We start from the raw sequence: 72,089 nt of genomic DNA on the forward strand, positions 1-72,089 counted from the left end.
AGACCCCTCAGCATCGTGGCTAGCGCGGACCTATGCATTGTGTTTTAGGCGCAGGAAAGCTAGCTGGCGTAGACGGGTGAGACGATGATGCCATCTTACTAATGCAGTGCGCTAGGCTGGTGTTTTTTTTTATGAAGCGTATATTTTTGTAAGCCAGAAGCGCGCCCCATATTCCTATTGCTACCGCTATTGGGAAGGAAAAATTTGTTGCGGACTATATGCAGCTAAAAATTATAATTAATTTCAAAGCTGATGGAGCTTGGTATAGATGGCCTAATACAATGAGTACCACACACTGCTACTATGCCAAAAATTATTTTCCAGGCAAGATGCAGCTAAAAAATATTAGTAATTTGAAAGCTGGTGGACCTTAGTATAGATGGCCTAATAGAATGAGTACAACACACTGCTAATATGCCCAAAATTAGTTTACAGGCAAGATGCAGCTAAAATTTATTATTAATTTGCATCCTGGTGGAGGTTAATATAGATGGACTAAAAGAACAAGTCCCACACACTGCTACAAGCCGAAGCCCAAATATTTTTTCAGAGCTAGATTCAGATAAAAATTACTTTGAATTTGCAACCTGGTGGAGGTTAGTATAGATGGACTAATAGAACAAGTCCCACACACTGCTACAAGCCAAAGCCAAAATATTTTTTCAGCGCTAGATGCAGATAAAAATTATTTTGAATTTGCAACCTGGTGGAGGTTAGTATATATGGACTAATAGAACAAGTCCCAACACTGCTACAAGCCCAAGCCCAAATATTTTTTCAGAGCTAGATGCAGATAAAAATTATTTTGAATTTGCAACCTGGTGGAGGTTAGTATAGATGGACTAATAGAACAAGTCCCACACACTGCTACAAGTCTAAGCCCAAATATTTTTTAAGAGTTAGATGCAGATAAAAATTATTTTGAATTTGCAAACTGGTGGAGGTTAGTATAGATGGACTAGTAGAACAAGTCCCACACACTGCTACAAGCCGAAGCCCAAATATTTTTTCAGAGCTAGATTCAGATAAAAATTACTTTGAATTTGCAACCTGGTGGAGGTTAGTATAGATGGACTAATAGAACAAGTCCCACACACTGCTACAAGCCAAAGCCCAAATATTTTTTCAGCGCTAGATGCAGATAAAAATTATTTTGAATTTGCAACCTGGTGGAGGTTAGTATAGAGGGACTAATAGAACAAGTCCCACACACTGCTACAAGCCCAAGCCAAAATATTTTTTCAGAGCTAGATGCAGATAAAAATGATTTTGATTTTGCAACCTGGTGGAGGTTAGTATAGATGGACTAATAGAACAAGTCCCACACACTGCTAAAAACCGAAGCCCAAGTATTTTTTCAGAGCTAGATGCAGATAAAAATTATTTTGAACTTGCAATCTCGTGGAGGTTAGTATAGATGGACTAATAGAACAAGTCCCACACACTGCTACAAGCCCAAGCCCAATTTTTTTTTCAGAGCTAGATGCAGATAAAAATTATTTTGAATTTGCAACCTGGTGGAGGTTAGTATAGATCGACTAATAGAACAAGTCCCACACACTGCTACAAGCCCAAGTCCAAATATTTTTTCAGAGCTAGATGCAGATAAAAATTATTTTGAATTTGCAGCCTGGTGGAGGTTAGTATAGATGGACTAATAGAACAAGTCCCACACACTGCTACAAGCCGAAGCCCAAATATTTTTTCAGAGCTAGATGCAGATAAAAAATATTTTGAATTTGCAACCTGGTGGAGGTTAGTATACATAGAACGGCGTTCATCTTTTAGAGTCGTGGCGGGAAGACAACTAGAAAATACATAGCTTCTAATGGCCACAAGCCTACTCAATATTAAATATGAATATATCAGGAGAAACAGAGTTTATATAGGCATAAAACCAGTATAACTTTATTAGATACACAATAGTAAAAAAGCCACAACAGCGGCGACACAGAGTAAATAACATGTTTACAAAGTACAGTACATGGTAACATATATAAAGAGTATGTGTAGCAAAAACCCCCCCAAAAGAAGGGGAGTGGTAAGCAGCGAGCATATAAGATATACCATAAATAGAGAGTATCCGCACAAGTGTGCAGGTATGCATAGAATGTCAAAAGAAAAAAATATTCATTCAAGTGCCGCTTACCAGTCACAAATAGGGGAGGGCCAGCAGAAAAAAGGTGACAGGCAGACCAGGAGCACGGTAAACTCAAGGCACCAAGTGACCAGAAAGGAGCCTCGACGCATGTTTCACCCCGATATTATGGGCTTTCTCAAGAGGCATCTGGTGGAGGTTAGCATAGAAGGACTAACTTGCACAGCACTGGCACAGACCTGCCTGGCAAAAAGTGATAGGAACTGATGTAACCTAGCCCTCAAAAGGACTGCAATTACAATTAGCCTTTACTCCCAACCTATCTATTTAAGAGCACAGACCTGCCTGATAAAAGTGATAGGAACTGATGTAACCTAGCCCTCAAAAGGACAGCAATTACAATTAGTCTTTACTCCCAACCTATCTATTTAAGAGCACAGACCTGCCTGATAAAAGTCGTAGGAAATGATGTAACCTAGTCCTCAAAAGGACTGCAATCACAACTATTCCCTACTCCCAAGCTATCTGTAGATTTGTGCGAAAATTGGCTTGAATTTAACACTGAAAGTATAGCGCACATGACGCGCCCCTGGGCCTACTTAGTGTAGCGTTGCGCACGCGGGGACTACCCGGAGCCGGGCCTGTTGGGGGTAGTAGTTTCGTGGCGGTGACCCGGTCCGTGCCCAGGGAGTCAAACTGTGTGGCTGAGTATTAGCAGTAGATGTTGGACGACTACGCCACCCGTTGAATGCAGCTATGGAGCTGCCGCTGCAGGGCAGACCGCTGAGGCCGGTGGTACGATTGTGCAGCGTAGATGGTATAACCCCCAACGGGAGGGGTATGGCCTCAGGGCAGCCGACGTGGATGATGGGGGTAGCCGGAACCACTCAGAGACGATGCGGTGTAGTTCAGGGTCTTTACTGGTGATAAAGATAGACCCTCCCGGAGTACTGGCTAGCGATCGGGGTAGCGATCGGGGCCTGGTCAGTCTTTGAGCAGATGGGATCTCCCCTGGCCAGGCGGAGTTGTAGGCCTCCCCAACTAATTGTACTCTTCTGGCTACCTTGCTAGAGGCGGGTAAAAGTAGCCCACGTCCCTGAGTGTACCGTGTGGTGCTCACCCGTATGGCCGGTGACTCGGGGCCTTCTAGTGGCTTCCGCTCCACGACGGCGGTGCTGGTCCCACGCGTGTGACCGTGCCTTCGGGTTTCTTGGCCAGAGGACCTGAAATCCCCTGCCGGGCGGTTTCTACTGCTGGGTCTGGGTTAATCCCCACAGCCTCGGACTCCGGGTCCGGTGGTAACTCTTCAATCAGGGCGAGCTCTACAGCTGCCAGCCCCTGATTCCTTTTAGCACGACTTCCCCAGAGCTCCTGATCTCTCTTTCCTATAGCTGCTTCTCTTCTTCTTTCTACTCTACTCCCTAACCCTGCCTCAGCCCCAGCTTTATATAGGGGAAGTTCTTCCCCTCCCACGACTGGGCAGGAGGTGTGGCATGCATAGGATTCCTGACCAAGAGACCTCCCACCTGCTCTCAGACGTAATATCTCTATTACTGTGGCAACCAGACCCCTGGGGTGTCACACACACAGCAACAGCGGTGCAGTCTAACACGCAGCTGCAGCAGTGAGAAAATGGTGGCGACGGGGAAAATGGCTGGGTCTTATAGGGCAAGGACATGTGACACACACTGCCAATGACACATGCCCTTGCTTGTGTGAAAAAAAGCAGTTCGCTCCGTGTGTGCGCTGCTGATAGGCTGACAGATTGCACCTCCCCACTGTAAATGCGGGAAAGAGAAAAAAAAATGGAGATCTTCAATATTTATGCAGAGATCCATCCCCTGCCACTCCCCCCACCCCGCTGTACACTCAAACTGCGTATTAACATTAATTTTCAGCATTACTGAGAAAAAATCCAGTTATGATTTTTGTGCACGAACAGTTATCGAGCATAACCTCGAACAGCCGAATTTTTTTCAAATTGTTCGTGTTCGCCGAACAGATCCAACACCGCCCAAAACAGCTCGAATTTGAGATTGGCGAACAATTCGAGTCGAACACCGCTCATCTCTACTGAACAGTCAGCGACACACTCAAACTGTTTTTTTTTAGATACAAATGGCCCAAAAGTGGATAATACAGAGGTTTGAACCGTGGAACTGCAAAACCACACTTATGTTTCTCTGGCCTACACCAGACTAATTTCAACAGACATATTTGTGTCTGAAAAATCAGGAAGACACTTAGTTTTTTTTTTACGGAAAAAAATGCCAAAAGCAGGATAATAGAGATTTTTTTACCGTGGAACGGCAAAACCACAGTTATAATTTACTGGTGTATACCAGACTTTTTAAATATATATTATTTGCGGTTGAACAGTGAGTGACACACTAAAACTGTTTTTTTTTTTAGATACAAATGGCCCAAAAGTGGATAATACAGAGGTTTGAACCGTGGAACTGCAAAACCCCACTTCTATTTCTCAGGCCTACACCAAACTATTTTCAACAGATATATTTGTGTCTGAAAAATCAGGGAGACATTATTAGTTTTTTTTTTACGGCAAAAAATGCCAAAAGCAGGATAATACAGAGATTTGACCCGTGGAACTGCAAAACCACACTTCTATTTCTCGGGCCTACACCAGACTATTTTCAAGAGATATATTTGTGTCAGAACAATCAGGAGACACTATTACTGTTTTTCTTTACGACAAAAAATGCCAAAAGCAGGATAATACAGAGATTTGACCCATGGAACTGCAAAACCACACTTCTATTTCTCAGGCCTACACCACACTATTTTCAGCAGATATATTTGTGTCTGAACAATCAGGAGACACTATTACTGCTTTTCTTTATGGAAAAAAATGCCACAAGCAGGAAAATACAGAGATTTGACCTGTGGAACTGCAAAACCACACTTCTTTTCCACTGGCCTACACAAGACTATTTTCAACAGATATATTTGTGTCTGAAAAATCAGGGAGACACTACTAGTTTTTTTTTATGCAAAAAATGCCAAAAGCAGGATAATACAGAGATTTGACCCATGGAACTTCAAAACCATACTTCTATTTCTCAGGCCTACACCAGACTATTTTCAACAGATGTATTTGTGTCTGAACAATCAGGACACACTATTACTGTTTTTCTTTACGGCAAATAATGCCACAAGCAGGATAATACAGAGATTTGACCCGTGGAACTGCAAAACCACACTTCTATTTCTCTGGCCTACACCAGACTATTTTTAGCAGATATATTTGTGTCTGAAAAATCAGAGACACACCTTTTTTTTTTTTTTTTTGGGGGGGGGGGGGGGGGGGTGACACCAAAAGGTTAATAAGACGAGGTATTTGTACAGTGTGAAGGAGGAAAAAAAAGAGGATTTAGATGAAAAAAAAATTTTCCTGGCCCACGAGACCTGGAGCTAAGTCCAGCAATTTCAGCAACAGGAGCACACAGGGCTGTAATGCAGCATTTGCTGGTATAACCACTGCGTCTCCTATACAGCCTGCCTGCCTGATATCTGGGATGGATATTAGTCCTGAGAAGGACTGTTTGTTTGATCTGGCAGCCTTTACAGACCCTACACTAACTATTTTGCAGTTTATATATCTCTCCGTAAATCAGCAGCGCTGTCCCTACACTGTCTGATCCCAGCCGTCTGTGTCCAAGATGGCGGCTCCCGGTTTTAAATACTCGAGGTGACGCTGTGCGGCCAGCCAATCAATGTAATGCCCACAACCAACATGGCTGCGGCATTACAGTGACTTGCTGGCAATCCCTGCATGTTCATTGGCTCTGTAAAGAGCGCTAAACATGCAGGGCGGAGACCCGAGCTCCCGCCCAAGTAACCCGGAAATGCTCGCTGCTCGCCGAACATCCCAAGTAGCGTGATGCTCGGGCGAGTACCGAGCAGTGTCGAGCATGCTCGGTCAACACTAATAATGATTAAATACACGGTGGGGAAAAAGAATTTAGTCAGCCACCAATTGTGCACGTTCACCCACTTAAAAAGATGAGAGAGGCCTGTAATTGACATCATAGGTAGACCTCAACTATGAGAGACAAAATGAGAAAACAAATCCTGAAAATCACATTGTCTGATTTGGAAAGAATTTTTTTTCAAATTTTGGTGGAAATTAAGTATTTGCTCAATTACAAACAAGCAAGATTTCTAGCTCTCACAGACCTGTAACTTCTTCTTTAAGAGGCTCCTCTGTCCTCCACTCATTACCTGTAGTACTGGCACCTGTTTGAACTTGTTATCAGTATAAAAGACACCTGTCTGCAACCTCAAACAGTCAAACTCCAAACTCCACTATGGTGAAGACCAAAGAGCTGTCGAAGGACACCAGAAACAAATTGTAACCCTGCACCAGGCTGGGAAGACTGAATATGCAAGCAGCTTGGTTTGAAGAAATCAACTGTGGGAGCAATAATTAGAAAATGGTAGACATACAAGACCATTAATAATCTCCCTCGATCTGGGGCTCCACACAAGATCTCACCCAGTGGGATCAAAATGATTTCAAGAACGGTGAGCAAAAATCCCAGAGCCACACAGCAGGACCTAGTGAATGACCTGCAGAGAGCTGGGACCAACGTTACACAGACTGCCATCAGTAACACACTACGCCGCCATGGACTCATATCCTGCTGTGCCAGACGTGTCCCCGTGCTTAAGCCATTACATGTCCAGGCCCGTCTGAAGTTTGCTAGAGAGCATTTGGATGATCTAGAAGAGTATTGGGAGCACACCACCAATGAAGGAGTTGCTTCATAAGAAGCATTTCAAGGTCCAGGAGAGGCCTAGCCAGTCTCCAGATCTAAACCCTATAGAAAACCTTTGGAGGGAGTTGAAAGTCAGTGTTGCCCAGCGACAGCCCCAAAACATCACTGCTCTAGAGGAAATCTGCATGGAGGAATGGGCCAACATACCAGCAACAGTGTGTGCCAACCTTGTGAAGACTTACAGAAAACGTTTGACCTCTGTCATTGCCAACAAAGGATATATAACAAAGTATTGAGATGAACTTTTGTAGTTGACCAAATACTTATTTTCCACCCCCAAAAATTCTTTCCAAATCAGACATTGTGATTTTCAGGATTTGTTTTCTCATTTTGTCTCTCATAGTTGAGGTCTACCTATGATGTCAATTACAAGCCTCTATTATTTTTTTACGTGGGATAACTTGCACAATTGGTGGCTGACTAAATACTTTTTTTCCCACTGTATATATATATACACATTTTTAATTTATGGGGTTAACCACTTTTTTGGTAGAAAAGTTCCCCAATTATAATCCAATCTCATCACTGCTGCGCTTGAAAAGATCAGCGGCAATCTGTGATGGAAGGCAACAAAAGGTTTTCAATTTCTTAATGGCGCCACTGCTGGGAATACAATTTTACACAGATTCAACTGAAAAAAATGAAAACTAACCAAAACATGCATAAACATTATTGGTCCTGCTGCATGCACACCACTCTGTATAGAGGCAGTAAAAAGGAACATGAATTCTTTGAAATCCTGGGGGAATCTTACTCAGGGCAAACATTAGTTTCACAGTCATGAGAGATAACAGTCTCCAGGCAGACAGCTATGACAGGATTCCAAGATGAAGTTAACCACAGTGGTTTTATTCGAACTTCTCTCCAACACAAAGGGTCATTACTCTCTGTACAATGCTTCCAGTACAATTATAATAGTCTCTTCATAGATCTGCTTTCTTCACACACACAGTATTTACACAGAGTATCTCTATATCTTCATCCTACAGTAAGGTGGAGGGAGGTGTGGTGAGGGAAATGAGTCCTGATTCTCTCACTCTCTTATCTTAATGCAACCAATTTGACTCCTAGCTGTCCTTACTGCTCCTCTGATTCCAACAGTAGCTTCTCTGAACAATCTGGTCTTGAGAGCTTAAACTTGCTTCAGTTTAACCTGAGACCCTGCTGGCACACTGATGCTTCCTGCAGCTTCCAGACAATAACAACTTTCCCAGGATCCACTGAAGCCATGCTAACCACTTCCTGTCTCCTGTGGCTTCATTAGCCCCTCTAGTTGCTGGAGGCTTTTGAAAACACCAGCACAACTTCTGCTTGTCACAGTTCTCCTGAATGAGAGACAGTCCAGTTAATACTGTTGGTGAGTAGGAACCTTAACTAATACTAGGCTCATTCTAAAGTCATTTGGCAAAACCTGGCACAATTTTTGCGATTAGGTCCCCTTTCTTCAATGTATTGAACTGTTGGACATGGCAACTTCTAGGCTCCCATAGATGTAATTGTCAGACACGTACAAAAAAGGAAAATCTTTATACCTCTTCCCCACCAAATTCTGTTTAGTTGATTACATTGGTAATTTATTAAAAACTTCAGTACACAAAATCTAAAGTAAAAGAGCATAATGGACATAAAGTTCATTGTGCTATAACTGCAAATCGATTCATTTGTGTCCCCAAATATTAGTATGTGAACTTTACCCCATGGCACTGGTACAGCTGCAGCACAGATAAGATAAAATATTACAAATCATATTCTTTTATCCCACTGTGCGCCATCACGTTATAATCCACTTTCGACAACATTTATCTGGATCAAATACATAATGCTATGTATGTAAATACAAGATTGTGCAATCTAAGCAAAGATTGTTGACCAAGGTAAATGGCAATGGGACAATCAGTTTATTACAGGTTATTTGTGCCCTAGTAAAGATTAACACATGTAGCAAAAATAAACCCACGTGTATAAATATAAGGACTGGAGCACAATCAGAACGGACTCTTAACAGTACTTCACTATGGCTTTTATTGCCTACTTTTTAGCTAGAGCTGATGTGTTGGTATACTTTTCAATTTTCATTGCACTATTCATTTATTGGGTAAATGGAATTAGGAAGCGCACAGCAAAGATGCCCCCTGGACCTATCCCTCTACCTGTCATTGGAAATCTCAACCTGGTGGACCTGAAAAGGCCCCACGAATCTCTGATGCAGGTAGGATACTGTACTTACTATATAGTCAAGGAGGGTGCAACGGTACGTAGCCGGCGGCAAAGGAATTGGGGGTGGTTGCTGAATGAGACAGGTATTAATGGATTCATGGTGGGCATTAAATGTCTGCAGGTCTTGTCCTTTACTGCATTATACAGAAACCCTTGATATGAATGGGCACTGTGTAATGCTTCATTTCGCGTGTGGTGGCAAGAGAAATTGAATACCTACTGTCAGATTTCCCTGGAATAATATCTGATCCCTGGAGCTGTCCGCAGGTGCACACTTTGTGATCAACCTATTGTCAAGCGACCATTAATAAAATAGGGATTGTTTAAAGTCAGGAACCTCTTGAAGAGCCGTAGACTTGTCATGTTGCTGGAGATGCATGCAACCGTGTTCTGCTATAATGGTTTTCACTTTGTTAACTTACTAAATTAGTGCCTCATCTGTTTCATGAAACAATAGGAGAATAAACAATGGATTAATGAAAATACCATAGCATTTAATATATGGTCAAATGTATCTCTAAAGATTCCACTAATTGAAGACCTTAAGACTCCAAATAATAGGGTTCACTAATTAATAAATTCACTGATTAGGGTGGACTCACAAGATTAAAATATAACTTTTAATCAATTGTTTCAAAACATTTAAATCCACCGTAATTGTATGCAGTCTTATCTGATCTGACCAATGAATTAGTCAGACCAAGATACTAATAATAAAATAACATGCTTATCTGACCATGCATATACACTGATAGGTATGTCCCTTTAATTTCAGCGGTATTAAGATGACTCCACAACGCTAACAGATTTTCACTCTTTGATAGCTCATACTCACTAAGTGCTAATGATTTGCATAGTGATATATAATTGCGCTTTACCCTTTTAAGCCTATCTGTTACTGCTGCTTAATTAATGAGGGAACAAATCCTTTAAGGGAAAGTGTATAGACTTATTCCTCTATATACCACTTTTAATTATTCAGCACGGTATTATAAGCAGAGTGCTGTAGCAATCGCTCCTGATTCAGACTATCAGTTCAGTATATAATGACTAATCTGACAGCTACTTTAATACAATATATCACTGGATTATACTATCTATCAGGTGAACACTGTCACCCCCTGGGACTTATCAGACCTCTAACATGGGCATACAGGTGATAGAAAAGTAAATCTATACATACCTGTATGTCCCATATTAGAGGTCTGGTTGCTTTGAAAAGTCTTTATATTAAATAAGTTCTCCTATACTTGCGGTTCGGGGGATGGTAAGAAATTCCCGCCTACTTACTGAATTTGGGAGCGATTACTAAAGCAGTCATAGTAACATAGTAACATAGTTTTTAAGGTTGAAGGAAGACTAAGTCCATCTAGTTCAACCGATAGTCTAACATGTTGATCCAGAGGAAGGCAAAAAAAAAACATATGGAAAACACTAAGCTCCACATTGGGGAAGAAAATTCCTTCCTGACTCCATACGGCAATCAGACTAGTTCCCTTGATCAACGCCCTATCAAGGAATCTAGTATATATAACCTGTAATATTAAACTTTTCAAGAACGGCATCCATGCCCTTCTTAAATTTTAACAGTGAATCACTCATTACAACATCATGCGGCAGAGAGTTCCATAGTCTCACTGCTCTTACAGTAAAGAATCCGCGTCTGTGATTATGATTAAACCTTCTTTCCTCCAGACGTAGAAGATGCCCCCTTGTCCCCGTCTCAGGCCTCAGAGTAAAAAGATCAGTAGAAAGGTCTTTGTACTGTCCCCTCATATACTTGTACATAGTAATAAGATCACCCCTAAGCCTTCGTTTTTCCACAGTAAATAACCCCAAGTGTAATAACCTGTCTTGGTATTGCAGACCCCCCAGTCCTCTAATAACCTTGGTCGCTCTTCTCTGCACCCGCTCTAGTTCAGCTATGTCTTTCTTATACACCGGAGACCAGAACTGTACACAGTATTCTAAGTGTGGTCGCACTAGTCTGCTTATAATACCATGCTGAACAATTGAAAGTGGTATATAGAGGAACAAGTCTAAACACTTTCCATTAAAGGATTTGTTCCCTCATCAAATAAGCAGCAGTAACAGATAGGCTTAAAGAGTAAAGCGCAATTATATGTCACTATGCAAAACATTAGCAATTAGTGAGCATGAGCTATCAATGAAGGAAAATCTGTTAGTGTAGCGGAGTCTTCCTAATACCGCTGAAATTAAAGGGACATACAGGTGCTTCTCACAAAATTAGAATATCATCAAAAATTTTATTTATTTCAGTTTTTCAATACAAAAAGCGAAACTCATATATTACATAGAGTTATTACATACAGAGTGATCTATTTCAAGTGTTTATTTCTGTTACTGTTGATGATTATGGCTTACAGCCAATGAAAACACAAAAGTCATTATCTCAGTAGAATACTTTATAACAGCTTGAAAAATTATTTTAAAAACCGAAATGTTGTCCTACTAAAATGTCTGTTCAGTAAATGCACTCAATACTCGGTCGGGGCACCTTTTGCATGAATTACTGCATCAATGCGGCGTGGCATGGGGGAATCAGCCTGTGGCACTGCTGAGGTGTTATGGAAGCCCAGGTTGCTTTGATAGCAGCCTTCAGCTCGTCTGCATTGTTGGGTTTGGTGTCTCTCATCTTCCTCTTCACAATACCCCATAGATTCTCTATGAGGTTTAGGTCAGGCGAGTTTGTGCCAATCAAGCACAGTGATACTGTTATTTTTAAACCCGGTATTGGTAATTTTGGCAGTGTGGACAGGTGCCAAGTCCTGCTGGTGAATGAAATTTTATTCTCCAAAAAGCTTGTCGGCAGAGGGAAGCATGAAGTTTCCTGGTTTCCAATTTCCTGGTAGACGGCTGCACTGATTTTGGTCTTGATAAACCATAGTGGACCAACACCAGCAGATGACATGGCTCCCCAAACTATCACTGATTGCGTAAACTTCACACTAGACCTCAACCAGCTTGGATTGTGGCCTCTCCACTATTCCTCAAGACTCTGGGACCTTGATTTCCAAATGAAATGCAAAATGTACTTTTATCAGAAAGCAACACCTTGGACCACAGAGCAACAGACCAGGTCTTTTTCTCCTTGCCCCAGGTAAGATGCTTCTGGCGTTGTCTATGGGTCACAAGGAATGCGACACTTGTAAACCATGTTCTGGATACATCTGTGTGTGGTGACTCTAGAAGCAATGACTCCAGCAGCAGTCCACTCCATGTGAATCTCCCCCAAATTTTTGATTGGCCTTTTTTTAATAATCCTTTCAAGGCTGTGGTTATCCCGGTTGCTTGTGCACTTTTTTCTACCATACTTTTTCCTTCCACTCAACTTTCCATTCATATGCTTGGATACAGCACTGTGAAGAGCCAGCTTCTTTAGCAATGACCCTTTGTGGCATACCCTCCTTGTTGAGTGTGTCAATGACTGCCGTCAGCAGTCTTCCCCATGATTGTGGAGCCTACTGAAGCAGACTAAGGGACCTTTTTAAACGCTTAGGAAGCCTTTGCAGGTTTTTTTTGTTAATTATTCTAATTTACTGAGTTAATGACTTTTGTGTTTTCATTGGCGTCAAGCCATAATCATCAACATTAACTCTGCTTATAATGACTCTGTATAATATATGAGTTTAAGTTTTTGTATTGTAGAACTGAAATAAGTTAATGTTTTGATGATATTCTAATTTTGGCGGAAGCACCTGTACCTATCAGTGTATATGCATGGTAAGATAAGCATGTTATTTTATTATTAGTATCTTGGTCTGACTAATTAATTGGTCAGATCAGATAAGACTGCATACAAGTATGGTGATTTTAAATGTTTTTAAACAATTGATCAAATGTAACTCCAATACTATTTCCAAGATCATTGATTATTTCATTCGAAAATTTTGACCAATATTATTTATGAGGTTGATTGTCTCCCCTGGTGCTATAACTGTTTCCAATATGCTGGGACGCATTACTACCAAATATTACAATGGCTGTAGAGATTTATGTCCATTGAAGCAGATGAGCATTAGTAAAGTTGAGCATTGCTGTTGGACTTTCCTTGGGATTAACAGTTGATCACCATGGATCAGAAAAGGCAACTCTGCTCTGGTCATTTGATCACTGCACCAGATTATTTTGGTATTTTTGGTGAGCATCATATTTAATAATGTTCATTGTGGGTATCAGGGTTTTTTTGGGGTTCTTTCTCACGACAATTTGCAAAAAAAATTTGATCAGTTCCTAGTAGCTGTGGGAAATATAATTTGTATAGATGGCGGAGGTCTTCATTGGTAGCAGGGCCCCTGCATTCTGCACAGGTGTAATGTCTTCTGCTAATGGCAGGGCTTTAAAGTTCAGCTTTCTGAACATTCTCTATGTTATTAGAGGATATGCAAGTACATATTAATGGTTAATATCTGAGATACTGCAAAATACGTGGACATATGAAATTATCGAAGAATAACTAAACCTTTATGCATTTTCTATATTTGCAGGCTCTTTTCTTTCCTGTAGATTGGTGGGTGGTTACGGTCCTGAGATCCTCACAAATCACTGGAAAGTTGGCAGAGAAGTGTGCAGAGCAGGTGGCAGGAAAGCAAAGCTCTTGCCCGAATAAGCACACAGAACAGAGTATGGATACATTAGAAAGTAAGAGGCTCTTTATTAAATCCATAATCCATTTTGTGTACTCTTATGAAGAAGAGATATGCACTCCTGCCTCCCGCTCTGCCATGTGTTGGGTGATCGATGAGGGTCTCAGGATCCGTGCTCCCACCGAAAAGTGTCTTCAAAATATAAAAAAATGCATAAATGTTATGAATAGTTGATTACACAGCATTTAATCTTAATCATGCCAGATGTAAATTCAATAGTTGTGACAACACAGAATTTGATATTAATTATGCCAGAGGTAAATTCAATAGGCCCAGAAACATAGACTATTGTCTTAACATTGACTTTTGAATTTATGTGTTTGTTTCTTTGGTGGGTCAAGAGACATAGGCAATTGTTATATAAGCTTAAATGATAACTCTTGAGTTGATGTTTGTTGTAATTTATTGTCTGTTATCTTTGGAGGACAGGGATGCAGGGTCTTTGAACAATCAATGTTTGCTAATATGTTGATTACTCATTGTATAAATCCATGAAGTTTGTTGACCTGCAAACCAGTTAAGAACAAAATAGTCAGATTGATTAAAATACTCAAAAACTGAGAGATTAACTCATCTCACCTTCCCTCTGACCTGTGGATAATGGCTTGAATGACAGTTGTGAACTATAAAAGGGGGATCTGCCTCTGTTCCATGAGACACTTTGCAAAACAACAGCCAGGACACCATGGCTCCATCAAGGGAGACTTTACAAAATCACTGCCAGGAAAACTCAACAGGACAGCTGCCAGGACACATTGGCTCTATCAAGAGGGACACAGAGTTGACATTCTACAGGATGCCAGCTATTAAGGACCACGGCCCTAGCTGGAAAAATTCAGATATGCTCCATTGACCATCACTGAAACCATGGAGACATTTGGGGAAGCCAGGATTGGAACCCACCGGTCATCTACCCCCTTTGAGACATTCGGAGAAGCCAGCTTGTGACCCTCCAGTCACCTGGCCTCATGGAGACGTTCAGCAAAGCCAGGGTGGGACCCTCCGGTCACCTTGTCACATGCCTCAATGGACTGTCAGGTTCCTAAGCTTGTCGCTACCTTATATCTGTGGGTGCCCGCCAAAAGCGGGTTGCCACTTGTGGGGGTACTCGGCCTTGGAAGCCCAGAAGTCGCAGCTGCTCTAATCCCGGCGAGTCAGCGGAAGGGTGAGACTCTATAATTTGCACCATCTTGGGTATTTTTCTGGGACTGTTCTATATGTTATTAATTGTTGGTGGTTCAATAAAGTATTGCCACACTGTTTTTACCCTCAACCTTTTCTGTCTGAGTAGCATTATGCCAATGGGAAAGGAGAGCAGGCGTTCAGTGGGTTAAGCCCTTTTCCATGCGGTCTCGGGCGAGAGCACCCACTAACCCTCCATGTCTCCACGATTATCAAGCAGCTCTCTGAGCATGCCTTGCACTGTCTTACCAATGAAATTAAGGTGCTAAGTTTGGTGGTTACACTTCAAAATTGATGCAGAGAGCTTGGTGGTTGCAGAGTATTAGAATTATTCTTTTTCATTCTAACATCAGATCACTTGCAATAACATTCAAACTACTCAGGAGGTTCAGATAACTGTTACAGCACTATGCCTTGCACTATCTTACCTATGCAGGGCACAACTGCGTTTAGAGAGACACGCTGCCTTTTTGCTCAGGTCTCCTGGTTCAGGTCACAGTTTCTCACTGCTGGCTCAGGTCTTGGAAGACATTCATTTCAGGCCACAGCTCACCTCCAGCGACAGTTTCTCAAATAGTCTCTAACTAAAATAATAGTACCGATTTGCATCTCTCTTACTGTCTCAGGAGCCGTAGCCATTTCAAGGCAGGCAGACTGATGTATTTGATTTCCCAAGGACAGCACAGAAGCTACTAAGTCCATGTTCCATCTTTTGTTCAGGGCATTCCTCCAGTTAGCTTAGATCCTTCAAACACTACTACTGTCAGGCTTAATTTTTCAGCTGTTCCGAATAGGTCTTTAGACGTCTTGTTCCCTAACTTAAGTGCTGAGGCAAAATACCTTGATATCAACAGCAACTGTGGCTTGTTGGAAGTTTATCTTTATTAGCTCTCTTTAAGGGACATGTGGTTTGAAAATATTTTTTTTTGTCTTTACAGAAGTACGATTCAAATTAATGTTTTATATAATTAAAAAATATTATATTTTGCAGCTGTCTGAGAAGTATGGTGAAATATTTACTTTGCATTTTGGACCCAAGAAAATGGTGATACTTGCTGGATATAAGATTATAAAAGAAGCACTTGTTACGCGAGCTGAGGATTTTGGAGAACGGGCGATTTCTCCAATCTTCGAAATTGTCTCTAATGGACATGGTATTTATAGAACTATAATATTGTGCATTCTATGAATCGTAAAATCCACAATGGTGACCTGTTAGGGGAGCAGAATACTTTAAAGTCCAGTAACTATAGCTTATTCTGCTAATAGAAGATTCACTAAAAACATCAACTAAGGTGATTTATGAGCAAATATTATGAATTGAAGAACACTCTAAACATCTAAGCCAACTTAGTCACACACATTGTATTTCTTTTTTTGGAGCTAAATCTGCTGCAAATCTGCTGACAATTTTTCTCTGTCAGGAAAACAGCTGCATCAAAAATGAACATTTTCATGTGTTCTTTTATGCATTTTTTATGCGTTTTTGCAGCTTCTGTCTCTATTTAGGGATGAAGTTCTGTGAAAAAAAAGAATTCCATTCTATTTTGCCATCAAAAATGCTGAAAAAACGCAGGTGCGTTTTTTGCTGTGATTTTGCAGCGTTTTTTTCACCACCCATTACGTCCTATGGGTGAAGAACTGCTGCAAAAATGCTGAAAAAACAATGAAAGAAGTGACATGCTCTATTTTTCAAAAACACAAATTTCAGCCTTGTGTTTCATTTCACCTTCTTGCAACATCTTAAGATCTTGTGCATTCATGGCTTTAACTTCTTTGTATTTTCTGCCACAACCAAGGCAGAAAATATGCATCAAACAAAAAGCAACAAGTGTGAACAGAGAATTTTTGTTTCTCATAGACTTTGCTAGTACTGCAAGATGCAGCTGAAAATTAGTATAAAAATCTGCTGCAAAATACGCAGTAAAACACGTGTGTAAACATAGCCTTAGAGGTTGTGTGATGACTGCAGAAAGTCATAGAGGCTAGTGGCTATACCGCTGCATTCTTCTTTTTTCCTACTTTATCGTCGTCATCATCATCATTCTACATCTACTTTTCATTTATTTTTTTAAACTTTTTTTGTGAATTTTACACAAATTAATATACATTAAAATGAAGCAGCTATATTTATTGAACAAATCCAGGAGCACAAAAACCAAACATTTTTTATCAGTCAAGGGTGAACATGAACAAGAAACACACAAAGGAAAAAAAGGGAAGGGACGTGCTCAGGTTATTTCTATAAAGTAGTAAGCAGTTCAGTTTTTCACTTATATCTACCTTCTCCTTCATCTCCTTCAATTTCATTTCCTTCTTCCGTGTCCTTCTCATTCATCTTCTTCATCATCATCATGTTCATTTTTCTTCCTTTTTTCTTCCTCTTTTCTTTGATTTTATCTTCCTTCTGTTTTTTTTCTTTATCTAATTATTGATCTACTTAATCATTCTTTCACCTTTTTCTTCTCCATTCTTATTGTTATCATTTACATTCTACTTTTCTTCCTTCGTTGCATCTTCCTCATCCATCATCTTCTTCTCCAACTTTCTTCTTCAGCTTTATTATAATTTTCTTCATGCTTTCTATCTTACTTTTCCTGTTTTTTTATCGTTTGCTTTTTTTTACCTCTCTTTCGCCATATTTTCTGTAACCAACATCTTTTTCTTTTCTTCTTCTTCTCTTCTTCTTTCCTCTTACTTTTGCGTCATTTTCTTCTTTCTCATTTTCATCTTTCTCATTATTAATAAAATTATTACTGTGTTTGAAAACCTCAGTTGTCAATTTACTTGCATTTTCTTATTTGTGTTTTTTATGAATGCAATTTTTAAGTCACAGAATTCAAAATCTTCAACTTTTGAAAGAAACCAATTGTTTTGATTCTAAGGCTATTTTCTATTCAGTATGATTAATTAATACTTGGCAAAGTTTTTTATATTTAACTATATTTTAGGTATAATACTTTCTAATGGAGAAACATGGAAATCCATGAGGAGGTTCACGCTATCAACACTTCGAGACTTTGGAATGGGGAAGAAAAGTGTGGAAGCCAGAATTCAAGATGAATTAATGCCCCTTATAGAAAGTTTTAAATCTCACCATGGTAAGATACATCATTCACTTTTATCTCATAATTTTTTTTATTCACTAACTTCTTGTCTGTCTTTTTCTACAAACCAATCTACAGAATCCACATTGTCAGTCTACAACACAGTTAAACTACAATGTTATTTAGGCTGCGTGCCCACGTTGCGTATTACAAGCGTATATGCTGCGGAATTTCCGTAGCGTAAACACTTGTAAAACGCATGTATATCCGCACCCCATGGTCCCCAATGGCATTCCGCAATGTCAATGCCCATGCTGCGGATTTTTCCGCAGCGTATATGCTGCGGTCAAAAATCCGCAGCATGTTCATTAATTTTGCATTTCCGCATGCGGAATCAATGTGTGGATGGTGCCCAAGTTTGGGGGAAAGGAGACTCTCATCCAGACCTGGGTACCAAAGAACCTGTAAAAAAAAGAATAAAATAAAGTATATACTTATCTTCTGATGTTTTCCCTCCGTCGCGCTGTTGTGTGAAGGACCTGCCACGTCATTGAGTCATGTGACCCATCACATGACTCAATGACGTCACCGCAGGTCCTTCACACAACAGTGTGAGCAGCTCAAGACTCCGGACAGGGCAGAGAATGCATCAGAAGGTGAGTATAAACTTTATTTTTTTATTTTTTACCATTCTGATTCTTTTTTTTTAACTATTACTTGGTCACACTATATAAATCCATGCCGGTTGCAGGGATTTATATAGTGTGAACAAGTTGTCAATCACTTTTCCAAGTGATGCTAAAATCACTTGGAGAAGTGCTTGATAACCCGCATGCAGAAATGCATGCAAAGACGCCTCACAAACGCTTCTACGTGGCGGGAAAACCGCATGTAAAATCCGCATGCGATTTTCCCGCCAGGGAGAAGCGTAAAAATTATGCTTCAGTTCCGCAACGTGGACACATAGCCTCAGAGAGGTTTTGCAAGATCCAATTCATATAAAGTAGAGGGCACGCTACAAAGTGTAAAGTTTTTGCTCTATATTTGCATCACATTTTGCTACACGTGGGAAACATCTGCAGCAACTAAACATATTATTATTTCAATTGTTATTTAGACTGTAGGTTTGCTCCATCTATGACTTGGTAGTTTCAGTGATCTACTGTCATTACAGAGGTAGTTTTGATCTGAGGGTACAATATATTAAGGAATTTTTTAATATTTTTTAGGTTTTTTTTATTCATATTTTATTTTATTGTATATATATTTTTATTATTTTAGGCAAACCATTCAATATTCACCTGCTGATAAACAGTGCAGTTTCCAATGTAATCTGCTCTATTATCTTTGGGAAAAGGTTTGAGTATGATGACCCAACGTTTAAAAAATTAATTAAAATGTTAGATGAAAATACCAAACTGGTCGGTACACCCAAAGTGATGGTAAGAAAACCTTCAGATCTTATATTTAAACATTTTAGTGAACTCTCAAAGGAATAGTTTCAGGGTCACCTTTAGGATTAATGATAGTGCAATCATGCGCTCAGACAAATGGACCCAAACACGTCTTTTGGTTCTCACCCACTACTCTCCAGTTGCTTCAGTTATAAAAATAAAAGTGCCCTATAATAGATGATGATGTACAAACTTGGTTCCCTAAATGGTTCCTTACAATTCTTGCACAATATCCAATTAATATTCTGTTTCCCCTTTCTCAAATTCAACGGTTTATTGTACTGGAGTAGAACAGTCCTTCTCAGACTTTCACCAAATACAGTGGGTATAAGATGAATATAATAGGGAGTTTAAGGAAACAGACCACTTTGCCCTATGGGGTCCCGATAATACTGATTGCGGTCCTCTATAGATTTATTATATATTTCAAAGTTTACACTCTGCTTTATATTATGAATATAAGATATCATCTATTAATAATAATAATTATAATTAATTAATAAATAATAATAATAATAATACTTCTATAGCGTCAACATATTCTGCAACACTTTATATTTTAGAGGGGACTTATGCAGACAATAAAGACATTACAGAATAACACATAACTTAGATACCAAGAGGAGTGAGAGTCCTGCTCGTAAGCTTACTATCTATGAGGAAATAGGGGGGGCACGAAAGGTAAATAGTAAAAAGTGCCTGTGTTGTACTGTCCAGCCATCAATGTAATAAATAGGGTATTCACATAATACAGCATGAACCGGTCACCAGCCAGTATGTATACAAGTACTGACAGAGAAGGCTATTAAGTGCATGGACAATGTGTGAACAGATGCTACTAGGGTCCTGATTATGAAGAAAATTTTGTATGGGTAAAACGGGGATAGTTAGATAAATAAGGTGAGGCGATAGGCCAGTCTAAAGAAATGCATTTTTAGGCCACACTTACGCAAATTGCCTCTTCAGAGAAAAAGATGATTTGAAATCTATAGCGCCACCTATTGGAAGCAGCAATCCTACAAGTCACAAGCAACCCTTTAACAAGTTGTGCAATATGACTTAATATAAAAGCCAAATCAGAATCTCAATTTGCAGACACGGTGTTTCGAGCTGTTGGCCCTCGTCAGTACAAAGTATGAGATCTGATTTGGCTAGGTGAGATGCTCTGGACTGAGGCCACACTTAAAACTGTGGTTATTGGGAATTATTAGAATTGTTCTGGGTAGGACATTACAAAGAATTGGTGCAGCATGTGAGAAATCTTGGAGACAGGAGTGGGAGGTTTGGATTATTGAGGATGTTAGTTTTAGGTCATTAGCAGAATGGAGGGCACAGATAGGGTGGTAGACTGAGACGAGAGAGGAGATGTAGGATGGTGCTAAACTGTAGATCGCTTTGTGGGTGAGAGTGATAAGTTTATATTGGACTGTTTATCAGATGGGCAACCAGTGCAATGGTTGGAACAGGGCAGAGGCATTGCTGTAGCGGTTGGAAAGGAATATGATCCTGGCTTATGCATTCAGGACGGATTGGAGAGGAGAAAGTTTAGTAAGGGGGGAACCGATTAGTAGAGAGTTGCAATAGTCCATACAAAATTGAATAAGAGCAACGTAAGAGGTTTTGCCAAGTCAAAGATAAGAAAATGTCAGATTCTAGAGATGTTTTTGAGGTATAGGTGACATGAGCGATTGAATGATGGGATGTGAGGAATGAAGGAAGGATCTGAGACACAAATGACCCCAAGATAACGAGCGTGCTTCTGGGAAGTAATAGCAGAACCACACACGGAAATGGCAATATCGGGAATAGGCAGGTTAGTGAAGGGAGGAAACACAATGAGTTCAATTTTTGACAGATTCAGTTTTAGATAGACTGAAGACATGATGTTAGAAACAGTGGAAAGACAATCACTAGTGTTTTGTAATAATGCAGGAGTGATGTCAGGAGACCATGTATATAATTGGGTGTCATCAGCATATAGATGGTACTGAGAACCGAATCTACTGATTGTTTGTTTAGTAGGGAAAGTATGCAAGGATAAGAGGAGGGGGCTGAGGACTTATCCTTGACGAACCCCGACAGTAAGGGAAGAGAAGCCAGCAAAAGATACAGTGAGAGATCGGTCAGAGAGTTAGGAAGAGAACCAGGATAGAATGGTGTCCTAGAGGCCGAAAGAACAGAGCATATTGAGAAGGAACTGGTGATCCACAGTGTCAAATGCTGAAGAGAGATCCAAGAGAATCAGCAGGGAGTACTGACCATTGGATTTATCTGTTAGTAGATCTCATAGCTGTTTGTCATAATTCATGTAACTGGATAAGGAGCTTTTTAGTACAACCCCTGGCAAAAATTATGGAATCACCGGGCTTGGAGGATGTTCATTCAGTTCTTTAATGTTGTTGAAAAAAAGCAGATCACAGACATGGCACAAAACTAAAGTCCTTTCAAATGGCAACTTTATGGCTTTAAGAAACACTAAAAGAAATCAAGATAAAAAATGTGGTACTCAGTAGGGGTATTTTTTTTCAGACCAAGCAGAGGGAAAAAATTATGAAATCACTAAATTCTGAGGAAAAAATTATGGAATCACCCTGTAAATTTTCATTTTCAAAACTAACACCTGCATCAAATTAGATCTGCTCGTTAGTCTGCATCTAAAAAGGAGTGATCACACCTTGGAGAGCTGTTATACCAAGTGGATTGACATGAATCATGGCTCCAACACGAGAGATGTCAATTGAAAAAAGGATAGGATTATCAAACTCTTAAAAGAAGGTAAATCATCACGCAATGTTGCAAAAGATGTTGGTTGTTCACAGTCAGCTGTGTCTAAAATCTGGACCAAATACAAACAACATGGGTTGTTAAAGGCAAACATACTGGTAGACCAAGGAAGAAATCAAAGCGTCAAGACCGGAAACTTAAAGCAATATGTCTCCAAAACAGGAAATGCACAACAAAACAAATGAGGAACGAATGGGAGGAAACTGGAGTCAATGTCTGTGACCGAACTGTAAGAAACCACCTAAAGGAAATGGGATTTACATACAGAAAAGCTAAACAAAAGCCATCATTAAGACCTAAACAGAAAATAACAAGGTTACAATGGGCTAAGGAAAAGCAATCGTAGACTGTGGATGACTGGATGAAAGTCATATTCAGTGATGAATCGCGAATCTGCATTGGGCAAGGTGATGATGCTGGCACTTTTGTTTGGAGCCATTTCAATGAGATTTATAAAGATGACTGCATGAAGAGAACATGAAAATTTCCAGTCATTGATGATATGGGGCTGCATGTCAGGTAAAGGCACTGGGGAGATGGCTATCATTTTTCTTCAGTTTTCTTATCCCATAAATTGAAAGGATGTTTGGGGATGATGACATCATTTTTCAAGATGATAATGCATCCTGCCATAGAGAAAAAAAACATTCCTTGAAAGAAGACACATAATGTCAATGCCATGGCCTGCAAATAGTCCGGATCTCAATCCAATTGAAAATCTTTCATGGAAGTAGAAGAAAATGGTCCATGACAAGGCTCCAACCTGCAAAGCTGATCTGGCAACAGCAATCAGAGAAAGTTGGAGCCAGATTAATGAAGAGCACTGTTTGTCACTCATTAAGCCCATGCCTCAGAGACTGCAAGCTGTTAATAAAGCCAGAGGTGGTGCAACAAGATACTAGTGATGTATTGGAGTGTTCTTTTGTGTGTTTGTTTTTCATGATTCCATAATTTTTTCCTCAGATTTGAGTGACTCCATAATTTTTCCATCTGCTTGGTCTGAAAAAAATAACCCTTACTGAATACCACATTTTTTATCTTGATTTCTTTTAGTGTTTCTTAAAGCCATATAGTTGCCATTTGAAATGACTTTTTTTTATTTTTGTGCCATTTCTGTGATCTGCTTTTTTTCAACAACATTAAGCAACTGAATGAATATCCTCCGAGCCTGGTGATTCCATAATTTTTGCCAAGGGTTGTAGAGTTTTTAATCAATTAAAGGGAAGCAAATGACCCATTGATTACATCAGGTTTTGTGTTAAATATGTTTTTGTGTTTTATATAGAAGCATCTAATGAGGGTATGCAAAGGTCATTGTGAAAGGAGGGAGAGCAGGTCAGCTGTGACGTTGCCTATTGTGATTTGTAAATCCGGTGTTATCAGCTGTGTATAGAATTGTTACTAGCATTTGTAATCCAGTATCTGATGAAATGAAGTATGCTGCAAACTCTTCCTGAAAACACAGGAAGTATGAGTCTAAAAAAACCCCAGTAGCAAATGTGAAAATTGCAAGATTCTATTTTTTAAATAAAGATCTTAAATAGTGTTGAGCCACCCCTGTAGTGTTCGTCGAACTGTTCGTCGAACACCTTCGAACACTGTTAAAACCAATGGCAGGCAAACAAAAACACATAGAAACACATAGAAAACACCTTCAAAGTTGTCAAAAAGCTGACAAACTGCTCAGAAGACACAACTGACACACGGAAAAGTGACAAGTACATATAGTCATGCGAAAAGAAAAGAGGTGGAGGAGTAAAAGGAGGGGGAGACACAGATATAGGCATGTCATGCCCTTCTAAAACCAAAAAAGTGCGAAGCCGACACGACCAGTCCGTTCCTGCCCGTGCGACCTCCGTGTCGCCGGGTTTGTGCCAGAGCCGAGGTGGACCCTGACGGCCAGCCCCCCTCTCCAAATACTGGTGCCTGTCCGCTGGTGGGTCGAGCGAGCCCCCCTGCGGTGGAGGCAGGTCTAATCTTTTTAAATTAAATTGTCTCTCTAATTTGAATGAGTATTCTTTAAATCCTTTTACAAGGATCTATTGAAGGGCAAGACTCATGCCAGCAGCCATGGTAATTCCAGCTCCAGTAGCGTCCACTAAAGCTGCTGCAGTTAAAAAGGTTTTATAAGGATCGAGCTTGGCGTCCACCGCAAGGCGTCCTACCGCCAGTCTCAACCCCTATGCCTTGGGGTGCCTCCCCGATGCTCTTCATTGGGTGTCCCGGGGGCCCGAACCATTTCCTTTGAAATAATTAAGTGTCCAAACTACAGGTGGTGTAGCTTGCTTAGCAGCTGGGATAATCCGCTAACTAGCAGACACTGCTACTAGGCACAAAGTATTTCCTGGGCTAGATGCAGTTAAAAATTTGTAATTATATACTCTCGTTGGATGCTGAGAAAGCATTCCATAGAGTCTCCTGGCACGCCATATATTATTCTCTTAAAAAGCTTGGGGTAGGGGTCTAGAGGACCCTTTTATAGCCAAAATCACGGCCCTGTATCGCAATACGTCACCTAGGCTGAAGATAAATGGAACATTTTCATCACGTTTCATAATCACCAATGGTACAATGCAGGGATGTCCTCTGTCCCCTCTCTTATACATCCTAGTGACGGAGCACCTGCTCTCATCAATTCGCCATAACCCCAATATTAGGTGGATTGAGGTGGGAGGCACCGAGTACAAGTGCTCTGCATTTGCTGATGATGTCCTAGTATATATCACTCAATCACATATATCCATTCCCTGCTGTTATGGCTGAAATAGATCACTTTGTTACATGGTCAAATTTTAAAATCAATGCAGCGAAGTCTGAGGCCCTCGATGTCTCCCTCCCCAAATCCATACAGGATTCCATCCAGTCCAACTTTCCCTTTGCCTGGCCCTCACAGGGTATCAAATACTTAGGAATTCCTATTCATAGAGACCTCTCCCGTCTATGTTATTTTAATTTTGGGCCCTTTATTGAACAACTCCATACAGACCACGGTTGGCAAGTTAGAACTGTAAGATTCACTACGTGAACCACTGGTGTTTTGTGGAAAAGCACATATACACTGTATTCCACATTATTATGCAAAAAGTGTTTAGGAGTGATAAGGTAAGAATTTGTTTGTTTGTCAGTTAAACTCATTGATGGTGATGTGTGTCAGGGCTCTTTATATCACTATATGCAATTGCAAACACCTGTGCTAATTAGTTTGGCAGGTGTGTCCAATGAAAGGCAAGACTACTTAAGAAGGCTGTCCCACATTATTAAGCAGCCTATATTTTCTGCCAAAATGGTAAAGCTGCTGAGAAGCAACAAATTGTGGAGTGTTTAGGTCAAGGCATGACTACAATCAACATTGCCAAGACACTTCGTCCTGATGATCGCACAATCAAGAAGTATGTAGCTGATTCACAGTACACACGTGTGCGTGCTGATAAGGGCAAATTGAGGACTCTTTCCTACAGGCAATTACGTCAGGTTAAAAGAGCAGCGGAAAAAAAGCCTTGTCATAGCAGCAGACAAGTTTTTGAAGCTGCTGGTGCCTCCAACGTCCCCCGAACAACAAGATGCAGAGTCCTTCAGAGGTTTGCAGCTGTGCGTAAGCCATCCTGTCAATCTCCTCTATCCACTGTGCACAAGCAGAAACGGCTCCAGTGGGCCAAACAATACATGAAGACTGACTTCAAAACTGTTTTGTTCACCGATGAGTGCCGTGCAACGCTCGATGGTCCAGATGGATGGAGTGGAGGATGGCTGGTTGCTGGACACCCCATGCAAACACAGCTACAGCGAAAACAAGGAGGAGGTGGAGTAATGTTTTGGGCTGGAATCATGGGGAGAGAGATTGTCGGCCCCTTTAGGATCCCTGAAGGAGTAAAGATGAACTCCATAATGTATGTGGAGTTTCTCAAACAGCACTTCCTGCCATGGTTCAAGAAGAAGAACAGTGTATTCCGCAGCAAGATCATTTTCATGCATGATAATGCACCGTCTCATGCTGCACATAACACATCTGCATCTCTGGCTGATATGGGCATAAAAGGGGACAAACTTATGGTGTGCCACCATGCTCCCCTGACCTCAACCCCATTGAGAACCTCTTGAGCATCATCAAAAGGAGTGTCTATGATGGCGGGAGGCAGTTCACATCTAAGCAACAGCTCTGGGAGGGTATTCTGTCCTCATGCAAAACAACTGAAGCAGAAACCATCCAAAACCTGACAAATTCAATGGACGAGAGAGTTCAGAAGCTCCTTTCGAACAAGGGGTCCTATGTGCAAATGTAACATCACCTAGAGTAAAGTTTTGAGTTGAAAACTGTTTGATTTCAGTTTGTAATAACCTGCTAATGCTTAAAATTTCAAAAATGACCATTTTTTTGTTCTTTATTAAAATGAAAAGGTTGATCGAAGAGTGTGGGGGATCTAAGAGTGTGGCAACCCAGTAGTCAGGATTATTTCAAATTCTAACAATGTGAGGGTCATGTTGCAGGTAGCGCAGCAAGAAGGCACTCATGTGTCTTGAGCATCTAGGATGCCCAAAATTATTTTCCGGGCTAGATGAAGCTAAAAATTATTATTAATTTGAAAGCTGGTGGAGCTTAGTATAGATGGCCTAATAGAATCAGTACTGCAAACTGCTACAAAGCCCAAATTATTTTCCAGCCAAGATACAGATAAACATGATTAGTAATTTGAAAGCTTAAAACGGTTGGTAGGGTGATTTTAACCAATCATCAAGCTTTTATTCTCCCCAGGATGACACAGGGGTAGAAAAGTCGTTTCGGATCCATGATTTGTTCATCTTTATGAACGTGAGTCTGTCTACATTATCAGTGGAGAGCCGCGTGCGCTTATCTGTCAGCACACCACCAGCAGCGCTGAACACACGTTCAGACAGAACGCTGGCTGCGGGGCATGACAAGATCTCCAAGGCGTAAGTGGCTAGCTCCGGCCATTTATCCAGATTGGAAGCCCAAAAAGAGCAAGGGTCCAGTGACACAGTCGTGGCTTCAATGTTTACTTGGAGATACTCCTGTACCATCGTCTCTAGGCGTTGACTATGTGTCAGACTTCTTGTCTCCTGTGGCCTTGCAAAGGATGGGCTAAAAAAGTGGTGAAATGATTCCGCAAAATTGATGTTACCAGCAGATACTGTGGTTCTGTTACGGTTTGAGTGCTGAACACTTGACGGTCCCACGGTTGGCAAGTTGCAACAGTGAGATTCACTACGTCTCTGCTGATACTCCTGCATGCCTGCATCACTTTCTATGGCAGGAATAATTTCTGCAAATTTACTTTTGTACCAGGGATCTAACAGTGTGGCAACCCAGTAGTCAGGATTATTTCTAATTCTCACAATTCGAGGGTCATGTTGCAGGTAGTGCAGCACGAAGGCACTCATGTGTCTTGCGCATCCAGGAGCACCAAGTCCCTGTTGTGTTGGTGGCGAGGTAACAATCATGCTTCCTTCCTCTGCCCTCTCCCCCCAACCTCGCACAACAGAAATGTGATCAAGGTCTCCCTCATCTGATGAGTCTTCCATCAGTTCGTCCTCCACTTCTTCCTGGGGTCCTGCACCTTCCTCACTAGTTTGGCTGCTACCATGTGCCCTGGTAAAACCATCTCCCCCACCCTCACATGCCTGCCGCCTTGGTGCTGCCTACCATCTGAACAATGCAAATGTTAGCCCTTCCGCATACAACTCCTCCTCCTCTACTTCCTCCACCTCCTCTTGTGCCACCACCTGACTCCGAATTCTGTTTAACATGTGCTCCAGCATGTAAATCACCGGAATAGTCATGCTGATAATGGCATCGTCAGCACTAAACATCTTCGTCGCCATTTCAAAACTGTGCAGAAGGGTGCATAGGTCCCTGATCTGAGACCACTCCTCCAGCGTGATTTGCCCCACCTCTGAATCTCGTTGGCCCAGGCTATACGTCAGAACGTATTGCACCAGGGCTTGTCGGTGCTGCCACAGTCGCTGCAACATGTGCAGAGTTGAATTCCACCGGGTAGGCACATCGCATTTTAGCCGGTGAAGTGGCAGGCCCAACGACTTCTGTAGAGATGTAAGTCGCTGAGCTGCGGGATGCGAACGGCGGAAGTGAGCACACAGCGACCGTGCCCTCTTCAGAAGGCCATCTAGTCTGGGATAGTGGGCTAAAAATTGCTGGACAACCAGGTTCAACACGTGAGCCATACAAGGCACGTGTGTGACATTGCCCCGGCGAAGGGCCGCACCCAGGTTTGCAGCATTGTCGCACACGGCCTTCCCTGGTTTCAGGTCCAGTGGAAAATGGCTTGGTCTTATAGGGCAAGGACATGTGACATACACTGCCAATGACACATGCCCTTGCTTGTGTGAAAAAAAGCACTTCGCTCCGTGTGTGCACTGCTGATAGGCTGACAGATTGCACCTCCCCACTGCAAATGCGGGAAAGAGAAAAAAAAATGGAGATCTTCATTGTTCCTGCAGAGATCCATCCCCTGCCCCTCCCCCCACCCCGCTGTACACGCAAACTGCGTATTAACATTAATTTTCATCATTACTGAGAAAAAATCCAGTTATGATTTTGGTGCACGAACAGTTATCGAACATAACCTCGAACAGCCGAATTTTTCTCAAATTGTTCGTGTTCGCCGAACGGCTCGAACACCGCCCAAAACAGCTCGAATTTGAGATTGGCGAACAGTTCGAGTAGAACAACGCTCATCTCTAGTCAGAACGTATTGCACCAGGGCTTGTCGGTGCTGCCACAGTCGCTGCAACATGTGCAGAGTTGAATTCCACCGGATAGGCACATCACATTTTAGCCAGTGAAGTGGCAGGCCCATCGACTTCTGTAGAGATGTAAGTCGCTGAGCTGCGGGATGCGAATGGCGGAAGTGAGCACACAGTGACCGTGCCCTCTGCAGAAGGCCATCTAGTCCGGGATAGTGGACAAAAAATTGCTGGACAACCAGGTTCAACACGTGAGCCATACAAGGCACGTGTGTGACATTGCCCCGGCGAAGGGCCGCACCCAGGTTTGCAGCATTGTCGCACACGGCCTTCCCTGGTTTCAGGTCGAACGGAGACAACCATTCATGAAACTGGTTCTGCAGAGCTGACCACAACTCCTCAGCTGTGTGACTCACATTTCCCAGATATTTCAAAGTAAAAACCACCTGATTACGATGAGCCCTGCTGCCAGCATAGTAAGGAGGTGTGAAGGATCCCTTCAGCGCAGTTAGAAAGCATGTGGCATGACCAGACAGGCTTTGGGTGCAGGTGCAGGACCGAGAGGAGGTTGAGGAGGTAGAAGCAGTGGAGGAACTTTGAGATAAAAAGGATTGACGCACAACTTGTGGGGACGGCAAGACTTGGACAGCAGCCACTTGTCCTGCTGTCACCATAGTTACCCAGTGCCCAGTCAGCGACATGTATCGCCCCTGTCCATGCCTACACGTCCAAGTGTCTGTGGTGAAATGCACCCTGCCACACACAGAGTTTCTCAAAGAAGCGGTGATGTTGTGTGCGACATGCTGGTGGGGCGCAGGCACACCTTTCTTTGAGAAGTAGTGCCGACTGGGCATCTGGTACTGTGGCACTGCGACAGACATAAAGTCTCGAAAATCCTCTGTGTCCACCAGGCGGAAAGGCAGCATTTCTTTAGCCAAGAGCTTGCAGATGGTGAAATTCAACCTCTTAGCTTTCTCATGGCTAGGAGGAAAATGGTCTTTTACTTGTCCACATCTGAGGGACCGAGGGCTGGCTGTTGTGCTTAGACGGGGTTGAGAAGGGTGTCCCCGGCAAACTGCCGGTCTGTGAGGAAGATGCAGGCGGACATGTTAGGCTGCCTTGATCCAAAGGTGGTGCTATCGATGTCGGACAGCGCTGAACACCAGCTGGTGTTTCCACCTCCAAAGAAAATGATGACCTGTCAATCACTCTGGCTGTTGCGGGTAAAGAGGTGGCAGGTCTGCGTCCCAAAACAGGTGTGACTGCTGTCCCCCCAGTCACAGAGGATGAAGAGGCCGTGGATGCACAAGATGTGGCAGATGGCGTTTGGCCCGGCCGGCTAGGCGGCATTGTAGCACAGTGAGCTTCCCACTGCAACTTTTGCTTCATATCCATGTGCCGGTTCATGCATGAAGTACTCAAACTATGTATTTTTTGGCCTCTACTTAGTTTTTGCTGACAAATGTTACAGATAACACGAGTTGGGTCTTCTTTATTGATCTGAAAAAATGCCCAGGCTATGCAAGGCTTAGCACCCATGCGACCTGAAGAGCCACCACGACTTGTGGTCAGAGGCAGAGTTGTGTTTGAGGATGCAGTTGTTGACGTGCTTCCAGTACTTCATCTCTGTCCAGGAAGGCGCAACTTGACCTCGTCGTCACTAACATCCTCCTCCACCTCCTCTGCTGACTTCATCTCTTGGCTGACTGTGGGTTGACAGTAAGTGTGATCTCCAACCTCGTCATCATCACCTTGTGTGTTATCACACCCGTCGTCCTCCGAGCCAACCTCTTCCTGCCCTGACAAAAAACTAAAGTTGTCGCTCCAATCAGGTATTTGAGTCTCATCATCGTCTTCCTCATTGTCTCCACCAACAGGAATTACAGTTTGGGAATGAGGGTCTACATTATGGTCAGAACCTTCTGCGTCTGGTCCTGGATCCGACTCATAGAAATTCTGGGCATCAGTGCAGATAATTTCCTCGTCTGGATTCACAGAAGCTCTGGAGCCGACCTCTGATTCCCAGGCTATAGTATGAGTAAACAGCTCTGCAGACTCAGCCATCTGTTCTACCCCATACTCAGACGGGAAGCTGGAGACTTGGGAGCTGTGAGGAAGCAAGTGCGATTGGGGTGACACCTCTGAGGACTGGAGTATTTGTGTTGCTGAAGTTGAGGTGGAGGAGAGCCCACTTAAAGGAGCACTTGATATCCGTTGAAGCACCTGCTGTTTTTGTGCCTCATCTGGAATTTGTAGCGATTGGCGTGGCCGTAAGAAAGGGATCTTATCACATTGTCCGCTACAAGAAGTAGACATCTTAGTTTGTCTGGAATATGGTCTTTCTTCTGCAGATGTTACTGTTGCTTTAACACCTACCCCACGGACACAACCTTTTTTTCCCTTCCCAACATACCTATTCCCCTTTCCACCAGCAGCAGGCCTTTTTCCACTCATTTTGGTGGTTAACTAATTCACAATTCTGGAGTTGTTTGTACAAAAAACAATGGATGGGAACTGAGCAGAGCTGAGTGGCCAACCTGTGGTATTAGCCCAAAAGTATTGGCTGGGTTAGATGCAGAAAAAAATAGATCGAATTTGCAACCTGGTAGAGGTTAGTATAGATGGAGTAATAGACCAAGTCCCACACACTGCTAGAAGCCAAATATTTTTTCAGAGCTGGATGCAGAAAAAAATTATATTGAATTTGCAACCTGATGGAGGTTAGTATAGATGGACTAATAGAACAAGTCCCACACACTGCTACAAGCCGAGATGTTTTTTCAGAGCTAGATACAGAAAAAAATTATATTGAATTTGCAACCTGGTGGAGGTTAGTATAGATGGACTAATAGAACAAGTCCCACACCCTGCTACAAGCTGAAATATTTTTTTAGAGCTAAATGCAGATAAAAATTATTTTGAATTTGCAACCTGGTGGAGGTTAGTATAGATGAACTAATAGAACAAGTCCCACACACTGCTAGAAGCCGAAATATTTTTTCAGAGCTAGATGCAGAAAAAAATTATATTCAATTTGCAACCTGATGGAGGTTAGTATAGATGGACTAATAGAACAAGTCCCACACACTGCTAGAAGTCCAAATATTTTTTCAGAGCTAGATGCAGAAAATTTTTTTATTGAATTTTCAACCTGATGGAGGTTAGTATAGATGGACTAATAGAATGATGCTATGCCCAAAAGGTTGTACTTCACTAGGTGCAATAAAAAAAATTGTATTCTATACACAGGTGGTGTAGCTTGCAACACAGATAGGCTACTCCACTGACTAACACACTCTGCAATAGGCCAAAAAGAATTTGCTTTGCTAGATTTAGCCAAATGCTGTTAAAAAAACTTGCACAGCACTGGCACAGACCTGCCTGGCAAGAAGTGATAGGAAATTATGTAACTTAGTCCTGAAAAGGACTGCAATTACAATTAGTCTTTACTCCCAAACTATCTATTTAAGAGCACAGACCTGCATGATAAAAGTCGTAGGAAATGATGTAACCTAGTCCTTAAAAGGACTTCAATCACAACTATTCCCTACTCCCAAGCTATCTGTAGATTTGTGCGAAAATTGGCTTGAAATTAAAAAAGTATAGCGCACACAGCAACAGCGGTGCCGTCTAACACGCAGCTGCAGCAGTGTGAAAATGGTGGCGACGGGGAAAATGGCTGGGTCTTATAGGGCAAGGACATGTGACATACACTGCCAATGACACATGCCCTTGCTTGTGTGAAAAAAAGCAGTTCGCTCCGTGTGTGCGCTGCTGATAGGCTGACAGACTGCTCCTCCCCATTGTAAATGCGGGAAAGAGAAAAAAAATTGGAGTTCTTCATTATTTCTGCAGAGATCCATCCTCTGCCCCTCCCCCCGCCCCACTGTACACTCAAACTGCGTATTAACATTCATTTTCAGCATTACTGAGAAAAATCCAGTTATGATTTTGGTGCACGAACAGTTATCGAACATAACCTCGAACAGCCAAATTTTTTTCAAATCGTTCGTGTTCACCGAACGGCTCGAACACTGCCCAAAACAGCTCAAATTTGAGATTGGCGAACAGTTCGAGTCGAACAACGCTCATCTCTAATCTTAATAGCAAAAAAAAAATACATAGAAGTGAATTATTTTTAGGTGAAAAATTAGACACAGCTGAACATTACTTTCATGAAAAAGGGACCCATTTTATAATCCTAGATAATGCCAAAATTTAATTGATTGATGTGACATATCCTCTCTTTGATAAAGAGGTTTGTACCATAATATTCTACAGCACTCTACAGAAATTGCCATTACTTTTATCAGTTCTTGTCCCAATGAGGGTCACAATCTAAATCTCTCTCTTGCTCACATACACACTAGGATCACTGAGCCTATCCGTATGCTGCATGGAGTATGGGAAGAAAGTGGAGAACCTTGAGGAAACCCATGCAAACCTACAAGGAGAACATACTTACTTAGGTCCCATGTACACATGTTTTGTGTTTTTTTAATTGCTTGTTGTTTTTTGCAGATAGAACGCATACCTATTATAGTCTATGGCCTTTTTCATATACACAAAGTCATGTCCGATTTGGATCTATCTTGCTGACAAAACTTATCGATTTCAGTGAATTTGTGCAGTGTTCATTTTTGACTGACTAATGCTAGTAGACGCTTAGGAAACCTCAATCTGATTTTTTCTCATATGAAAAAGTGGATGACACGCGAGAATAGTAGAAAAAAATCCATCCACACTGCCGAAAACTGGATAAAAATTGGATTCACTACACTGATAAAAGTCATGTAGAAACAAAAAACTGAACTGGGCCCAATTCAGAGATTACACTTGGCTGGATTCTAACCTAGGCTCTTAGTGATGTAGGGTGTAGCGCTATCCACTGGCTGGCCGAGCTATTCCCAGTATACACCATTATTGAACTGGTCTGTACTTTTTGTTGCAAGAATATCTAATGAGGTACTGTTGATTTCCACAGCTGTATAATTATTATCCCTTCCTCGGATCACTCCTTGGCCTACATAAGAAACTACAGCAGAACGTAAAAGATCTGAGAGGATTTATTTCCCAATGTTCGATGAATCGACGATCGGATTTAGATGCAAATGACATCACAGGATATATCGATGCATATCTTATGAAGCAGGAACAGGTGCGGTAATGATGCATATGTTACCTTAATTTTCCTATATATGTTCAAAAGGGGTGTGATATCAATTATTCTGGGTACATCTGAGGATTTTACTATCTAGTCGGTCACGGTTGGTTTTAGGTGACTTGTGACCCTGTGGCCGAAAGTAGTAAAAGTGAGATCGTAAATGCTGAACAACTTTACCAACAACACCATCATATTCAGTCAGCACATAAGGTCTTGTGCTGAGAGCAGAAGCACTGATCTCTAGGCCATTGCCAGGGTTGTTCAGGATGAAGAGCACAATCCTAAACAACAGCATTTTATGGACTTTAAGATGCACCATAGGTTTAGGAATATTTTCTGCCAATAAAAACAGTCCTGACAGTATAAAAAAGTGTGTGTGGGATCAATATTACAATTTTTAATGCACTACAGTGTAGAATAGGGAGGCAATAGATCTATTATTAGTGTTTCTCTGCAGTTTGTGTTATAAATCTAATCTAAAACCAATATCTTTTCTAATTCGACTTGTTCACTTTTACCATCTTTTTCATCTGGCCCAGACCGCTATGAAGACTTTTTCCACCCACAATTTGTGTCTGCAGAGTTATGTTCACCTACATTTTGCATTCTAGATCCATGCCCCCAGGTCCAAAAGTCTGTTACCCTGTGTTATCGTCTATTTGTCATCTAGAAATTATTGAATTTGTTCTTGGGCTGATGAGGCCAGACATGTTAAGCCTGGACCTAACTGATTATGTTCTATAAGAAATTAATCTATAATCATTTGGACATGAACTTATTATCATTCATGTATTAATTTTATACGCTGATTCCCAGGATAGTGTTGCTTCTTCGTCTTGTATATCTGCTGCTAAATTGTACTGATCAGAGCTGCTGATATATTTTTTCTACCGTATGCCGATATTTTTCAACGTCTCTACCTCATATTCTGCACTTTTGCATTTTGTGTATTTTTGTCACTATAGGGTGATATAGGGAAAGTAGCGCGAGTCGTCGATAAGCGGGGGGGGGGCGCCATTGCGCAGGATATAAGGTGACAACCTCCGCAGCAAGGTAGGGTCAGGCAGTGCTGTAATAAGGAAAGGCACTCCCCTTCAATTTTTCTGCACTGATAATGTGGTTGTTGTTTTAAATTGGTTATTTTAAGGTATATATTAAAAGTTAATTTTTAAATGGTTGAAGTACTGATTCAGTGAGCCTTCCTGTGTAACTAGTAGGCACCTTGGTAGAGGGAATTGCCCAGTTATCCCCCCCTTTCTAAAGCCAGCCCTGCAGTCAGAAATTGTACTCATCATTGCCATCGCCTGTCATATAATTATACAAGTGGTGACACAGGATAACTAACGGTTCTCCCATTATAGTGCAGTTCTTCTAGAGATGGCTTTCTTGCACAGGTACCCACCTACCAATTCTAAATGAGAAGGGTTTAATTGGTGCTGGGACCTTCTATCTAAACAACCACACAGCCTCCGCTTGGTATATCTCTTTGGTATGTATTTTTACATTATTACAAGTTATTCCTGAAATCTTGCCAGTCATGTAATTGAAATTGGGTTTTAAACATCCATTCATTACTTGAAAACACTTAAGAGACACAAGTTTGATGACACAGGCCCTAAAGCGTATATGTAAAACTCTTGCCCCATGAACCAAATATCTCACCCGACGTCACACTGGCCCGCAGGGTGAATACATTTGTAATGTGACACCCAGCGGGTCTCTCGCCCGACGTCACTTTTTCAACAATATCTGCATCTTAGATGCTAATACAGTTGAAAGCAATGATAGAGAGCCCATGATCCCCCTCTGCATCTGACATCTCTGCGCAGCGGGTGCAATGTTGTCATTACAATGCGCCTGAGGTACCGAGATGTGCAGAGGATCTGAAGACACCATGAAGAGATTGGAGCAGCGGGGGAATGGGCAAAGGTGAGTATTTTTATTTTTTAATGTGGGGCCCCATATACTGTATGGAGCACTATGTGAGGGTATTATACTGTATGGCAGACTATGTGAGTGCGTGAGGGCATTATACTGTAGGGAGCACTATGTGAGGCCATTATACTGTATGGACCACTATGTGAGGCCATTATACTGTATGGAGCCCTATGTGGGACCATTACTGTATACTGTACAGAGCACTATGTGGGCCCATTATTCTGTATGCTACACTATGTGAGTGCATTATACTGTATGGATCACTATGTGGGGCCATTATACTGTATGAAGCACTATGTAGGGTTGTTATTATCGGTGGAGCACTATGTAGCGACATTATATTGTATGGAAGGTGTTGCAGGGCCCAGTTATACTGCATGGAGGGCTGTGTGGGGATTACTGTTGGAGAATCATACTGTGATGGGGTCACCATTCTTTGTCAGGGGGTACAGTAGGGTCATTATGCTGTGCTTGTGGAGAATACTGTTGAGGCATTCACTATGGGGAGATCATGCAGATAAATGTGAAAGTTTTATTGTCCTGTGATTAGAGATGAGCGTTGTTCTACTCGAACTGTTCGCCAATCTCAAATTCGAGCTGTTTTGGGCGGTGTTCGAGCCGGTCGGCGAACACGAACAATTTGAGAAAAATTCGGCTGTTCGAGGTTATGTTCGATAACTGTTCGTGCACCAAAATCATAACTGGATTTTTTCTCAGTAATGATGAAAATTAATGTTAATACGCAGTTTGAGTGTACAGCGGGGCGGGGGGAGGGGCAGGGGATGGATCTCTGCAGGAACAATGAAGATCTCCATTTTTTTTTCTCTTTCCCGCATTTGCAGTGGGGAGGTGCAATCTGTCAGCCTATCAGCAGCGCACACACGGAGCGAAGTGCTTTTTTTCACACAAGCAAGGGCATGTGTGATTGGCAGTGTATGTCACATGTCCTTGCCCTATAAGACCAAGCCATTTTCCCCGTCGCCACCATTTTCTCACTGCTGCAGCTGCGTGTTAGACGGCACCGCTGTTGCTGTGTGCGCTATACCTTGTTAATTTCAAGCCAATTTTCGCACAAATATACAGATAGCTTGGGAGTAGGGAATAGTTGTGATTGCAGTCCTTTTAAGGACTAGGTTACAGCATTTCCTACGACTTTTATCAGGCAGGTCTGTGCTCTTAAATAGATAGATTGTGGGAGTAAAGACTAATTGTAATTGGAGTCCTTTTCAGGACTAGGTTACATCAGTTCCTATCAGTTTTTGCCAGGCAGGTCTGTGCCAGTGCTGTGCAAGTTTTTTTCACAGCATTTGGCTGAATCTAGCAAAGCTAATCCTTTTTGGCCTATTGCAGAGTGTGTTAGTCAGTGGAGTAGCCTATCTGTGTTGCAAGATATACCACCTGTGTATAGAATACCAATTTTTTTACTGCACCTAGTGAAGTAAAATCTTTTGGGCATAGCATCATTCTATTAGTCCATCTATACTGACCTCCATCAGGTTGCAAACTGAATATAATTTTTTTCTGCATCTAGCTCTGAAAAAATATTTGGGCTTCTAGCAGTGTGTGGGACTTGGTCTATTAGTCCATCTATACTGACCTTCATCAGGTTGCAAATTAAAAATAATTTTTTTCTTCATTTAGCTCTGAAAAAATATCTGGGCTTCTAGCAGTGTGTGGGACTTGTTCTATTAGTCCTTCTATACTGACCTCCAGCAGGTTGCAAATTGAATATAATTTTTTTCTGCATCTAGCTCTGAAAAAATATTTGGGCTTCTAGCAGTGTGTGGGACTTGGTCTATTAGTCCATCTATACTGACCTCCATCAGGTTGCAAATTAAAAATAATTTTTTTCTGCATCTAGCTCTGAAAAAATATTTGGGCTTCTAGCAGTGTGTGGGACTTGGTCTATTAGTCCATCTATACTGACCTCCATCAGGTTGCAAATTAAAAATAATTTTTTTCTGCATCTAGCTCTGAAAAAATATTTGGGCTTCTAGCAGTGTGTGGGACTTGGTCTATTAGTCCATCTATACTGACCTCCATCAGGTTGCAAATTGAATAAAAAAATTTTCTGCATCTAGCTCTGAAAAAATATTTGGGCTTCTAGCGATGTGTGGGACTTGGTCTATTAGTCCATCTATACTGACCTCCATCAGGTTGCAAATTAAAAATAATTTTTTTCTGCATCTAGCTCTGAAAAAATATTTGGGCTTCTAGCAGTGTGTGGGACTTGGTCTATTAGTCCATCTATACTGACCTCCATCAGGTTGCAAATTAAAAATAATTTTTTTCTTCATTTAGCTCTGAAAAAATATTTGGGCTTCTAGCAGTGTGTGGGACTTGTTCTATTAGTCCTTCTATACTGACGTCCAGCAGGTTGCAAATTGAATATAATTTTTTTCTGCATCTAGCTCTGAAAAAATATTTGGGCTTCTAGCGGTGTGTGGGACTTGGTCTATTAGTCCATCTATACTGACCTCCATCAGGTTGCAAATTAAAAATAATTTTTTTCTGCATCTAGCTCTGAAAAAATATTTGGGCTTCTAGCAGTGTGTGGGACTTGGTCTATTAGTCCATCTATACTGACCTTCATCAGGTTGCAAATTAAAAATAATTTTTTTCTTCATTTATCTCTGAAAAAATATTTGGGCTTCTAGCAGCGTGTGGGACTTGTTCTATTAGTCCATCTATACTGACCTCCATCAGGTTGCAAATTAAAAATAATTTTTTTCTGCATCTAGCTCTGAAAAAATATTTGGGCTTCTAGCAGTGTGTGGGACTTGGTCTATTAGTCCATCTATACTGACCTCCATCAGGTTGCAAATTAAAAATAATTTTTTTCTGCATCTAGCTCTGAAAAAATATTTGGGCTTCTAGCAGTGTGTGGGACTTGGTCTATTAGTCCATCTATACTGACCTCCATCAGGTTGCAAATTGAATAAAAAAATTTTCTGCATCTAGCTCTGAAAAAATATTTGGGCTTCTAGCGGTGTGTGGGACTTGGTCTATTAGTCCATCTATACTGACCTCCATCAGGTTGCAAATTAAAAATAATTTTTTTCTGCATCTAACCCAGCCAATAGTTTTGGCCTAATACCACAGTTTGGCCACTCAGCTCTGCTCGGTTACCATCCATTGTTTTTTTGTGCAAACAACTCCAGAGTTGTGAATTAGTTAACCACCAAAATGAGTGGAAAAAGGCCTGCTGCTGGTGGAAAGGGGAATAGGCGTGTTGGGAAGGGGAAAAAAGGTTGTGTCCGTGGGGTAGGTGCAGAAGAAAGACCATCTTCCAGCCAAACTAAAATGTCTACTTCTTTTAGCGGACAATGTGATAAGATCCCTTTCTTACGGCCACGCCAATCGCTACAAATTCCAGATGAGGCACAAAAACAGCAGGTGCTTCAACGGACATCAAGTGCTCCTTTAAGTGGGCTCTCCTCCACATCAACTTCAACATCACAAATACTCCAGTCCTCAAAGGTGTCACCCAAATCGCACTTGCTTCCTCACAGCTCCCAAATCTCCAGCTGCCCGTCTGAGTATGAGGTAGAACAGATGGTTGAGTCTGCAGAGCTGTTTACTCATACTATAGCCTGGGAATCAGAGGTCGACTCCAGCGCTTCTGTGAATCCAGACGAGGAAATGATCTGCACTGATGCCCAGAATCTTTATGAGTCGGATCCAGGACCAGACGCAGAAGGTTCTGACCATAATGTAGACCCTCATTCCCAAACTCTAACTCCTGTTGGTGGAGACAATGAGGAAGACGATGATAAGACTCAAATACCTGATTGGAGCGACAACTTTAGTTTTTTGTCAGGGCAGGAACAGGTTGGCTCTGAGGACGACGGGTGTGATAACGCACAGGGTGATGATGATGAGGTCGGAGATCCCACTTACTGTCAACCCACAGTCAGCCAAGAGATGAGGTCAGCAGAGGAGGTGGAGGAAGATGCTAGTGACGACGAGGTCAGGTTGCGCCTTCCTGGACAGAGACGTAGTACTGGAAGCACGTCAACAACTGCATCCTCAAACACAACTCTGCCTCTCACCACAAGTCGTGGTGGCTCTTCAGGTCGCATGGGTGCTAAGCCTTGCATAGCCTGGGCATTTTTTCAGATCGATAAAGATGACCCAACTCGTGTTATCTGTAACATTTGTCAGCAAAAGCTAAGTAGAGGCCAAAAAATACATAGTTTGAGTACTTCATGCATGAACCGGCACATGGACATGAAGCATAAGTTGCAGTGGGAAGCTCAGTGTGCTACAATGCGGTCTAGCCGGCCGGGCCAACCACCGTCTGCCATATCTTGTGCATCCGCGGCCTCTTCATCCTCTGTGACTGGGGGGACAGCAGTCACACCTGTTTTGGGGCGCAGACCTGCCACCTCTTTACCCGCAACAGCCAGCGTGATTGGCAGGTCATCATTTTCTTTGGAGGTGGTAACACCAGCTGGTCTTGAGCGCTGTCCGACATCGATAGCACCACCTTTGGATCAAGGCAACCTAACATGTCCGCCTGCATCTTCCTCACAGACCGGCAGTTTGCCGGGGACACCCTTATCAACCCCGTCTAAGCACAATAGCCAGCCCTCGGTCCCTCAGATGTGGACAAGTAAAAGACCATTTCCTCCTAGCCATGAGAAAGCTAAGAGGTTGAATTTCACCATCTGCAAGCTCTTGGCTACAGAAATGCTGCCTTTCCGCCTGGTGGACACAGAGTATTTTCGAGACCTTATGTCCGTCGCAGTGCCCCAGTACCAGATGCCCAGTCGGCACTACTTCTCAAAGAAAGGTGTGCCTGCGCTCCACCAGCATGTCGCACACAACATCACCGCTTCTTTGAGAAACTCTGTGTGTGACAGGGTGCATTTCACCACAGACACTTGGACGAGTAGGCATGGACAGGGGCGTTACATGTCGCTGACTGGGCACTGGGTAACTATGGTGACAGCAGGACAAGGGGCTGCTGTCCAAGTCTTGCCGTCCCCACGAGTTGTGCGTCAATCCTCTTTATGTCATTTTTCCTCCACTGCTTCTGCCTCCTCAACCTCCTCTCGGTCTTCCACCTGCACCCAAAGCCTGTCTGGTCATGCCACAAGCTTTCTAACTGCGCAGAAGGGATCCTGCACACCTCCTTACTATGCTGGCAGTAGGGCTCAACGTCATCAGGCGGTTTTTACATTGAAATGTCTGGGAAATGTGAGTCACACAGCTGAGGAGTTGTGGTCAGCTCTGGAGAACCAATTTCATGAATGGTTGTCTCCACTGGACCTGAAACCAGGGAAGGCCGTGTGCGACAATGCTGCAAACCTGGGTGCGGCCCTTCGCCGGGGCAATGTCACACACGTGCCTTGTATGGCTCACGTGTTGAACCTGGTTGTCCAGCAATTTTTAGCCCACTATCCCAGACTAGATGGCCTTCTGCAGAGGGCACGGTCGCTGTGTGCTCACTTCCGCCGTTCGCATCCCGCAGCTCAGCGACTTACATCTCTACAGAAGTCGTTGGGCCTGCCACTTCACCGGCTAAAATGCGATGTGCCTACCCGGTGGAATTCAACTCTGCACATGTTGCAGCGACTGTGGCAGCACCGACAAGCCCTGGTGCAATACGTTCTGACGTATAGCCTGGGCCAACGAGATTCAGAGGTGGGGCAAATCACGCTGGAGGAGTGGTCTCAGATCAGGGACCTATGCACCCTTCTGCACAGTTTTGAAATGGCGACGAAGATGTTTAGTGCTGACGATGCCATTATCAGCATGACTATTCCGGTGATTTACATGCTGGAGCACATGTTAAACAGAATTCGGAGTCAGGTGGTGGCACAAGAGGAGGTGGAGGAAGTAGAGGAGGAGGAGTTGTATGCGGAAGGGCTAACATCTGCAAGGTCCAGACGGTCGGCAGCACCAGGGCGGCAGGCATGTGAGGGTGGGGGAGATGATTTTACCAGGGCGCATGGTAGCAGCCAAACTAGTGAGGAAGGTGCAGGAGCCCAGGAAGAAGTGGAGGACGAACTGATGGAAGACTCATCAGATGAGGGAGACCTTGATCACATTTCTGTTGTGCGAGGTTGGGGGGAGAGGACAGAGGAAGGAAGCATGATTGTTACCTCGCCACCAACACAACAGGGACTTGGTGCTCCTGGATGCGCAACACACATGAGTGCCTTCTTGCTGCACTACCTGCAACATGACCCTCGAATTGTGAGAATTAGAAATAATCCTGACTACTGGGTTGCCACACTGTTAGATCCCCGGTACAAAAGTAAATTTGCAGAAATTATTCCTGCCATAGAAAGGGATGCACGCATGCAGGAGTATCAGCAGAGACTGTTGCAGAATCTTACATGTGCTTTTCCACAAAATACCAGTGGTGCACGTAGTGAATCTCACAGTTCCAACTTGCCAACCGTGGTCTGTATGGAATTGTTAAATAAAGGGCCCAAAATTAAGATAACATAGATGGGAGAGGTCTCTATGAATAGGAATTCCTAAGTATTTGATACCCTGTGAGGACCAGGCAAAGGGAAAGTTGGACTGGATGGAATCCTATATGGATTTAGGGAGGGAGACATCGAGGGCCTCAGACTTCGCTGCATTGATTTTAAAATTTTACCATGTAACAAAGTGATCTATTTCAGCCATAACAGCAGGGATGGATATATGTGATTGAGTGATATATACTAGGACATCATCAACAAATAGAGAGCACTTGTACTCGGTGCCTCCCACCTCAATCCACCTAATATTGGGGTTATGGCGAATTGATGAGAGCAGGTGCTCCGTCACTAGGATGTATAAGAGAGTGGACAGAGGACATCCCTGCCTTGTCCCATTGGTGATTGTGAAAGGTGATGAAAATGTTCTGACGCACCCCCTGGGCCTTGGGACACCCGGAGCCGGACCCTTTTTGGTGGATGCTGGTGGTTGTAGTCTTCGTGGCGGCGATCCGGTTCCGTGGCTCAGGGCGGTCAAACCAGTGGCGGAACTATTTATGTGGTTTTGATGTTTAAATGTCCGACTACGCCACCCGTGGATTGCGGTCAGAGTGAACCGCCGCTACAGGGCAGACCGCTAAGGCTGGTGTTGTGGGTGCAGCAGAGCGTAGCATAACTCCCCACGGGAGGAGTATAGCCTCAGGGCAGTGTATGCGGAGGATGGGGGTGATGGTGCAGGGCAGCAGCAGTAACGACACGGAGTCAGTGATGCAGTTCAGGGCCTTTACTCACAGTTCTTATTATCCAGACCACGTCTGCAGGTAACGGCTGCCCACGTCGTACTGTGCTCACCAGGTGAGGGGCTCAGACAACTCCCAGATAACTTTGGAGCGCTTCACAGGACCCCCTTTGTGTGTCCTTTGTCTGGCCTTTCTTACCAACACTTCTGTCCGGCTGCCTCGGGCCTCCTCTTGGTAAACTTGGCGCCAGTTTCCCTGACCCTATGTGGTGCCTTCCTAGCGGGTGGAGCAAGGGGCTGCGCCACATAAAATGTCAGAGCCTCCGGTTTCTAGCTGAGGGTCGTTTCCTACCTCCACTAGTTCGGGGACCGGTCTCCCCCTTTGGCCTGACCCCTCCACGCAGGTGGATTCGGGCGTGCGGTGGCGACTCGCCCGTCCGCACCCCTGGGATCCCTTCATTCCTCGTTCCTGGAGCCTTCTCCGCTCCTCTTCCTTCCTTCTCCCTCTTGCAGGCCTGGGCCTCTGTTACTAGGCCCGCCTCCGGAGCAGAGCTCATGCAGAGCCCCTGCTCCCTGCCACTTCTGCTCAGACTTCTCTGCACTGAACTAAGATGGTGCCCACCTTTTATACTCCCTTCTCAATGCACCCAGGAACTGCTTCCTCCCTGCTCCTGCACTGCAGGGTTCCCCTTCCTCAGTGTTCCCTCCCCCCACTCCAGCCAGGGACAGGGACTGTCGTGCCCATCTCAGGGGCATATTGGTCGCCCTGCCCCACGGCAATGTGGTGTAATGCATGCAGGTGTCGGGTCCTGATCCACACTCCATCCTTATCTGAGAGTGAGATATCACACCTCTGGGTGAGGTGCAATACGTCTGTAGCAACCGAGCCCTCGGTGCTACAGTTCCATTTATCTTCAGCCTAGGTGACGTATTGTGATACAGGGCCGTGATTTTGGCTATAAAAGGGTCCCCTAGACCCCTACCCCAAGCTTTTTAAGAGAATCATATATGGCGTGCCAGGAGACTCTATGGAATGCTTTCTCAGCATCCAACGAGAGTATCTACTTACAAATTTTTAACTGCATCTAGCCCAGGAAATACTTTGTGCCTAGTAGCAGTGTCTGCTAGTCAGCGGATTATCCCGGCTGTTAAGCAAGCTACACCACCTGTAGTTTGGACACTTAATTTTTTCAAAGGAAATGCTTCGGTACCACGGGATACTTAGTGAAGAGCATCAGGAGGCACCCCAAGGCATAGGGGCTGGGACTGGGACTGGCACTAGGATGCCTTGCGGTGGACAGCCGAGCTCGATCCTTATAAAAGCTTTTTAACTGCAGCAGCTTTAGTGGACGCTACTGGAGCTGGAATTACGCGGCTGCTGGCATGAGACTTGCCCTCCAATAGATCCTTGTAAATGGATTTAAAGTGTATTCATTCAAATTAGAGGGACAATTTAAATTAAAAAGCTTAGATCTGCCTCCACCACAGGGGGGCTCTCTCGACCCACCAGCGGACAGGCACCAGTATTGGGAGAGGGGGGCTGGCCGTCAGGGTTCACCGCGGCTCTGGCACAAACCCGGCGACACGGAGGTGGCACGGGCAGGAGCGGACTGGCCGTCTCGGCTTCTCACTTTTTGGATTTTAGAAGGGCATGACATGCCTATATCTGTGTCTCCCCCTCCTTTTACTCCTCCACCTCTTTTCTTTTCGCATGACTATATGTACTTGTCACTTTTCCATGTGTTAGTTGTGTCTTCTGAGCAGTTTGTCAGCTTTTGGACACCTTTGAAGGTGTTTTCTATGTGTTTCTATGTGTTTTTGTTTGCCTGCCATTGGTTTTAACGGTGTTCGAAGGTGTTCGACGAACAGTTCGACGAACAGTTCGGCGAACACACGGGTGTTCGACGAACCGAACCGAACTCGAACACTACGGGGGTGGCTCAACACTACCTGTGATTGAGATCATATACATCAACTAAGGAATATGTTCCTCAGAACTGTGGAGGCATCACAACCATGGATCAGACCTCAATCACAAGACAATAAAACTTTCATACTCCTTATCTATGAACTGCTCCAATATTTACGGCCACAACTCTTTCTCCCTCTCCCATACTAGTTCTGCTTCACGTCACTTGTCTCATCTATTGCATTATTCTTGTGCCTTGTTGTGTATCACTATGTGACTCTTCGGATTTTGTGTTATTCTATGCCTGATGAAGAGGCCTGAGTAGTCTTGAAAGCTAGCAATTTGTTATCATCTTTTCAGTTAGCCATTAAAAGGTATCAACCACTGAGGACTCTCAAATGTTAATATTTTTGGTCTTTTTCATAATTTTCTTACATAAATGGTACCTGTCAGTAAGAATATACTTACGTAGCTAAGGTACTGCAGATTAGGGCAGGGAAACAAACTTTCAGGGATACCTTTTCTGTCATTTTCTGGTGCTCAGTTGCAATAAAATGAATGTTTTATTCATATGGAAATTAGGCTTACGAGTTCCGTGGTAGGCATATCAGTGCACTTGCAGTCCTTGTCTCCTCTTTTCTTCTCTCCACCAGCATTGCCCCTGCTTCTTGATTGATCAACAGTAGAAACAGGCTCTGCTGCCTGATTCCACCTCTGCTCTCGACTTTGGGGTGACACCGGGAGAAAAAATCAAAGGCATATTCTTAGTAAAAGGTTCACTTTAATTTCATGAATGACTGGATACCTGTGGCTAGACAATACTCAATACAAGAAACATCCAGAAAACAGTTAATCTAGATGTTATGTTGTATGCTTAAAAAATCTGTGTAAATCAGTAACTTTAGTTACTGAGTATGTGCTGTTTTTGGCGCAGCCATGATCAGTGACTACTGCCAAAGAGAGTCTGAAAACTAGCGCCAACCTTGACAAAAACATGGTGCTACTTTGTCCTTCTGTTCTTGGCTGTGGTAGCTCTCTGGCCTTGATTGACCGCAGAGGAACAACAGAGTCCATGTTGCTGTGAAAGTAGGTCACAGTCCCCTGCTGCTGAACTGCTTTGCTGACAGCCCTTTTAACAGCTCCCATGTTCTAACGCTCCCAATGGGTCTTCTGTTCTTTAAAAACACAGGTAAAATAACCAAGTCATTTCCCTTCACTTTTGGATGGATCTCACAAACTCTTCCTCTGCAGGGTCCTAAAACTGACTGAATTTTCTCCACTTTATGCTGTGTAACCTCTTTCCCCTGTTTCGAGTGGTCTAAGTCAATACAGACTGCAAAATTGCGCTAACTATGCCATTTTGGTTGAGTAAGGCACAGGATCTTCAATATGTGATAAGAACAGATGTTCACTGAATATGAAGCAATTCACATAATGGTTACAGCTTCCCAATGAGGCTACAATCTTGGTAATTACTAGTGATGAGCAAGCATGCTTGCTACTGCTCGATGCTCGCTTAAGCATCTCACTGCTCGAGATGCTTAGCGCTCGCCCAGTATTTCCGGGGTTGCTCGGCAGGAGCTCAGGTCCCCTCCCTGCATGATTGGCGGGCTTTACAGAGCCAATGAACATGCAGGGATTGGCTGCCACTCACTGTAATGCCGCAGCCATGTTGGTTGTGGCATTACAGTGATTGGCTGGCCGCAGAGCATCATCAGGTCTATATCAGACCTGGCGCCGCCGTGCTCGTCACAGTCACTCCGGAATAAGACAGTGTAGGGAGAGGTGCTGCTGAGCTAGGGAGAGATGTGCTTGTTTATTAGGTAGTGTAGGTAGAACAGAAGTATATTACACATATCCATCTCAACAAACAGTCCTTCTGAGGACTAATACATCTGCAGACATATCAGGCAGGCAGTGTATAAATGCAGCCAGTCAGTGTATATAGCAGACTGGAGTGCATATGGCACAAGAGACTCAATTCCAGTTCTGTCTGCTGCTGCTGTTAGACATTTCTAGACAAAGGCCCAGGTCTCAAGGGCAAGGAATAATTTTTTTTGGATTATTTGCTTAAAAAGCAATCCAGAGAACACAGTTTTTCTGCGCCATTTGCTTGTTGGCACTGCAGAATACAGCCAAGTCCTTTCCATAAAACAGCGCTAAAAGTCCAGCTATTTAAAACTATGGTTTGTCCGTCACACGGATTACATATAATTGCACTGAAAATATTGCCATTTCTGGCCCCCATTGAAATTTTGTTTCAGTGTATCAGTGAAGCTATTGACACCAGTTTGCTGTTTAAAATAGTTACCTACAGGCGAGCTACTTAAAACTTTGGTTTGTCCGTCACACGTACCACATATAATTGCACTGAAAATATTGCCACTTCTGGCCTCCATTGAAATTTTGTTTCAGTGTGTCAGTGAAGCTATTGACACCAGTTTGCTGTTAAAAATAGTTACCTACAGGCCAGGTATTTAAAATTGTGTTTTCTCCGTCACACAGATCACATATACATTTTCAGAAAATATTACCATTTCTGGCCTCCATTAAAATTTAGTTCCAGTGTGTCAGTGAAGCAGTTGACACCTGATTGCTGTTCAAAATAGTTACCTACAGGCCAGGTATTTAAAACTGTGTTTTCTTCGTCACACGGATCACATATAAGTTTTCAGAAAATACTGCCATTTCTGGCCTCAATTAAAAATTTGTTTCAGTGTGTCAGTGAAGCTATTGACACCAGTTTTCTGTTAAAAAGAGTTACCTACAGGCCAGCTATTTAAAACTGTGTTTTCTCTGTCACACGGATCACATATAACTTCGCTCCAAATTCAGCCATTTATAGTGGGCATGGAAGATTCTGTCCTCCATTTAAAATGGGCAAGGCACGTGGCAAGGGACGGGGAACTGGACGTGATGGTGATGGTGAAGGTGGATGCAGTGGCTGAGGCTGTGGGCAAGCTGAAATTGTGCCACAACAAACACCCACATCTTTTCGCCTGACCTTCCTGTCCCAATTAATAGGGGGCCGCAGAACACCACTACTGAACAAAGGGAATTGTGAAAAGGTTGTTGGTTGGATAGAACATAATGCTTCCAGTCACTTAGTCACCACCAGGACCACCCTGTCTTCCACATGGTCAAGTCTCAGTAGCCTTGAGTCTCGACTGCATATTCCTCACCCTGATCCTTCCTCCTACCATGCCGAGTGCCCAGAGACAACTGATTCCACACTTGGCCACTCCGAAGAGCTTTTCACTTTTCCATTTATAGATTCAGGCCTCTTGCCCGGTCCACTTGATGCGGGGCAAGAGGAGATTGCATGTAGCGATGCCCAAATATTTGAGCAGCCATGGTCACACAAAGGCGATGGTGGGAAAGTGTCACAAGAGGTGGACGATGATGAGACACAATTACCAGAAAGTCAGGAGGAGGACCAAGGTGTGGAAGTGGAAGATGGAGTGGTGGATGAAATAGTAACTGACCCAACCTGGCTGGAGGACATACAGAGGGAGGACAGCAGCACACAAGTGGAGGGAGGCAGAGCACCCCAAAAGGCAGGAAGAAGTTGTGTGGTGGTCACAGACAGAAGACAGGTAACCGTTCTCCTTAACAGCAACAGGAAGGAAGCTGCCAGTACAACTGTTAGGTCTTCCCGAGACTGGTTGTTTTTTAAACACTCTGCTGATAACCCAAAAAAGGCCATTTGCACCACCTGCCAGACCAGTATCAACAGGAATGGCAAAACTACCAGCCTAACCACCACCAGAATGATCAGACACATGACAGCAAAGCACCCGACTTTGTGGGACGAACCCCAGGGTCCAGGAACAGTGTCTGTGGGTGACACAACTGCTTTTTCTGTTGTTGTACATGCAAGAAAATCCCCTGTGCATGGTGTATGTGAAGATGCCTCCTGACCTGCACCTGTGCACCTGTCGTTGTGTAACACAGGTATTTTAGATGCAGTGACACAGAAACACAGAGCAGCCAGTACAGGGTTAATAAACAGGGGGGATTTATTGTAACAGGGTCAATCTCCACGCAGGGAGAAACAGGGGAAATATAGGGAAATATGGGGACAACAAGGGGAGTAGCAGGCAACAGACAATTCACAGTTTGGCTAGATATAGCAGAGTCGACATGGTTGTTATCAACAGTTTTACACTTAGCTGACTCTTATTCCCCACAAGGCAGTTGCCGGCTGATGCCAGTGTTGTTTTATTCTGGCTTCCCCGCCTAAACAATGCTCCTTCTTCTGGCGGCAGCGGGTGGTCTCCAGTTTGACCCGCTGAGCCCCTAGTCCATAACACTGCACCTCACTTGCTCGGCTCCACGGACCGTGCGTCTCTTCTCCCTCTAGCGGGGCTTGACCCCAACTGACAACTCTCTGCTTTCCCGTGCAAAACTCCTTTTTCTCCCTCTTACTAGACACGCTTTCAGCTCCCGGTCACCTGACCCCTGAGCTCAGGCTCTGGACACGCCTCCAGCTTCCCGGTCACCTGACTACTGTGCTCGCAGTCTGTCTTCCCCCTGCAACCAGAGGCACGGCCCAGGCAGTTCCAGATGACTTGTTGTGAAAGTACTTACACCCCGGTCTTCCCCCTTAGAGTTGCACACTCTCAAGTAGCAGCATCAGGAAGCATGTCCACGTCAGTTGTCCATACCCCAGTCCTTGGAATGTAAGCACAAATATGCAGCCAACGACCCACAAGCCACACTACTAAATTCCCACATTTTGAGACTGCTTGCGCTCGAAATGTTGCATTTTATGCTCATGAAGATGGAAGCATTCCGCAGCCTTATGTTGGCGGCCGTTCCTCGGTACTCAGTCCCCAGCCACCACTATTTCGCCCAGTGTGCCGTCCCTGCATTACACAAGCACATGTCCCAAAACATTAGCCATGGCCTCAACAACACAGTTACAGGAAATTCCACCTAACCACGGACACGTGGACAAGTGCTTGTGGGCAGGGATGGTACATCTCGCTGACAGCACACTGGGTTAACAAAGTGGAAGCCGGGACCCAGTTGGATCTTGGGATGGAACACATCCTCCCAACGCCACGGATTGCGGGCCCTATGTCAATCAGGGTTGCCCCCACAGTCTACAGCTTCTGTACCTCATCCTCCTCAGCCTCCTCCTCCTCTTCAGCCTCCATCTCCAAAATAACCACATCAGTCACAAACTGGAAACACTGCAGCACTGCCTCGGCCAAGCAGCAACAGGCTGTACTGAAGCTAATATGCTTAGGTGACAAACCACGCAATGCTGAAGAGTTGTGGACAGCTCTGAAAGAGCAGGCAGATCTGTGGCTCACCCCTCTGAACCTACAGCCAGGCATGGTCATGTGTGACAATGGCCGGAACTTGGTGGCAGCTCTGAGGCAAGGGGAGCTCACACATGTACCATTCAGCGGTTTCTCAAATCCTACCCAGAGCTGCTGGATCTGCTTGTTAAAGTACGCCGCCTGTGAGCCCATTTTAGAAAGTCACCTACAGCTTCCGCCGCCCTTGCCGTGTTTCAGCAGCATTTGCATCTTCACAGACTGGTGTGTCATGACCCAAAGCATTGGAACTCTACACTGCAGACATTAGGAAGGATTTGTGAGCAGAAGAGGGAAGTTGTTGAGTACCAGCATCAACAAGGCCATCAGTATTCAGCTCAGACTCCACACATAAGACCTCAGGAGTGGACATGGATGTCAGACATATGTACGATCCTCCAAAACTTTGAGGAATCCGCCAAGATCGTGAGCGGCGATGATGCCATAATTAGCATCACCATCTAGCTTCTCTGTCTTCTGAAATGCTCTCTACTCACAATCAAAGAGGATGCATTGCAGGCGGAGCACGATAAGATGGAGCAATTAACCATACAGGGTGATTACACACAGCCCAGCCTCACATGGATTGGGTGACAATGAGGAAGAGGAGGAGGAGGAAGAACAGGAGCTAGTTTCATGCGCTATAGATGGTACTACCTGCACAACTGTCATACCGATATTTAAATTTGGCGCCCAAATCGGTGATTGGTCGCGGGCAGCGCCAGCGACCAATCATCGATTTTTAACACAAATGTCCGGACCTTTGTAACACCATGCGGATACTGTGGGGACATCAGCGGCTAGGGTGTGAAGGGAGGACCGGGGAGCAGCGCTGCGGGTCGGGATACTTCTGCTGCGAGCGCCCGCTCATGTCCCGGGTTCTCGGAGTGGAAGTATCCGCACAGGCAGCGCTGCTGACATCCATGCGGCTAGGGTGTGAAGGGAGGACCGGGGAGCGGCGCTGACATCCAATTGGTCGCGGCCGCTATTTAAATCTGCCGCACAAATCGGTGATTGGTCGCTGTCTTGGCCCGCGACCAATCACTGATCTTGGCGCCAAAGTTAAACACTATTGTGCTGATTGGTCGCGGACGCTGACTGCGACCAATCACCGATTTGGGCGGCAAATATAAATATCGGCCGCGACCAATTACCGATCTTGGCTCCACATTTAAACACCGCTGTGCTGATTGGTCGCCGACGCTGGGCGCGACCAATCACCGATTTTGGCGCCACATTTAAATAGCGTCCGCGACCAATCAGTCAGTGGTGTTTAAATGTGGAGCCAAGATCGGTGATTGGTCGCGGCCGATATTTAAATTTGGCTCCCAAATCAGTGATTGGTCTCGGCCAGCGCCAGCGACCAATCAGCGACTTTTAACAGAAATGTCCGGACCTTTGTAACACCATGCGGATACTGTGGGGACATCAGCGGCTAGGTTGTGAAGGGAAGACCGGGGAGCGGACCCATCTGCGAGACGGGATACTTCTACTGCCAGCGGCTAGGGTGTGACGGGAGGAACGGCGCTGCAGGTCGGGATACTTCTGCTCCGAGCGCCCGCTCATGTCCCGGGTTCTTGGAGTGGAAGTATCCGCACAGGCAGCGCCACTGACATCCATGCGCTGAGCTCCGTCCCGCAGATGAGCCGCTAACGGCCGCCATCTTTTTTCTGAAATCCCGCGGCGCTGATTGGCCGCTGCCGGACCGATGAGCGACGCGGGATTTCCTGGACAGACAGACAGACAGACAGACGGGATAAGACAATTATATAGTAGATTGCCTTAGTACTTCCCATTCAGGCAGCTATAGTCATGAGAACATTACTGTGACAAACTTACTATTTCAGATGAAAAAATGTTAAGCAAAAGGGGATAATGCCTACCACATAAGAAACAGAAGAAAGTGTTAATTGCCTTGGAACCAGCTGATTATAGTAACATGGGGAATATTTGTGTTATGTATTTTAAGGAAAAAAACAAAGCTCAGACACATTTTAATGAAGAAAATCTACTTACTTGCGTCCTGGATCTCTTCGGTGCTGGAACTGAAACTACATCTACAACGATCCGCTGGGGAGTTTTATTGATGTTGAAGTATCCGGAGATTCAAAGTAATTCTTGCTGTATTTTTAAAAGTTATATAAGACTGTAGTTGAACTGTAGAGCTACAGTCTCTAAATCCATCAAATCACCTTTTTCTGAAGGCTACCACTTTACTCAGATTTTCTGTTATTTATTCACTTTTCCATCATATTCCATATCTATATATATAATCGTCTTATCCCGTCTCTCTGTCTGTCTGTCTGTGTGTCTGTCTGTCCAGGAAATCCCGTGTAGCTCATTGGTCCGCCAGCGGCCAATCAGCGCCGCGGGATTTCTGAAAAAAGATGGCGGCCGTTAGCGGCTCATTTGCGGGACGGAGCTCAGCGGCGATGCAGCCGGGAGATGACCGGCGCGAGGCGCTCATCTCCCGGCCGGTACCAGCAGAAGGACCGCCGGACCCATCTGCGGGACAGAGATGCATCCGAGAGATGAGCGGCACGAGACGCTCATCTCCCGGCCGGTAGCAGCGGAAGGACCGCCGGCGCCGCTGACCTCCATGCCGAAGGGAGGACCAGGGAGCGGCACTGCGGGTCGGGATACTTCTGCTGCCAGCACCCGCTCATGTCCCGGGTTCTCGTAGTGGAAGTACCCGCACAGGCAGCGCCGCTCCCCGGTCCTCACCAAGACGATTCGATGATTGGTCGCGGTCTTCAGACCCGACCAATCACTGATCTTAGCGCAAAACTTAAACACCGCTGTGCTGATTGGTCGCCGACGCTGCCCGCGACCAATCACCGATTTTGGCGCCAAATTTAAATATCGGCCGCGACCAATCAGCACAGCGGTGTTTAAATGTGGAGCCAAGATCGGTGATTGGTCGCGGCCGATATTTAAATTTGGCGCCCAAATCGGTGATTGGTCACGGTCAGCGTCCGCGACCAATCAGCAAAATAGTGTTTAACTTTGGCGCCAAAAGCAGTGATTGGTCGCGGGCCAAGACAGTGACCAATCACCGATTTGTGCGGCAGATCTAAATAGCGGCCACGACCAGTTGGATGTCAGCGCCGCTCCCCGGTCCTCCCTTCACACCCTAGCCACAAGGATGTCAGCGGTGCTGCCTGTGCGGGTACTTCCACTGCGAGAACCCGGGACATGAGCGGGCGCTCGCAGCAGAAGTATACCGACCCGCAGCGCCGCTCCCCGGTCCTCCCTTCACACCCTAGCCGCTGATGTCCCCACAGTATCCGCATGGTGTTACAAAGGTCCGGACATTTGTGTTAAAAATCGGTGAGCGGTGATTGGTCGCGGGCAGTGCCAGCGACCAATCACCGATTTGGGCACCAAATTTAAATATCGGCCGCGACCAATCAGAACAGCGGTGTTTAAATGTGGAGCCAAGATCGGTGATTGGTTGCGGCCGATATTTAAATTTGGCTCCCAAATCGGTGATTGGTCGCGGGCAGCGCCAGCGACCAATCACCGATTTTTAACACAAATGTCCGGACCTTTGTAACAGCATGCGGATACTGTGGGGACATCAGCAGCTAGGGTGTGAAGGGAGGACCGGGGAGCGGCGCTGCGGGTCGGGATACTTCTGCTGCGAGCGCCCGCTCATGTACCGGGTTCTCGCAGCGGAAGTATCCGCACAGGCAGCGCCGCTGACATCCATGCGGCTAGGGTGTGAAGGGAGGACCGGGGAGCGGCGCTGACATCCAATTGGTCGCGGCCGCTATTTAAAAGTGCCGCACAAATCGGTGATTGGTCGCGGTCTTGGCCCGCGACCAATCACGGATCTTGCCGCAAAAGTTAAACACTACGGTGCTGATTGGTCGCGGACGCTGCCCGCGACCAATCACCGATTTGGGCGCCACATTCAAATGTCGGCCGCGACCAATCACTGATCTTGGCTCCACATTTAAACACCGCTGTGCTGATTGGTCGCGGACGCTATTTAAATTTGGCGCCCAAATCGGTGATTGGTCGCGGACAGCGCCCGCGACCAATCAGCGATTTTTAACACAAATGTCCGGACCTTTGTAACACCATGCCGATAGGACCGGGGAGTGGCACTGCGAGTCGGGATACTTCTGCTCCGAGCGCCCGCTCATGTCCCGGGTTCTCGCAGCGGAAGTACCCGCACAGGCAGCGGCGCTCCCCGGTCCTCACTAATACAATTCCGCTCCCCGCTCCTCACCAATACGATTCGCTGAATGGTCGCGTGCGGAGAGCGCGACCAATCAGTGATCTTGGCGCTAAAGTTAAACAACGCTCTGCTGATTGATCGCGGTCGCTGGCCGAGAATAATCAGCAGTATTGGCGCAAAATTTAAACACCGCTCTGCTGATTGGTCGCAGTTGTCAGCTGTGACCAGTCAGCAGTATTGGCGCCAAATTTAAACCTCACTCTGCTGATTGGTCGCAACCACCGGCCGCGACCAATCTTCGTTTTTTGTGCCAAATTTAAACACCGCTCTGCTGATTGGTCGCGGTTGTTGGCCATGACCAGTCAGCAGTATTGGGGCCAAATTTAAACCCCGCCAGCCGCAACCAATCAGCGACCTTGGCGCCAAATTTAAACAACGCTCTGCTGATTGGTCGCGGATGCCGGACGCGTCCAATCAACGAGATTGGCGCCAAATTTAAACACCGCTCTGCTAATTGTGCCCGGTCGGCCGCTTACATATTCTAGAATACCCGATGCGTTAGAATCGGGCCACCATCTAGTACTGTATAATGGCCATCTTTTTGATGACCACGCCTGTAGGTGTAATTTTGGGTGGTTATCTCAAGCAGGTTTTACTATAATTGTATATACAAATTATCATTTAAGTTGAAGTAATTCTAGTATATATTTTTTGCATTTTTTGCATGCTTTACATTTTCTTATTTTCTAGGATGGTGTTACCACCCACCCTAGACAGAGGGGACATGTGATTTTTCGTGGAGTGTGACATTTAAATTTCACCTTAAATAGCTTTTCATCATACCCAATGAAAAAAAAATGTAGAACTTTTTTACATGAAAGAGTATACTGGGAATTCTTGATGTAATCTCCAGCAGTCCAATAGAGAATGAATGGAGCAGCAGTGCCCATGCTTGATCTCCACTCCATTTAAACAATATTCTAAAGCTGCTCGGCTGCTGCACTGAAAGCTCGGCTACTGGGAGAAAATTAACTTTATTCCTCTCAGCAGCCTCTGGCTTTTAGTCATAGAGGCATGTCTTCAGTCACTCCTCAGTACATAGTGAGCGGCAGCTGTAACCATGCCCCTGCACTTACTGACAGCCGATACAAGTCATAATAAAAGACTATAATCTATTGATTAAATGCATTAGTATTGTTTTGCTAGTACAAAATATAGCACAATATGTTTTCTTTTGCTTTATAGCAAGGGTACAGGAGGAAATTAAAACACATATTAAACCAGGACAACTGCCAACAGTTGAAGATCGAAGGAAAATGCCTTATACTGATGCAGTAATACATGAAATTCAAAGGTTTGGCAATATTATCCCGTTGAACGTGTCACGCTCAACTCCAACTGATGTGTATTTGCATGGTTACCTCATCCCAAAAGTGAGTTTATGAAAAATTGTCTTTATGCTCAAGCACTGTATGTATTTACCTATTATTAAAATGGACTGCTATGGGGTCCACAACCATCCCAATAATCTCACATTTTTTAAATGTATATCATGAAAAAGATATTTGGTTATTGTTATTCACAGGGTATAGAGGTTATTCCATTCCTGACATCAGTACTCTACGACAAGAATCAATGGAAAACTCCCTATGATTTCAATCCAAATCACTTCTTGGATGAAAATGGGAAATTTGTCCGAAGTGATGCATTTATGCCGTTCTCAGTAGGTAAGTAATGAGGACCATTAAGATGAAAAATCAAATCATCTTACATGTCACTCAACTGACAAAACACTCACTAACAGAACGACTATATTTTACGAGGAAAAAAATATGTTTTCTAAATCTCATATTTTGTTCTCCAAAAATATAAAAAATGTTCTATGGTCTTATTAAGATGCTCAGCATATGCATGAACACTTTATAATTTTTTTGCAATATATCTTAGAGTAATAATAATAATTTTTGTTACATAGCGCCAACATATTCCGCAGCGTGTTACGGGTACGGGGGGTGGAACTTCTGTGGTACGGTGCAAGGAGGGACCAAGAGGGGCGTAACTAAGAATCAACCCGGACTGACCCTGGTCGTACGGCGGCTAACGACTCCGTGACCAGGGAGGGACCGAGCCGAGGGGCCAGGTGCTACTCTGGAGACGACCTTGTAAGGGAGCAGGTGACTCCCACGGTACAGATGGCAGGGACTAACAGGAATAGCAGGTAGGCACAGCAGGCAGGCTGGCGAGCGGAAGCCTCCAGGTAGGCTATCAGGTAGACATGGCAAGTAACGGCAGGAGTCTCTAGGTGGGTTGGCAGGTGGTCACGGCAAGTGACGGCAGGAGTCTCTAGGTGGTCAAGGCAAGTGCTCCCAGGTGAGCGGGCTGGCAGGCACGGCAGGTAACAGGCAGACACAGGCAAGTGCTCCCAGGTGAGCGGGCTGGCAGGCACGGCAGGTAACAGGCAGACACAGGCAAGTGCTCCCAGGTGAGCGGGCTGGCAGGCACGGCAGGTAACAGGCAGGTAACAGGCAAGTGCTCCCAGGTGAGCGGGCTGGCAGGCACGGCAGGTAACAGGCAGGTAACAGGCTGGAGGGCAAGACTGGTAGTCAGGCTAGCAGCCGGACTTGAGGGCTGAAGCAGAGGTCAGAAACACTGTGCAACAACTTTTGCTCGGGCACCTCCATTTTGGAGGAGGTGCCTTATATATGGGAGGATCCTCGGCTATTGGCCGGGGACTCCTTAGGACGGTGCGCTCGGCCCCTTTAAGAGGGAGGAAGCGCGCGCGCCCTAAGAACAGTCCCCGGGGAGCTGCGCGCGCCTGCAGCAGGAAGAGGAGCACTGGAGAACGCAGAGCGGGGAGCGCGGGGAGCGAGGAGGTGAGTGGGATGGCATCTCTGCCTAGCAGGGGGCAGAGACGCCGATGCTACACAGCGTTTTACAATTAAGCAGGGACATGTAGGCACAATAAAACCTGTACAAAGTAACACACAGTTCAATTGTTATAGGAGTAGTGATGGCTCTGCTTGCAATCTTACAATCTATAAGGAAATAGGGGGACACAATAGGTGCACGTGCTTGTTATGTACGGTCCAGCCCTCATTATAATAGATAAGGGTTTTCATAAAACTGTATGATCCCATCATCAGTCAGTATCTATTCAAGCGCAGTTACCGTGTGCTATTGGATGCATGGAGGATGTGTAGACAGATGAATAGGAGGAAGCAAATTACATAAGCTAGTGAGTGATTGTACATAGGGAAAAAAGGAAAGTTGTGTGTCAAAAACCCCAAGACAGCCAGCACTTGTCCCAAAGCCTTCACTGTGTTTTCCTTCACTTGGGGTAAGAATTCAGTTTGCTTCTCTCACCCTTTGACAAAATACCTTGACCAAGGAAGAGTTGTTTGATTGAGATCCCCCAAGCATGTGTGCATTTAAGAGTTGGAACCAATAGTTAAAAATGTCACCATAGGCTGCTTGGTCATACTCTCATGTACTTAAGCTCATAAGATCAGCATTCATTTCTAAATAGCTTTTCAGGGGTTTTTCCAAGAAACTTTTGTGACTTACTGGTGACTTACTGGAGGTCTACTTTTTTCCAGGAAACTACCAGTCATGCAGAGAGAGTTGGAAAGTATGCATTATATCTAATTTATTTCATTACTACAAGTGTTAGGGTCAAAATCTACTTTCAACATGACATTGTTAACTCACTAATCCCATTTCTACAGGAAGAAGAGCTTGTGCTGGGGAGGCCTTAGCCAAGATGGAACTATTCCTATTTTTTACTGGACTTCTTCAAGCATTTACTTTCTATCTGCCTCCAGGAATTTCCAGAGAAGATCTCAATCTCAAGCCTGGCATTGGATTCACATTAGCGCCCACACCATTCATGACATGTGCGAAGCCAAACTATTAGTTTGGGGTGAAAAACAGAGACAACACAGAGACTGATGTTTTTTCTTTGATTATATTTTAATATATTTAATTTTGCACTTTTTTTAAATCTTATTATCAAATATCTTCAGCTGAAAGCTGTGGTATTGAATTAAGCAATGCACAGCTCCCATGTCTTAGTAGAGTAAATCTTACAATGGTCTCCAATTATTTTAATCGACCTTTAAACTAAAGGAATCTTTTTTAGTTTTAGTAAATGCTGCTAGGATTTTTTTGGATTAGGTGTATCTTCTGGCACAAATAAAAATTTTAATGTGCTGTAACTGTGCATAGCTTATATATTGTAATTTATTTTTTTGTTTTATCCTGACTTCTTGTGCCTTTAGTTTCTGGGACAGCAAATAGATCTTTTAGGACCCCCATACAAATTAGGGTAAAGTCAGACAAACATCTAATCTGTATAGCCGCCTCCTGACTTTCCACTAGCTAATGATTAGAGATGAGCGTTGTTCTACTCGAACTGTTCGCCAATCTCAAATTCGAGCTGTTTTGGGCGGTGTTCGAGCCGTTCGGCGAACACGAACAATTTGAGAAAAATTCGGCTGTTCGAGGTTATGTTCGATAACTGTTCGTGCACCAAAATCATAACTGGATTTTTTCTCAGTAATGATGAAAATTAATGTTAATACGCAGTTTGAGTGTACAGCGGGGTGGGGGGAGGGGCAGGGGATGGATCTCTGCAGGAACAATGAAGATCTCCATTTTTTTTTTCTCTTTCCCGCATTTAAAGTGGGGAGGTGCAATCTGTCAGCCTATCAGCAGCGCACACACGGAGCGAAGTGCTTTTTTTCACACAAGCAAGGGCATGTGTCATTGGCAGTGTATGTCACATGTCCTTGCCCTATAAGACCAAGCCATTTTCCCCGTCGCCACCATTTTCTCACTGCTGCAGCTGCGTGTTAGACGGCACCGCTGTTGCTGTGTGCGCTATACCTTGTTAATTTCAAGCCAATTTTCGCACAAATATACAGATAGCTTGGGAGTAGGGAATAGTTGTGATTGCAGTCCTTTTAAGGACTAGGTTACAGCATTTCCTACGACTTTTATCAGGCAGGTCTGTGCTCTTAAATAGATAGGTTGTGGGAGTAAAGACTAATTGTAATTGGAGTCCTTTTCAGGACTAGGTTACATCAGTTCCTATCAGTTTTTGCCAGGCAGGTCTGTGCCAGTGCTGTGCAAGTTTTTTTCACAGCATTTGGCTAAATCTAGCAAAGCTAATCCTTTTTGGCCTATTGCAGAGTGTGTTAGTCAGTGGAGTAGCCTATCTGTGTTGCAAGATATACCACCTGTGTATAGAATACCAATTTTTTTACTGCACCTAGTGAAGTAAAATCTTTTGGGCATAGCATCATTCTATTAGTCCATCTATACTGACCTCCATCAGGTTGCAAACTGAATCTAATTTTTTTCTGCATCTAGCTCTGAAAAAATATTGGGCTTCTAGCTGTGTGTGGGTCTTGTTCTATTAATTCATCTATACTGACCTCCATCAGGTTGCAAACTTAATATAATTTTTTTCTGCATCTAGCTCTGAAAAAATATTGGGCTTCTAGCTGTGTGTGGGTCTTGTTCTATTAATCCATCTATACTGAACTCCATCAGGTTGCAAACTGAATATAATTTTTTTCTGCATCTACCTCTGAAAAAATATTGGGCTTCTAGCTGTGTGTGGGTCTTGTTCTATTAATCCATCTATACTGACCTCCATCAGGTTGCAAACTGAATATAATTTTTTTCTGCATCTAGCTCTGAAAAAATATTTGGCCTTCTAGCAGTGTGTGGGATTTGTTCTATTAGTCCACCTATACTGACCTCCATCAGGTTGCAAACTGAATATATTTTTTTCTGCATCTACCTCTGAAAAAATATTGGGCTTCTAGCTGTGTGTGGGACTTGTTGTATTAGTCCATCTATACTGACCTCCATCGGGTTGCAAACTGAATATATTTTTTTCTGCATATACCTCTGAAAAAATATTGGGCTTCTAGCTGTGTGTGGGTCTTGTTCTATTAATCCATCTATACAGACCTCCATCAGGTTGCAAACTGAATATAATTTTTTTCTGCATCTAGCTCTGAAAAAATATTTGGCCTTCTAGTAGTGTGTGGGACTTTCTCTGTTAGTCCATCTATACTGACCTCCATCAGGTTGCAAACTGAATATATTTTTTCTGCATCTACCTCTGAAAAAATATTGGGCTTCTAGCTGTGTGTGGGTCTTGTTCTATTAATCCATCTATACTGACCTCCATTAGGTTGCAAACTGAATATAATTTTTTTCTGCATCTAGCTCTGAAAAAATATTTGGCCTTCTAGTAGTGTGTCGGACTTTCTCTATTAGTCCATCTATACTGACCTCCATCAGGTTGCAAATTAAAAATAATTTTAATCTGCATCTACAGTACCTCTGAAAAAATATTTGGGCTTCTAGCTGTGTGTGGGACTTGTTGTATTAGTCCATCTATACTGACCTCCATCAGGTTGCAAACTGAATATATTTTTTTCTGCATCTACCTCTGAAAAAATATTGGGCTTCTAGCTGTGTGTGGGACTTGTTGTATTAGTCCATCTATACTGACCTCCATCAGGTTGCAAACTGAATATATTTTTTTCTGCATCTACCTCTGAAAAAATATTGGGCTTCTAGCTGTGTGTGGGTCTTGTTCTATTAATCCATCTATACAGACCTCCATCAGGTTGCAAACTGAATATAATTTTTTTCTGCATCTAGCTCTGAAAAAATATTTGGCCTTCTAGTAGTGTGTGGGACTTTCTCTGTTAGTCCATCTATACTGACCTCCATCAGGTTGCAAACTGAATATATTTTTTTCTGCATCTACCTCTGAAAAAATATTGGGCTTCTAACTGTGTGTGGGACTTGTTGTATTAGTCCATCTATATTGACCTCCATCAGGTTGCAAATTGAATATAATTTTTTTCTGCATCTAACCCAGCCAATAGTTTTGGCCTAATACCACAGTTTGGCCACTCAGCTCTGCTCGGTTACCATCCATTGTTTTTTTGTGCAAACAACTCCAGAGTTGTGAATTAGTTAACCACCAAAATGAGTGGAAAAAGGCCTGCTGCTGGTGGAAAGGGGAATAGGCGTGTTGGGAAGGGGAAAAAAGGTTGTGTCCGTGGGGTAGGTGTTAAAGCAACAGTAACATCTGCAGAAGAAAGACCATCTTCCAGCCAAACTAAAATGTCTACTTCTTTTAGCGGACAATGTGATAAGATCCCTTTCTTACGGCCACGCCAATCGCTACAAATTCCAGATGAGGCACAAAAACAGCAGGTGCTTCAACGGATATCAAGTGCTCCTTTAAGTGGGCTCTCCTCCACATCAACTTCAACATCACAAATACTCCAGTCCTCAAAGGTGTCACCCAAATCGCACTTGCTTCCTCACAGCTCCCAAATCTCCAGCTGCCCGTCTGAGTATGAGGTAGAATAGATGGTTGAGTCTGCAGAGCTGTTTACTCATACTATAGCCTGGGAATCAGAGGTCGACTCCAGCGCTTCTGTGAATCCAGACGAGGAAATGATCTGCACTGATGCCCAGAATCTTTATGAGTCGGATCCAGGACCAGACGCAGAAGGTTCTGACCATAATGCAGGGGCGGACACAGACTGTAGTGGGCCCCTGTGCAAGAAATTTTTGGGGCCCCCCCCTGCCCTTCATAAGGCAACAAAGTTATGTAAACATAACCCCCCCATGTGCATCTCTCATCCCCCCCCATGTGCATCTTTCATCGCCCCCCATGTGCATCTTTCATCGCCCCCCATGTGCATCTCTCATCCCCCCCATGTGCATCTCTCATCCCCCCCATGTGCATCTCTCACCCCCCCCATGTGCATCTCTCATCCCCCCCGTGCATCTCATCCCCCCCGTTCCTAGTTAATTAATTGTATTTAAAAAAAATAAAACTTGTTATACTTACCCCCATGCGATCCCTGCAGAATCCTGGCACTCGTCCACGTCGCTGCCACCAGGTTCTCCTGACGTTCGGCCATGTGACGGCGGCACATACATAGCCAGCAGCTTTGTTTTGGCCAAAAGATTTTTAAAGCCGCCACCACGATAAGGTAGACTCTTCTGGCCGGGCCCTACTCTAACCTATTAAAATTTTCTTAAAACATCCAATACTCTTTTTAGATATATTTTTATTTCGTTTTCTTTAAGGGAATGTGTCATATACATTTTTTTTTAAATGACCAATAATACCACATACAGGGAATACCGCCACACCATGACCAGACCACATATTACCACAACATAGTGACCGAATAATACCACACAGAAGGAAGAAAAACTGCCACACCATGACCAGACCACATATTACCACCACATTACTAATATTACCATAAGTGTCATTATACACGGGAGCTCTATACATGGTATGTATAATTTAAGTGTCCAGGTAATCTAGTGATCACCAGTGACATTATACACAGGAGCTCTGTATATAGTGTCAGTGTACAGGTAATACAGTGATCACCAGTGACATTATACACAGGAGCTCTGTATATAGTGTCAGTGTACAGGTAATACAGTGATCACCAGTGACATTATACACAGGAGCCCGGTACATAGTATATAGTGTAAGTGTACATGTAATACACTGACTCACTGGTGACGTCTCTAGGTGAAGTCCTTCAGCTACGCTTTTCTCCTTCATCCAGCACAGACCGCCATCACGTCTTCCAGCCAGGACTCGTCTCTGCATAAAATAACACAGTTATCTAGAGCACATTCCCCAACTTCTACATTACGCAGCTGAATACAGACGTGCACCCACCATTAATATATAGTTATTATGCCACCCACCATTCCAAATATAAATTGTAATCCACCACGGTGCCTCCATTAACTGTAAATAGGCACTTAATATATAATTTAATTAGAACCTCTACTCTTTCCACCAATTTGTTACCAGTTACACTCCTGCATCCGCAACGCCCCCTACTCTATACTTCCTGCTCCCCGCATTCATTATTTACATGCACCCCCTGCCCCAATTCATTATATCATGTCCGTGCTCTCCCCACCCCATCATCATTTACTCTCCCCCACCCCACATTCATTATGTGCAGCTCATTATCCCCCTACTCCCAATTCCCCCATGTGCAGCTCATTTTCTCCCAATTCCCCCATGTGCAGCTCTCATCCCCCCCATGTGCACATCTCTCATCCCCCTCCCCATGTGCATCTCTCATCCCCCCACATGTGCAGCTCTCACCACCCCCCCATGTGCAGCTCTCTCATCCCCCACATGTGCACCTCTCTCATCCCCCTCCCCCACATGTGCACCTCTCTCATCCCCCTCCCCCACATGTGCACCTCTCATCCCCCTCCCCCCATGTGCATCTCCCATTCCCCCCCATGTGCACCTCTCTCATCCCCCTACCCCCATGTGCATCTCCCATTCCCCCCCCATGTTCATCTCCCATCCCCCCCCCATATGTGCATCTCCCATTTCCCCCCCCCCCTCCATATGTGCATCTCCCATTTCACCCCCCCATATGTGCATCTCCCATTTCCCCCCCCCATATGTGCATCTCCCATTTCCCCCCCCCCATATGTGCATCTCCCATTTCCCCCCCCCATATGTGCATCTCCCATTTCCCCCCCCCCATATGTGCATCTCCCATTCCCCTTCCCCCCCATGTGCATCTCCCATTCCCCTTCCCCCCCATGTGCATCTCCCATTTCCCCCCACTCCTAGTTAATTGTATTTAAAAAAAAAAAATAAAACTTGTTATACTTACCCCCATGCGATCCCTGCAGAATCCTGGCGCTCGTCCAAATCGCTGACACCAGGTTCTCCTGACTTCCGGTCATGTGACGGCGCGGTCACATGACCGGAAGTCAGGGGAATCATAAAGGCGCTGCCGCAGCAGAGCAGCGCAGCGCTGATGTCCCGGACCCGGCGCTTAGCATGGGGCCGGGGGCCCCATGAGGAGAGAGACGCACAAGAGGGGGGGCTCCGAGGGGGCCCCTACCGGCCGGGCCCCATACTGGAGTCAGGGCAGTCATGCCCTAATGGCGGCCCTGCTGGAGGCTGGAGGGGCCCCCTCTCCCTCGGGGCCCCCGTTCAATGAACCGGCTGCACGGTCGGTAGTTCCGCCCCTGCCATAATGTAGTCCCTCATTACCAAACTGTAACTCCTGTTGGTGGAGACAATGAGGAAGACGATGATAAGACTCAAATACCTGATTGGAGCGACAACTTTAGTTTTTTGTCAGGGCAGGAACAGGTTGGCTCTGAGGACGACGGGTGTGATAACACACAGGGTGATGATGATGAGGTTGGAGATCCCACTTACTGTCAACCCACAGTCAGCCAAGAGATGAGGTCAGCAGAGGAGGTGGAGGAAGATGCTAGTGACGACGAGGTCAGGTTGCGCCTTCCTGGACAGAGACGTAGTACTGGAAGCACGTCAACGACTGCATCCTCAAACACAACTCTGCCTCTCACCACAAGTCGTGGTGGCTCTTCAGGTCGCATGGGTGCTAAGCCTTGCATAGCCTGGGCATTTTTTCAGATCGATAAAGATGACCCAACTCGTGTTATCTGTAACATTTGTCAGCAAAAGCTAAGTAGAGGCCAAAAAATACATAGTTTGAGTACTTCATGTATGAACCGGCACATGGACATGAAGCATAAGTTGCAGTGGGAAGCTCAGTGTGCTACAATGCGGCCTAGCCGGCCGGGCCAACCACCGTCTGCCATATCTTGTGCATCCGCGGCCTCTTCATCCTCTGTGACTGGGGGGACAGCAGTCACACCTGTTTTGGGGCGCAGACCTGCCACCTCTTTACCCGCAACAGCCAGCGTGATTGGCAGGTCATCATTTTCTTTGGAGGTGGGAACACCAGCTGGTGTTGAGCGCTGTCCGACATCGATAGCACCACCTTTGGATCAAGGCAACCTAACATGTCCGCCTGCATCTTCCTCACAGACCGGCAGTTTGCCGGGGACACCCTTATCAACCCCGTCTAAGCACAATAGCCAGCCCTCGGTCCCTCAGATGTGGACAAGTAAAAGACCATTTCCTCCTAGCCATGAGAAAGCTAAGAGGTTGAATTTCACCATCTGCAAGCTCTTGGCTACAGAAATGCTGCCTTTCCGCCTGGTGGACACAGAGGATTTTCGAGACCTTATGTCCGTCTCAGTGCCCCAGTACCAGATGCCCAGTTGGCACTACTTCTCAAAGAAAGGTGTGCCTGCGCTCCACCAGCATGTCGCACACAACATCACCGCTTCTTTGAGAAACTCTGTGTGTGACAGGGTGCATTTCACCACAGACACTTGGACGAGTAGGCATGGACAGGGGCGTTACATGTCGCTGACTGGGCACTGGGTAACTATGGTGACAGCAGGACAAGGGGCTGCTGTCCAAGTCTTGCCGTCCCCACGAGTTGTGCGTCAATCCTCTTTATGTCAAAGTTCCTCCACTGCTTCTGCCTCCTCAACCTCCTCTCGGCCTTCCACCTGCACCCAAAGCCTGTCTGGTCATGCCACAAGCTTTCTAACTGCGCAGAAGGGATCCTGCACACCTCCTTACTATGCTGGCAGTAGGGCTCAACGTCATCAGGCGGTTTTTACATTGAAATGTCTGGGAAATGTGAGTCACACAGCTGAGGAGTTGTGGTCAGCTCTGGAGAACCAATTTCATGAATGGTTGTCTCCACTGGACCTGAAACCAGGGAAGGCCGTATGCGACAATGCTGCAAACCTGGATGCGGCCCTTCGCCGGGGCAATGTCACACACGTGCCTTGTATGGCTCACGTGTTGAACCTGGTTGTCCAGCAATTTTTAGCCCACTATCCCAGACTAGATGGCCTTCTGCAGAGGGCACGGTCGCTGTGTGCTCACTTCCGCCGTTCGCATCCCGCAGCTCAGCGACTTACATCTCTACAGAAGTCGTTGGGCCTGCCACTTCACCGGCTAAAATGCGATGTGCCTACCCGGTGGAATTCAACTCTGCACATGTTGCAGCGACTGTGGCAGCACCGACAAGCCCTGGTGCAATACGTTCTGACGTATAGCCTGGGCCAACGAGATTCAGAGGTGGGGCAAATCACGCTGGAGGAGTGGTCTCAGATCAGGGACCTATGCACCCTTCTGCACAGTTTTGAAATGGCGACGAAGATGTTTAGTGCTGACGATGCCATTATCAGCATGACTATTCCGGTGATTTACATGCTGGAGCACATGTTAAACAGAATTCGGAGTCAGGTAGTGGCACAAGAGGAGGTGGAGGAAGTAGAGGAGGAGGAGTTGTATGCGGAAGGGCTAACATCTGCAAGGTCCAGACGGTCGGCAGCACCAAGGCGGCAGGCATGTGAGGGTGGGGGAGATGGTTTTACCAGGGCGCATGGTAGCAGCCAAACTAGTGAGGAAGGTGCAGGAGCCCAGGAAGAAGTGGAGGACGAACTGATGGAAGACTCATCAGATGAGGGAGACCTTGATCACATTTCTGTTGTGCGAGGTTGGTGGGAGAGGACAGAGGAAGGAAGCATGATTTTTACCTCGCCACCAACACAACAGGGACTTGGTGCTCCTGGATGCGCAACACACATGAGTGCCTTCTTGCTGCACTACCTGCAACATGACCCTCGAATTGTGAGAATTAGAAATAATCCTGACTACTGGGTTGCCACACTGTTAGATCCTCGGTACAAAAGTAAATTTGCAGAAATTATTCCTGCCATAGAAAGGGATGCACGCATGCAGGAGTATCAGCAGAGACTGTTGCAGAATCTTACATGTGCTTTTCCACAAAATACCAGTGGTGCACGTAGTGAATCTCACAGTTCCAACTTGCCAACCGTGGGACCGTCAAGTGTTCAGCACTCAAACCGTAACAGAACCACAGTATCTGCTGGTAACATCAATTTTGCGGAATCATTTCACCACTTTTTTAGCCCATCCTTTGCAAGGCCACAGGAGACAAGAAGTCTGACACATAGTCAACGCCTAGAGACGATGGTACAGGAGTATCTCCAAGTAAACATTGAAGCCACGACTGTGTCACTGGACCCTTGCTCTTTTTGGGCTTCCAATCTGGATAAATGGCCGGAGCTAGCCACTTACGCCTTGGAGATCTTGTCATGCCCCGCAGCCAGCGTTCTGTCTGAATGTGTGTTCAGCGCTGCTGGTGGTGTGCTGACAGATAAGCGCACGCGGCTCTCCACTGATAATGTAGACAGACTCACGTTCATAAAGATGAACAAATCATGGATCCGAAATGACTTTTCTACCCCTGTGTCATCCTGGGGAGAGTAAAAGCTTGATGATTGGTTAAAATCACCCTACCAACCGTTTTAAGCTTTCAAATTACTAATCATGTTTATCTGTATCTTGACTGGAAAATAATTTGGGCTTTGTAGCAGTGTGCAGCACTGATCCTATTAGGCCATCTATACTAAAGCTTCACCAGATTTAAAATTAAAAATAATTTTTAGCTGCATCTAGCCCGGAAAATAATTTTGGGGCTCCGAGATGCGCAAGACACATAAGTGCCTTCTTGCTGCACTACCTGCAGCATGACCCTCATATTGTCAGAATTCGAAGTAATCATGACTACTGGGTTGCCACACTCTTAGATCCCCCAAACTTTTCGATCAACCTTTTCATTTTAATAAAGACCAAAAAAATGGTCATTTTTGAAATTATAAGCATTAGCAGGTTGTTAGAAACTGAAATCAAACAGTTTTCAACTCAAAACTTTATTCTAGGTGATGTTACATTTTCACATAGGACCCATTGTTCGAAAGGAGCTTCTGAACTCTCTCGTCCATTGAATTTGTCAGGTTTTGGATGGTTTCTGCTTCAATTGTTTTGCATGAGGACAGAATACCCTCCCAGAGCTGTTGCTTAGATGTGAACTGCCTCCCGCCATCATAGACACTCCTTTTAATGATGCTCCAAAGGTTCTGAATGGGGTAGAGGTCAGGGGAGCATGGGGGTCACACCATAAGTTTGTCCCCTTTTATGCCCATATCAGCCAGAGATGCAGATGTTTTATGTGCAGCATGAGATGGTGCATTATCATGCAGAAAAATGATCTTGCTGTGAAATACACGGTTCTTCTTCTTGAACCATGGCAGGAAGTGCTGTTTGAGAAAATCCACATACATTATGGAGTTCATCTTTAGCGCCTTCAGGGATCCTAAAGGGGCCGACAATCTGTCTCCCCATGATTCCAGCCCAAAACATTACTCCACCTCCTCCTTGTTGGCGCTGTAGCCGTGTTTGCGTGGGGTGTCCATCAACCAGCCATCCTCCACTCCATCCATCTGGACCATCGAGCGCTGCACGGCACTCATCCGTGAACAAAACTGTTTTGAAATCAGTCTTCATGTAATGTTTGGCCCACTGGAGCCGTTTCTGCTTGTGTGAAGTGGATAGAGGAGGTCGACAGGATGGCGTATGCACAGCTGCAAACCTCTGAAGGACCCTGCATCTTGTTGTTCGGGGGACGTTGGAGGCACAAGCAGCTTCAAAAACTTGTCTGCTGCTATGACAAGGCTTTTTTGCCGCTGCTCTTTTAACCTGACGTAATTGCCTGTAGGAAAGAGTCCTCAATTTGCCCTTATCAGCACGCACACGTGTGTACTGTGAATCAGCTACATACTTCTTGATTGCCAAGACACTTCATCCTGATCATCGCACAATGTTGATTGTAGTCATGCCTTGACCTAAACACTCCACAATTTGTTGCTTCTCAGCAGCCGACACATCCTTTTTCTTTCCCATTTTGGCAGAAAATGTAGGCTGCTTAATAATGTGAGAGAGCCTTCTTAAGTAGTCTTGCCTTTCATTGGACACACCTGCCAAACTAATTAGCACAGGTGTCTGCAATTGCTTACAGTGATATAAAGAGCCCTGACACACATCACCATCAATGAGTTTAACTGACAAACAAACAAATTCTTCCCTTATCACTCCTAAACACTTTTTGCATAATAATTTGGAACGCAGTGTACATGTGCTTTTCCACAAAACAGCAGCGGTTCACGTAGTGAATCTTACAGTTCTAACTTGCCAACCGTGGTCTGTATGGAGTTGTTCAATAAAGGGCCCAAAATTAAGATAACATAGATGGGAGAGGTCTCTATGAATAGGAATTCCTAAGTATTTGATACCCTGTGAGGGACAGGCAAAGGGAAAGTTGGACTGGATGGAATCCTATATGGATTTGGGGAGGGAGACATCGAGGGCCTCAGACTTCGCTGCATTGATTTTAAAATTTGACCATGTAACAAAGTGATCTATTTCAGCCATAACAGCATGGATGGATATATGTGATTGAGTGATATATACTAGGACATCATCAACAAATAGAGAGCACTTGTACTCGGTGCCTCCCACCTCAATCCACCTAATATTGGGGTTATGGCGAATTGATGAGAGCAGGTGCTCTGTCACTAGGATGTATAAGAGAGGGGACAGAGGACATCCCTGCCTTGTCCCATTGGTGATTGTGAAAGGTGATGAAAATGTTCTGACGCACCCCCTGGGCCTTGGGACACCCGGAGCCGGACCCTTTTTGGTGGATGCTGGTGGTTGTAGTCTTCGTGGCGGTCACCCGGTTCCGTGGCTCAGGGCGGTCAAACCAGTGGCGGAACTACTTATGTGGTTTTGATGTTTAAATGTACGACTACGCCACCCGTGGATTGCGGTCAGAGTGAACCGCCGCTACAGGGCAGACCGCTGAGGCTGGTGTTGTGGGTGCAGCGGAGCGTAGCATAACTCCCCACGGGAGGAGTATAGCCTCAGGGCAGTGTATGCGGAGGATGGGGGTGATGGTGCAGGGCAGCAGCAGTAACGACACGGAGTCAGTGATGCAGTTCAGGGCCTTTACTCACAGTTCTTATTATCCAGACCACGTCTGCAGGTAACGGCTGCCCACGTCGTACTGTGCTCACCAGGTGAGGGGCTCAGACAACTCCCAGATAACTTTGGAGCACTTCACAGGACCCCCTTTGTGTGTCCTTTGTCTGGCCTTTCTTACCAACACTTCTGTCCGGCTGCCTCGGGCCTCCTCTTGGTAAACTTGGCGCCAGTTTCCCTGACCCTATGTGGTGCCTTCCTAGCGGGTGTAGCGAGGGGCTGCGCCACATAAAATGTCAGAGCCTCCGGTTTCTAGCTGAGGGTCGTTTCCTGCCTCCACTAGTTCGGGGACCGGTCTCCCCCTTTGGCCTGACCCCTCCACGCAGGTGGATTCGGGCGTGCGGTGGCGACTCGCCCGTCCGCACCCCTGGGATCCCTTCATTCCTCGTTCCTGGAGCCTTCTCCGCTCCTCTTCCTTCCTTCTCCCTCTTCCAGGCCTGGGCCTCTGTTACTAGGCCCGCCTCCGGAGCAGAGCTCATGCAGAGCCCCTGCTCCCTGCCACTTCTGCTCAGACTTCTCTGCACTGAACTAAGATGGTGCCCACCTTTTATACTCCCTTCTCAATGCACCCAGGAACTGCTTCCTCCCTGCTCCTGCACTACCGGGTTCCCCTTCCTCAGTGTTCCCTCCCCCCACTCCAGCCAGGGACAGGGACTGTCGTGCCCATCTCAGGGGCATATTGGTCGCCCTGCCCCACGGCAATGTGGTGTAATGCATGCAGGTGTCGGGTCCTGATCCACACTCCATCCTTACCTGAGAGTGAGATATCACACCTCTGGGTGAGGTGCAATACGTCTGTAGCAACCGAGCCCTCAGGGTGCTACAGTTCCATTTATCTTCAGCCTAGGTGACGTATTGTGATACAGGGCCGTGATTTTGGTTATAAAAGGGTCCCCTAGACCCCTACCCCAAGCTTTTTAAGAGAATCATATATGGCGTGCCAGGAGACTCTATGGAATGCTTTCTCAGCATCCAACGAGAGTATCTAATTACAAATTTTTAACTGCATCTAGCCCAGGAAATACTTTGTGCCTAGTAGCAGTGTCTGCTAGTCAGCGGATTATCCCGGCTGTTAAGCAAGCTACACCACCTGTAGTTTAGACACTTAATTTTTTCAAAGGAAATGCTTCGGGACCATGGGATACTTAGTGAAGAGCATCAGGAGGCACCCCAAGGCATAGGGGCTGGGACTGGCAGTAGGATGCCTTGCGGTGGACAGCCGAGCTCGATCCTTATGAAAGCTTTTTAACTGCAGCAGCTTTAGTGGACGCTACTGGAGCTGGAATTACGCGGCTGCTGGCATGAGACTTGCCCTCCAATAGATCCTTGTAAATGGATTTAAAGTGTATTCATTCAAATTAGAGAGACAATTTAAATTAAAAAGCTTAGAGCTGCCTCCACCACAGGGGGGCTCGCTCGACCCACCAGCGGACAGGCACCAGTATTGGGAGAGGGGGGCTGGCCGTCAGGGTTCACCGCGGCTCTGGCACAAACCCGGCGACACGGAGGTGGCACGGGCAGGAGCGGACTAGCCGTGTCGGCTTCTCACTTTTTGGATTTCAGAAGGG

At 44.7% G+C, this 72,089-nt stretch overlaps 1 protein-coding gene across 3 annotated transcripts; it reads left to right on the forward strand.

The window, feature by feature from the left end:
• The first annotated feature begins 8,849 nt into the window (after positions 1–8,849).
• On the forward strand, positions 8,850–58,882 carry LOC141162204 (cytochrome P450 2K4-like). Of its 3 annotated transcripts, XM_073648055.1 has the most exons (10): positions 8,850–9,106; positions 15,955–16,117; positions 17,915–18,064; positions 19,292–19,452; positions 33,953–34,126; positions 52,452–52,593; positions 55,914–56,101; positions 56,254–56,395; positions 58,265–58,296; positions 58,394–58,558. In XM_073648055.1, exons 1-10 carry the CDS (start codon positions 8,912–8,914, stop codon positions 58,421–58,423), a joined length of 1,377 nt encoding a protein of 458 aa, XP_073504156.1. In that variant the 5' UTR covers positions 8,850–8,911; the 3' UTR covers positions 58,424–58,558. The 3 variants fall into 3 exon arrangements, with proteins under 3 accessions (XP_073504156.1, XP_073504155.1, XP_073504157.1); XM_073648054.1 differs by lacking the exon at positions 58,265–58,296 and having other exon boundaries at positions 58,394–58,882; XM_073648056.1 differs by lacking the exons at positions 33,953–34,126; positions 58,265–58,296 and having other exon boundaries at positions 58,394–58,882.
• Positions 58,883–72,089: the final 13,207 nt, after the last annotated feature.

This window comes from Phyllobates terribilis, unplaced genomic scaffold (genome assembly GCF_046119375.1).
Source record: "Phyllobates terribilis strain yellow unplaced genomic scaffold, ASM4611937v1 Scaffold_9__5_contigs__length_417890890, whole genome shotgun sequence".
Taxonomy (NCBI): Eukaryota; Metazoa; Chordata; class Amphibia; order Anura; family Dendrobatidae; genus Phyllobates; species Phyllobates terribilis.

Bases quoted from the DNA above. Each gene is read 5' to 3' on its own strand.
- LOC141162204 (XM_073648054.1), top strand. From the start codon at position 8,912: ATGGCTTTTATTGCCTACTTTTTAGCTAGAGCTGATGTGTTGGTATAC. The intron at 19,453-33,952 runs GTAAGAAAACCT...TGATTTCCACAG, and splicing joins TCGGTACACCCAAAGTGATG to CTGTATAATTATTATCCCTT. The intron at 56,102-56,253 runs GTGAGTTTATGA...TGTTATTCACAG, and splicing joins ATGGTTACCTCATCCCAAAA to GGTATAGAGGTTATTCCATT.